The 72,089-nt window shown below is 38.9% G+C and overlaps 1 protein-coding gene across 1 annotated transcript; it reads right to left on the minus strand.

The window, feature by feature from the left end:
• Positions 1-12,811: 12,811 nt before the first annotated feature.
• On the minus strand, positions 12,812-50,014 carry NAMPT (nicotinamide phosphoribosyltransferase). Its single transcript, XM_015134665.3, has 11 exons — positions 49,859-50,014; positions 42,120-42,276; positions 40,040-40,143; positions 37,634-37,762; positions 32,354-32,512; positions 31,640-31,776; positions 26,915-27,140; positions 25,170-25,289; positions 18,802-18,942; positions 17,462-17,596; positions 12,812-15,780 (listed from the first exon to the last, which is right to left on the minus strand). Exons 1-11 carry the CDS (start codon positions 49,913-49,915, stop codon positions 15,670-15,672), a joined length of 1,476 nt encoding a protein of 491 aa, XP_014990151.1. The 5' UTR covers positions 49,916-50,014; the 3' UTR covers positions 12,812-15,669.
• Between the last annotated feature and the right edge of the window lie 22,075 nt (positions 50,015-72,089).

Consider the following 72,089-nt stretch of genomic DNA (forward strand, 5'->3'; position numbering starts at 1 on the left):
GATGTGGGGAATCTGCTTTTCATATTTGCCACATTATATTTTTTACAATGCCTATTTTTTCAACAAAAAGTTGTAAGACATGCAAAGAAACAGGAAAGTTTTCTTAATTTGTCTACTGAAAAGACATAGAAACATTGGTCAATCCAGTAGCAATAAGCATCCCTACTGCCAAGATTGTGGTCTCTAAATAGTATTTCCTACATCAAGAAATAAAAACAGGCTGGGTGCAGTGGCTCACACTTGTAATCCCAGCACTTTGGGAGGCCGAGGCGGGGCGGATCATGAGGTCAGGAGTTGGAGACCAGCCTGGCCAATATGGTGAAACCCCGTCTCTACTAAAAATACAAAAATTAGCCAGGCATGGTGGTGCGCAACTGTAGTCCTAGCTACTCGAAAGGCTGAGGCAGGAGAATCGTTTGAACCCGGGAGGCGGAGACTGCAGTGAGCCGAGATTGTGTCACTGCACTCCAGTCTTGGCTACAGAGCGAGACTCTGCCTCAAAACAGAAACAAAAACAAAGGGTTTTTTGGAGAAATGGTTGATTGCAGGTTTGAGGAAGGAAATATACAAAATGAGAGTGAAAATTCTTGTAATACCAGAAAAAAGAAAAGTATCAAAACCAAGCATTGTCATGTTAAAAGGACTCAGAAGCCATTTGAATACACTCCAACTGACCAAAGGTGGGATGATTTGAGTTGATAAGGGTAATAATTGCAGTAGATCAAAAGTCATCAAACATAGTTAAATTTATCTGAATTCAGGTGCATCCCAAAAGAAGACCATGAGACAATGAACTGAATGCCAGTGGTTTACTTGAAAGGCGATCCCAAGAAACAACACAAGTTAGACAGCGAGGAAAGTGAGACAGGGAAGGAAGAACGGCACAATCTGCATGTGACTTGAGAGCCCTCTCCTAGATGATGTAGCGTGTCTCTAAAAATTGTCCTGCCGAGGGAAGGTGAAGCCACCCCTCATGGTTAAAGTTGTCTTTTGAGGCATTGAATCTCTGTCATTTCTGGGCTGCCCATAGGTGGGCTCAGCAAGTTCCTGTAGCTTTGGAGAAAGCTCTCAAAGAAGCAAAAGGAGGGTGATATGAGAAGCTGTCAGTATGCACTGTTACTGTCCAGCACAAATGCAGGTGAAATCTGAGGTGAGCCCAGGGGATATGGGGTTGGACATCAACAGCATCTGCTAAATATCTTTGAGTTCATTATGATGATACTAAAACAAAGAAAGAAGAAGAAACACACCAGCTCATTGTTCTGAAAACCAGTAAATGCAGAGTCAGATATTTACTGTGCTTTTCCTATATGATATATACCTAGAGGAAATCATATCATTGATGAAAGAATGTTTCTTTTATGGATGTATCCCTGATAATATAGAGGAATAATGGAATTCAAATATCACCATTTTAAAACCCCAGCACTATTAATGATCTAGGCAAAGATCATAAATGTCTGCTACCATTACAAAAATAGCCAGACATCATGCACCTCTTTGTGGAAGTACACAAATGCTCCAATAAAAAGGCATCACCAAAAATTTAATATTTTTGGTGAATTTGACCAAGCTCCTAAATTTAACTATCATTTACAGAAAATATAAGAGGTCCAAGGAACATATTAAAAAACAGGGAGACAATCGACACACTCTAGATTGCAGGAAGGTCTCCAAGACAAAAGAAACAGTTTACTTAGCAAAATAGCTGCGATGAAAGGGGAAAAAATTTTCTCTCATCTTGTTAGGGTGGCAAATATCTGAGTCTCACAGCACCAAATATGTTACCAGCGGAAGATACCTGAGTTACTGGCAGCGAATCCGTATGGGCCTGCAGCAACCCCAATTCTTGCCTCCTCAGAAGAAAGAATTAAACTGAGGGGTATAAGGCAGAAAAAGAGACCAAGGCAAGTTTCAGAGCAGGAGTGGAAGTTTATTTAAACAGCCTTTAGAACAGGAAAGAGAGGAAGAAATGCAAATGGGCACATGAAGGTCAAGTGCAGTGTTTAACCTTGATCCTAGGACTTTATAGGCTGGCCCCTTTCCCATAATTCTTCCCTTAGGGTGGGCTTCCCGCATGTGCAGTGCCCTCCTTACCCTTGGGAGGTGAGCATGCGCAGTGTGTTTAGGAAGTTGTAGTCACGCCCATCTGAGACTTTCTTCCCTTTTCAGATGGAGTGTACCCAGAAGGTCATACTCTGCCATTTTGTCTCTTAAGGCACATGCCCGGGAAGTTGTGCCTCCCTGGCATCTGCATTCAATTAACATTTTAGTGCAACAGGTGTGGACCATCAGGAAATGGCCTCTCCTTGGTCTGGCTGCCAATTTATTACTTTTAGAGAGGCAATGTGATAACTTCCAAACCATCACCCATCATTCCTAGTGGGTGGGGAAGAGCCCTTTTCTGCCCCACTCATGACCGACTAACTACCTGCCACAACATTACCCTGAAAAACAGAGAAAGCCAGATAAACTAGTTCCTTTTAGTCTTCTTAAATTAAAACAAAATATTGTTTGAAAACTCATGATTTGTTCTTTTTGGCTAGAGTTGCTTTAAGCAAAGGTGTGAATTCCTACAAACAGAGGAACTGAAAGATAGTTTTTTCTGCTGTGAGTCTCAGAGGGAAACTGTTAGGTAATCTCTTCATACATCTCTCTAGATATTCCACATGTCCAAATATATTCCATTTATCTCTACATAACTACAATTTTTCTATATATATTTAAGTCAATCAATACAAGAAAATCTTTAAAAGTTAGATTGGGTCAGGATAAATGCTGAATTGGCACCTGGGCAGTTATGACTTCGAGTCTTCCAACACTTTCCAGCTAAAGGAATTTGTCTTATGTCTATTAGGCTGCCTCCTTTCCCAGGCTGTGAGTATTGGATACTTCTAGCGCATGGCCTAAGTAAGTTCCTCCCAGTTTCCCGTGGTACTATGTACGTACACCAGAAAACTTTTGAGCAAAGTTCAAATAGGAAGGTCAAGGAGGGGAGGCAGTCTCTGGTTCTTTTTGTGCCTTATAAGTGGTTTTGCTCTTAAGAGTTGGCTGCAGACTTGTCCAGGTGTCCCCTACCTCCTTCTTTATGTTCTCTGCTCTCTTCTCTCCCACAGCCTTTGATGACCAAGGTGGCAAGCTCCATTGCTGGTCGGGGTAGCCGTTTGCTCTTTATTTCCCCATCTGGAAAGCTCTGCCTACGTGATTGCTAATTTTCAGCCCTTGCCCCAAAGCTCCTGGCAGTCAGCTGCCTGAGAAGCGGTTTGGATGAGGCTGATACCTATCTTCCTTCCCAGTTCCTTCTGCCTCCTCAGCCAACAGTCTAGGTCAGTGACTGAGGGAACTAAAAATAGCTGAACATGCTCTAGCTAGTCATTCTTTAGTGGCTGGGTCAGATGAGGCACCGGAAAAGGGAATCGTGGAACCTGATGTACAACCCCAAGAACTGCAGGTGCCTATTTACTGAAAGCCAGCGTGTGATTTTGGCAGCAGAAGAGCAATAGAATATACATTCACACACATACTCATGTGTACTTGATACTGTGCACAAGCTGCACACACAATGACCAAGCACTGCAAAACCTCATGGAGAAAATACAGTGCTACCTGCAAGTCTAGAGGCTGACAAGCATGGCTTGGAGGGACCTTCCTGGAGGAAGTGACTAGAAAACCAGATCTGGAGTGAAATGCTGAATGTGGACAGACACAGGAGAGTAAAGAGGAAAGCACTGTTTCCTACATAGTTGGTACAACAGTCAGGAAGATGAGAGTGGTGGGCTCTATGGAGTTGGACAGCCGTGCTGGAAATCTACTTTGTTCCTTACTAGCTGTGTGGCTTTGGGCATGCTCCTTTACATCTGTACTCATCCATTTTTTCATCTGTGGAGTGGGGATGATGCTTACCATAGGTGGTTGTTGAGGGGATTAAGGGAGGCATGCCCACCTGGCACAGGGTTGGCACATATAAATTCTTTCCCTTCTAATCTGCCTTTCTTTATATAGGAAATGGCACAGAGAGCAAGTCAGTTTATTCACTGCATTCTGAAGCTCATCTGGTTGTAGCTGGAGCCCCTAGGTTTGGCTTAGGCACCAGCTTGACTTGGGGCTTCCTGAAGAACTATGATCTTGTAAATATGAGATCAAGGTGGGTGATGCTATACTAGGTCAGTTTAGGTCAGGGTTTTTGGACTGCAGGTCATAACCATTAGTGGTTCAAGAAATCAATTTTATGATCTGAAACCAGCATTAAGAAAAAAATAGAATAGGTAGAACAGAACTGCACAGAGGAGATCCAGCAATATCAGACTGCATGGCACAAAGAGCTTCGCTAATACATGTGTGTGTATGTATGTGTGTGTCCTGGGTTGCAACGTGAACCATGTTTCTTACTGAGGGTTGTGGTCAAAAAAGTAAAAACAAAATTGTGGTCTAGAGGATGAAAGCTTTTGTTGAGGGAGTTCTAAATACTTGAAATCCAGGCCCTCTAAATGGTAAATTCCTGAAGAGTTTCATGCTGCTTGTAGCAGTTTTGAAGGCCTGTCAGGGAATTATCTACTTGGCCCTTTTCTGGGTAAAGCAGATGGAAATGTTGGTCCAGAATTCCTCACAAGGTGCAGATGACTGAGAGCTGCTTGATTTGTTAAGGAGTTCCCACTGATCACTTTTGACTGTAAAAAGCACCAGCATTTGGCTCGATGTAGTAAGGAGGTGGAGGTATGGAGTGGAAGCGGGTAGAGAATGACATGTAGCTTGACAGTGGGTGTGGTGAGAGGTAGAAGTGAGACTTCTTTTATGAAACTTCCTTTGCTCAACACATAACTCCTGAGTGTCTACCGTAGGCCAGGCCTGTGCTCAGGCCCTGGGAATACACAATAGGTGTCAGGCATTCTTCCTGCCCTCCTAGTATTTAGTGGTAGAAACCAGTAAGGGCCTGCCAAAGAAATAGTTTTATTCAGTGAGTTAAAATTTTTGCTTATCAAGATTTTTGGCCAGGCGCGGTGGCTCATGCCTGTAATCCTAGCATATTGGGAGACCAAGGCGAGCAGATCACTTGAGGTCAGGAGTTTGAGAACAGCCTGGCCAACATGGTGAAACACCATCTCTACTAAAAACACAAAAATTAGCCAGGCGTGGTGGCACGTGCCTGTAATCCCAGCTACTCAGGAGACTGAGAGGCAGGAGAATCACTGAAACCCGGGAGGTGGAGGCTGCAGTGAGCCAAGATGGCACCACTGCACTCCAGTCTGGGTGACAGAGTGAAAAAAAAGATTTTAAGTATCCCTGGGCATAATATGGGACTGCAATATGCTTTTAAACTATTTGTGCTATATATCATTGTTTTATTCTCTGCTCCTAGTTTAAAAACTAGTTGAGAAAGAACGAGGTATTTCTCTCTTCTACATACATACTTATGAATACACCCATACATACACAATCATACATATACATACACATATTCACACACAAAATGCTAAATTCAATTGCTTTTGGTTCTGTGGCCCTGGTTTTTCAATGGGCCAGTATTCTTTAATAGCAGAAAGCTCTCTTTGCCCACTTCAGGACTGAGAAAACCCCCTGATTCCCAGGAGTCCTGGACACCCCACTCTCTGACTTGTAAGACCAGAATTTGTAATTTTGTTTATAGAAAGTGCTTGTTGTCATTTCTTGATAATAAAATATGTGCACATTATGAAGTATTTGGACAGGTTAATCAATTTGCAGAGCCTGGAAATGATATGCAACTGTCTCCTTTTCCCAGAGCTAAATCATTCTCCTTTTTGCTCCTGTAGGAAAAATACAGAGACCGTTCCTTCCCCAGGCAGGCTAGGGTGATGACAAGTTGTATAAACCTCACAGAACCATTCTTGGCCATCCGTTGTGCCTTGCTAAGCAGAAGGGAGAACACTACTAATGAAGTTTAGAATGGAGGTCATATGGTGTAGAAGGCACTTAGGGATGAAGTCTTGCATCCGTATTTGGATAGTGGTTTATATAGAGCAGCGGTTCTCTACTGGAGATGATATGTGTTTAAAAAATCTCTGGTGGTTTATCTGAACTACAAGGCCCTTTCCATGGTCATATATCCTGGCGTCTATCAGATTTTCAGGAGTACGTGTATGTGGTTCAGAAAAGCCCCACAGCTAATTCTGATCCTCCCCCTCCCTCCTCTCCCTACTGATACAAAAGATAAAGCACCTAAACCCTGATAAAAGATACAGAGAATGGGTGTGAAAAATATAAAAACTGGAACACTCCACAGCAGGTACTATTTCTCAGAATGCATCTTTCCCTGCACGGAACAGTCCTCTGACAGTTCTAAATGTGGTATCCTGTGCAGCATTGTGATCTGAGGGCAGACAGAGAACTCTTTGCCCGAGGCACACGTTATCCCAAAAGCTTGGTAAATAAAGCCACGGCATCGCGCTGGAACGCTCTGTCCTTTTAGAGTGCCGCACGTTGTTGGCACACTGTTCTGGAGCCCAGGGATACAATGCATTGTTTCAGCCAGCCCCGGTCAGAAACCCTGAGCAAACAAGTCATCTGACTGGAAGGAAAATTGCAGCAATTATTTCCAGGAAATTGCTCATTTAAAAATATTTCCAATCTTTTTGCATCTTGTTTTAGATGTGTCTCTTGTAAGTAGCAAATAGATTTTAAAATTTCTTTTAACTGATTTTTTTGTTTGTTTTTTGTTTTGAGATGGAGTTTTGCTCTTGACACCCAGGCTGGAGTGCAATGGCATGATCTCAGCTCACTGCAACCTCTGCCTCCCGGGTTCAAGCAATTTTCTTGCCTCAGCCTCCCTAGTAGCTGGGATTACAGGCATACGCCACCAGGCCTGGCTAATTTTGTATTTTTCGTAGAAATGGGGTTTCTCCATGTTGGTCAGGCTGGTCTCGAACTCCCAACCTCAGGTGTTCCACCTGCCTCAGACACCCAAAGTGCTGCGGTTACAGGTGTGAGCCACTGCGCCTGGCCTCAACTGATTTTATGTGTGTGTGTGGGGATATATGGATCATTCACATTAGTTACACAGAATTTATGTATTATTATCTTTAATTTTTTGGTATTTGTCCCACCTGTTGTTTTGCCTGTCATTTTATTTTGAAATATTTTAACCATTCCACCACTTTTTCCTGTTAGTTTGAAAGTAACATACTTCATTTCTACATCTACTAGTGCAATAGAGTAAAATTAATCACTTTACTTCCTCCTGACAATTGAAATGTCTCAGAACACTTTTAATTCAATTTACCCTTCTTCTAATATATGCTGTCCTTGTATATTTTGAATATTGTTTAATTTCAATCCATAAGACATTGGTTTACAATGTTTTAGTTTGCTCATACACACTTACTACCTTGATGGCTCTTTATTCCTTCATCCTTTAGAATTCCCTTTAGTGACAGCATGCTAGTGTCGAACTTTCAGGTTGTGGTGGTCTGAAAGTGTCTTTATTTCATCTTCTTTCTGAGTTTTAGGGGAACAGCGTTCTCTCTTGGCAGTTATTTCCTTTCAGGACATTGCACTGTCTTCTGGCTCCCAGTGTTGCTGCTGAGAGTTGAGCAGTCAGTCTCCTTCCTCAGATTACAGTCTTTTTTTCCCCTCTGGCTGCTTTTAGGATACTTTGTTACTTGTGATTTGCAGTTTCACCACAATGTATCTGGATTTAAATTATCTTGCTTGGGATTCATTGAGCTTTAATCTTTAGATTGTTGCTTCTCATCAGTTCAGGTAAATCCTGAACCCTTCTCTCTTAAAATATAGCCTCTACTCCACTTTCTCTTTCCTCTTCTTCCATTGCTCTGATTAGACATATGTGAGGCCTTCTGTTTCATGTTGCTTAACTTTCATTCCATTTGCTTTGTGTTGCATTCTGAATTTCTTCTGATCTGCCTTCAAAGTCATTGGTGCCCTTTATAGCTGTCTAATCTGGTTGTTAATTTCAATTACGGAACTTTTTGTTTTCACAAATTCTATTAATCCCTGTAGCAAATTTGTAAGGCCTTTTAAAAATTTTCCTGTTAGCTGCAGATAGATATTTAAGTGTACGCTTCATTTTTCTTTTTTTTTTTTTTAGGCAGAGCCTCACTCTGTCACCCAGGCTGGAGTGCAGTGGCGCAATCTCAGCTCACTGCAACCTCCGCCTCCCCAGTTCAAGTGATTCTCCTGCCTCAGCCTCTCCAGTAGCTGGAATTACAGGTGTGCGCCACCACATCCGGCTAATTTTTGTATTTTTAGTAGAGACAGGGTCGCACCATGTTGGCCTCAAACTCCTGACCTCAAGTGATCCTCCCGCCTCGACCCCCGCAGAGTGCTGGGATTACAGACATGGGCCACAGCAGCTGGCCTCACTAAAAAAAAAAAAAAAAAAAAAAAGCACAATGATTTTATGTTTCATAATTTCAGTATCTGAACCCTTTGTGAATCATTTTTCTGCTGCTCTCATTCATGGTGTCTTGTTGCCTATGTGATTATTCTGTGAGCTGTTCATTTTCCGTAGAAAATTATTTTGGGAATTCTTTGGGGTGTAGGATGAAAGTATCCCTTCAGGGAGAATTTGCATTTACTTCTGTCGGGCATTTAGGGAACCCTGGACTCTGCCAGTCCAGTTTAATTGAAGTTTATAGTTTAAGGTTTCTGTAATATGTAGGGGAGGTAAATTTGGACTGCAAGGGCCAGCTTGCAATGTCAATTTCTTAGATTTTTCTTGATTTGCTCAAGCTAAAGCAACTCTTCTTGCAGTTCCTCAGAGGTGTGGGGATAGAGTAGCACTGGTTCATCCTCATCCTGAAGTGGAGCCTTTTGGGAGACCTGCTTTATGGCAGGAGAGTCTTTGATTTCTGTTCATCATGTCCTTTCAGGCCCTAAAAAGTGAAGCTTAGTCCCCAGGTTTGGTAAATACTCTAGGGCAAAAGCATCGTCAATGCCTGGTTACCTCTTGGGGTTCCATTTTCACTTGGATTTGACCTAGCCTGTTTATATTTCTGGAAACAGAATTTTCTAGTTATAAGAAAGAGAACCTTCTAGTTATAAAAATACAGAGAAAGTTTTTGTCAAAAGCTTGGTGTTGCTGGTTTGTACAGAAGATTCCTGGGTTTATTCTTAATCTTCTTTCATCATATGGCCAGATTTCTTAATTTCACTTCCTAAGCTTGTTTCTCCACCTACAAAAAAAGGCATTTAAAATAGCCACTAAGTTTGAAATCTGCATCAGTGAAGTCTGTAGAATCTTTGAAAGTGGAATTAAAATTATATTTATGTTGACTTGTTCCAAAAACAATTTAAATTAAAACCTTAAAATTATTAAGACTACTACTAGAAGTTCAGACAGAGAGGAACATTTGCTAGAAACAGCCCTGACATCTAATCTCTGCTCTGTCATTAACTTAAGAGTTCTCAATTAGGTGCCTGTGAAATGAACCTCCTCAAATTTTAGGCAAATTTGTTGTTTATTCACAAGTGAGAATTTTTCTGAGAGGAGAGGCACAGCTCTCATCAAATTCTCAGAAGCCTAAGACCCAAGAAAAATTAGGAACTACTGAACTACATACAGGGTAACCTCAGGCAAATACCTTCTCTATACCATAGCTTTCTAATCTGTGTTTTGATGAAACACCTGTACTTCATGAATTTAAGAATTAAAAAAGACAGTAATATGTGAATATCCTTTAACATGTTCAGGGTACTTGTATTACAGAGAAGTTATCAAAACACCTTAAAAGTGTTTATTTTAATGACATTCATTTACTCAGCAGACATTTCAATGTCTACTATGTGCTGATGAAGGAAATATAGATGAATGTCTCATATAGGACACAGACCTTTAGACCGTAAATGCTAGAGATACATTCAACACCTACAGAGGCCAGAGGAAGGGCATGTGAAGTGGGGATGGCAGGTGAGTTGTTGAAGGCCTCTTGGAGGTGTTATCACCTAAATTGCGTCCACCTTAAGGCATTGTCACCTAAAATAAGTACCACCTACAGGGAAGGCATTCCTGGCCGAGGAGTTAGAATACACAAAGGCAGAGAAACGCAGAAAATGGTGTAGAGAATGTGTGCATGTGTGAGTCTAAGGTACAGCAAATCAGTGATGCTGGACAGGAAATGGAGTGGACATGAGGCTATATACGCAGCACAGGCCAGATCGGGACGGGTCAGGCTGGATACTGAGCAGCATCCTGCAGGCTAAAGGAACACTGAGGTGCTTTCAGCAGGGGACTGACACTGATTTTGTTAGAATACTCTGGTAGCAGAGTGGAGGGAGGCTGGATTGGAGTTACAAAAACTAATTAGATAATTTCTGTATTACAAGTTGAAGTAATACAGAAATTACTTTCTGAAATGCTTGGGACCAGAAGTGTTTTAGATTTCAGATTTTGGAATATTTGCATTTACTTACTGGTTGAGCATCCCTAATTAGAAAATCTGAAATCCAAAATGCTTCAAAGGACATTTCCTTTGAGTGTCATGTAGGCATTCAAAACTTAATTGCATGTTTTGGAGTTTTTCAGATTTTGGATCTGGGATGCTCAGCCTGTACTTCAGGAAGAAATTTGAGAGCCTGAAGTAAGAGTTGGAGAGGACACAGATTATACATTACTCAGTAGGTAAATCAATAGGATTATGTGGCCGATTAAATGTATAGGGTAATGGAGAGGGAAGTTTCATGTTGGGGGCTGGCTGAGCTGCCAAATGAGAGAATCAAAATAAATACAGTAAGTTCTGGGGGAATATGGTAAGCTTGGATTTGTTGCATCTGAGTAGAAACCTATCACTGACAGGTAGAATAATCATTCTATTTTGAAGTCTAGGCTGGAGACATAAATGCATGGAGGCTGTAGTAGATAGCTCACAGCTGACACCACGTGAATGGCTGACAACAGCCAAGATGAACATGGAGATAAACGGGACATGCCAACATTTAAAAGTGTGTGAAGAAGAGACCAAGAGAGAAGGGACAGTCCATAGGGATTAGAAGACGCAAAAACATCATAGAAGAAAGTAGTAAATAAATGAATTATTAGTAGTGGCAAATGCAGGAGAGCCCTCAGATAATATAATAACTAAATTTATTCATTGGGCAATTAGAAGGTCACTGCTTTGCCCAATAAGGGGTGAGAACCAGATGGAAGATGACTGAATGGGAGTTGAGGCAGTAAATGGAGAGAAGTCTGATGTAAATGGGAGAAGGGAGGCTAGAGCTGGTGTTATCAAGGGAGTTCTTTAAAAAGGGTGTGAGAAAAAGGAACATGTTTGTTAGCTGAAGAGGAAGGGATAGAAAGTGAGAGGCTCAGAGATCTGGTAGAACTCCTCTGGCGAGTCAGGAAGACCTAATCAGAATTAAATGTGTAGCCAATTCTAGAGAGTTTGTAAGCGAGATCGTTAATCCATCTCTATAAAAATTACAATATGCATTCCCTACTTCATGTCAAAGAAATAATAGCTCAGTATCCAATTACAGAATTAAAAAAATAAATAAAGCAGGTCAGGATAACTGTGTTTCTAACTGAATTCTGTTGCTAACCATGAAGAATGGCGCTTCTCTGGGGTGAACATAAATGAATGAGTAATAAACCATGTACAAGTGGGATCTGGCCTCTGACTTCACAGAACACCCAAGTAGACACCTGCTCCCATCTTCTCCTTTCTTCTAGAATAGAAGGACCCCTATCATTTAAGGCCAATACCCTACCAAGTGCTTTGGATCTTACCTTTCTCCACCGTCTCTGGAACACCAAATCATCACTGATCTCTTTTTGCTTTTATTTTCAACTCCTTCCTCTTTCCTGGACCTTTTTCAGAGGTAAGGCTACAGCTAGAAGGACAAAGATACTATTGCCTCACTCTCTCCTCCCTTTTCACACCCCACATTCAAAGAGGTATATAAGGAAGCTTCTTTCAGAAATGAGCCTCTTCTACTATCTGGAAAGGAACATGTCTAAGGCACCAATTATTTCCAGGTGGCTAAATCCAGTAGCTGTTTTAAATTCTTCACCCTATTTGATCTCTCGGCAGCATTCAACACCTGGGCTGAAAAATGTTTCCTCTGGCTTTTGAGACTTTACTCCTGGTTGGAACTTTCATCTCTTTAGCTATGCTTGTCATTTGGTCTGCTCATGTTCTGCCACTTAACCTTCAAGAGTTACTCATGGTTTAGCCCTAGATTCTCTTTATACTCTATAGCAGAGATCAGCACTTTTCCTGTAAAGGGCCTCACAGTAAATTATTTTAGTTTTTGCAGCCATAATTTCTCTGTTGCGACTAATCAGTGTTGCCACTGTGGCATGAAAATAGCCAAAGGCAATAACTAAATAAATGGGTGTGGCTATGTTCCAATAAAATTATTTACAAAAACAGATGGTGGGCTGGATTTGGCCCATGGCCTGGGGTTTGCCAACTCCTGCTCTATATTCTCCCTAGAAAAGTATCCTTTACTGTGTGCTTCCAATGACCTTGTGCTTCCAAAGATGTATACCTTCCAAGGTATACATCAGTCATACCTTGAGGCCCTTCTATCCACAAACCTGTATCATCAATTGCCTACTTAATACCTGCATTTAGATGTGTCAAAGGCATCTCAAGCCTTACCACAGGAATCATGCTCTTTTCTCTCAAATCTGGTGTCCCTCCAGTGTTCTTCCTTAGTAAGAGGCACTGTCATCTATACAGTTGCACAAAGCAGAAAAGAGGAGTCAGCTTTGACACTTGCCCTTCTCTCATCTTCTAATTCTTTGAACTGGAGGAATACTTAAAACAGGTAGGCCTGAAAATGGCATTACTTGAAGCACACAAATTTAACACTTCACTAATAGAGCTAAACTTTATTTCCATGTTTATTACATGTTTATAACTTGATGTTGAGTACATATTAGAATAGACTTAACATACAACTTGGGAGAAAAGCTGACATTCTCCACTGACTGGGTTAAAAAGGAATGTAAAACTACAACTACTTAGGTTTGAGTTCTAAATTATGGCAAACAGAACAATAAATACCTTGCCATTTTTCTTTCTAATTTTCCAAGATAGATTTCATTATAAAAATTGTTTGATAACAATTTAAGAAGGGAAAATAAGGGATACTCATAAAAACCATTTTACTTTAATTATAGGGTACAAGTAAGAGTCTTAACACAGAAATCCTACCTCCTATTTAAAATATAAATACTTGATGATATAATGAATCAAGGGGGATTAATTAATGTCAGTTTAAAATCTAATGACTTAAATCCGTAAATGCCATTTGCTTTTATCGGGAAGAGTTAGGCTGATTTAAGGGTGACACACAGCAGAGTTCTACTTGACATTCACGTTAACCGTTTGGTGCTCAGAATGGAGATGGCCAAATACCAAGTGCTTAGTGACAGAAAGTCAGAATTAATCAGTTCCAAGTGACTAAGAGCCAATAGAATTAATCTCCATCTCCTGATTTATGGTTGTGAACAAATGGATAGCTTTTTTCACTGCAAGTTTCAAAGTTAAACTCTATTCTGAAGCTGCTGAAATTCACAGAACACAGAGAATACTGTCTGTAGAATAATTTCAATGTTTAAATGGTTTAAATACAAAATTACGGGTGATTATCAAAACTATTACTGGTAATAGTTTGATTCTTTACACGCCCCTTAGCACATTTTGTGAAGAAATGTGTGTTCTTTTTAATACTCATCATTACTCAAATACATTAAAAAATCATTTTAAAATTATTTTCTACCATAGATTACAGAAGGCTCTTACTAAAAGTGAATAATGCTTATTGTTCTCACTAAATGTTTAAAGCATCATCTGAAAAACATATTCTTTCTAATACCACTTACAAAAAACATTTAATGAAGATAACTCACTTCTAATTAGGTTATTCTAGTGATAAAATATTTTCTCAGGTAACTATTTAAAACATGATTTATGGCTTTTCAATTTTTAAAATTTCACATTTAATGTCATGTTAAAACTTTTCTAAATCAGTCTTCCAGAATCAGATTCTTAAATGAGAAAAAAAGAGGACAAAAGAGGAAAATTCCTTATCAACTATTTAGCCTCCTCCCTTCCCTAGAAACCAATATTTCCCTTTAAATGCAAGGCACACTCCTTTTCTTAGAACAGAGATCAGGAAACTTTTTGTGTGATTTTGTGTAAAGGGCAGGTAAATAAACATTTTGGGCTTTATGATTCTCATTTGGCTTCTTATGATTCTCATTTGGCTTCTACTGCAGCTGTTTACCTTTGGCTGGAGTAGTGGGAAAGCAGCCATAGACAATCTGCATTTATAAAAAGGAGTCCGAATTTGGCCTTTGGGCCATAGTTGGCCAACCGCTGCCTCAGAAGAACAGAGTTAAATATATAAAAGAATCATTCGAAAGAAACTGGTCTCTAGATGTGATGTCTGATTCAGAATCTAGTAGCTAATCACTCTATAACATTTTGATGTCAAGCACTTTGAATTTAGCCAACTTAAGATTCTTCTATTGAAACACGTCATGCTTTTCACTGGAGATAATTTATCTTCATTTAAGAATGTGCTTCAGTATTACTTATTGAGGGGATTCAGTTTAAAATTAACAAATGATGTCCATACAATTTAATATCCAATTTAATTTTTAAAAAACTTAATAAAAAATATAACAGAATCAAAACATTTAAGATAAGTACACTCACTACCCACTCCAGTAATTCATTTAAGTCATACCAACTATAGAATATGAAAAATAAATTCAGAAGTGTAATTACTTTAAAATACATTACTTCCACTTTTGTCAGTATTTTACATTTATGTATATATTCTATAGTGGAAGCAGAAATTCTCTCTAAAAACATTATCTCCTTAAAATCTTGAGGTGCATATTAGAGCCACAGGCAATCTCTGACATACAAAATTGCAGTACAGGCCTTTCAAATTTGGCATTTCACTGGTACAATACAACGACCAAGATATATAATAACTGTACAGTGCCTAGACATTCCAGTAAGAACCATTATTTTCTTTAATGTAGAATGATTAATACATATTCTACAAGGGGCAGTGAGGTTAGTAATTCTACAGGGTATGTCCTGACATAATTTTCAAATTGTACAATAACACAAACAACTTTGTTAAGGCCATGTTTTATTTGCTGATTAATGGACAAAAGGCAATGTAATTTATTTTCAAGTATTTTCTTGAAAGTCTGTGCTCATAAAAATCATGAAAAGTTGGAAAGACTGTTGAATCACTGAAACTTTAAATATATCTTACACAATCTTGTTTGTACAAAAATACAAGTTAAATATAAACATAAAGCAATCATGGTAATTTTATGCAAATCTGTTTTATGTGATCAGTTATATATAAAAGTTTCTCAGTTCTGTTATTTGTGAAAAGATCAATACCACATTGAGTGACTACCTACTGGCAAAAGGCCCTAAAAAGCTTACTTTAGCACTGATCTTTTACATGGTTAAGTGCATTTCCTATTTTGATATCACCTAAACACTGGAAAAAAAAAAAAAAGGGCAGTATGTCCATAAACCAACAAATAATTTGGCTGCAATGTATCATAAAACACAAAGAAACCCCACACATCTGTACAATGAACATTATGTATTACATACACACAGGTGTATGTGTGTGTGCATGCACATATACACACACACACACACACAAAAACACCCAGTCATAAAACAAAGCCTAATGAGGTGCTGCTTCCAGTTCAATATTCAGCTGTGCATTTTTTCTTACTTCATCAAATGAATAGCTTTTTGTCACCTTGCCATTCTTGAAGACAGTATGAAGAAGATCCTGCATAAATGGAAATTTCATGATTAGATTACATTATGAAGCAAAATACCTGAATCCTGGTGTGATGAATTAGACCAACCAATCAAATACACAACAGATGCCAATGGTGTTCAAATTGTGAGATGATTTGATGCATAGAAAATGCTAGTGGACCAAGGTAGTATCTAAAATGGCCAATCACTGAGTTGCCTGGTATGTAGAAATATTTAACTTTTATGAAAAGGAATGACCTCAATACCACATTCTTAAACCAGTTTTCTTAAAGGAAAATCAAGAAACCTAGCTGACCAATCTTTTTTTCTTTTTTTCCTTCAAGTTGAAGGAAGATGCCTGGGTGTCAAGGAGAACTGTGGCTATCACTGACAATCACTCTGATGGTGCAGCAAAAAAGCCTGGTAAACCTTGCTTTGTTCCTGGCCAACAAACTCAACAGTGATTAAACTTATCAACTGGAAGTTTAATAAATTTGCTAGTCACTAAATTTGGTCTAAAAAACCCACAAAAAGCCCAAAACCAATCCCAAAACAGAAACAAAGAAAAATAGGTATTGCGTTCTTGACTAACGCACAGTGACTGGGTTAAAGTTTCTGTTTACACTAAAAAAGTTGATGATAAAGGTAATCCACTTCATCTATACAGAGTAGCAAAGACAGACTGAAGAAATTAAATTCCCTTTGGGTCTGGTAAAGCTTATCTGCTTCTGGTTTCTCTCCGAAAAGTCCACAGAAGTAATCTCAATTTTCCATCTAGTCTGAAGATTGAGGTGCATATGACATTATCTAGTATTTTTGTCATCGTGTTGCTTCAAACCACAGTGCTTTAGCTGTAGCATTTTCTTTCATAAATTTAAATATAAGGGAATACTAGTTCCTATTCTTAAATCAAATTGCCTAGATGATTATAAATTGATTTTCTAGTTTATTCTAGTGTCATTCACATACTCTTTTTTAAAAATCACACTTAGATTTTTACTTTTAGTTTGAAGTGAGTTTAGCTCATCTGGGATAAACTAAATCTGCCAAAATCTTAGTAGGTACAAGAGTTATTTTTTCATTAACGGTAACAAAATTATTTCAATTCTGGCTCAAAACATTAAAAAATATAAAAGTAACATGTTATAAGCAGTAATTGTGATGTTGTATAAAGAATCAAAATAGGACGTAATAGTACATTCATGTTTAGTATTTTTTCTGATAATATGAATATTCATAAATAGTTCTGTCTAAAGTTTTTTTGATCAAGTGGCTTAAAAACCAAAATTTTTTTAACTCGAGTTCACAAATATAAATGTACTTTTGTATGCTAAAGACCATTAGATCATTTGAATCAGAAAACTTGGTTAAATCAAGGTTTCACCATTTATTATGTAATCCAAATCAAGTCACCTTGTTTTCACATTTTATATTAAGATAACACAGTTTGCTTTTAGATAAAGTATATACAAACTTGCTGTCAATCACTATACTTACGAAATATTTCTCCCTGTGTATACACAGGCCCCATGTTTATGACGTAGAAACTTGTTTTGTATCTTATTTTGGTAGGCCAGGTCAGCAATTGGACATTTTATAATAAAATATAATACTTTGTCTTCCACAAAAACAATAACATAAGAACCTCCTTTCTTATTAATTGGTGAGCCAACCTACTACTGTTGAAAAAAAACAGCATAGATACATACATGACCATATTCCTCAAGGTCTCCTTTTCCTTCCTCCAGTGTAACAAAATTCCCTGCTGGCGTCCTGTGTAAAGATAATCGGCCCTTTTTGGACCTTTTGTTGGGATCAGCAACTGGGTCCTTGAAGACATTAATCTGAAATCCAAATTAAGAAAGTTAGAGAAATAGAAGACTAATCATCAGAAATGTCTAAACACTCCCTTACAAGAAAGCATATACATAATTTACATTTAAGTTTTAAGAACTTAATAGGTGTAATTGAACCAATCCACATCTGGCTTTTAGAAACATAACACTTTAACCTGTTTTGAAGGATAGTCATTTGTAATAAAGAAAAAGTATGACATCTTGGATATCCTTTTTGCCACTGAAGAACACCTAATACTCCATTTGTAGGAAGTCTGTGAGCATTCTAACACGTGACCCTTAAGGTATCTCTTTTTATATTACAAACTGCCTTTAAACTGATAGTAAGCAAAGCACGTACATGCTGTTGAAAAAAAGCCAAACTATACCAACTATGCCAAAACCACACACACAATCTTTGGAGAGGGAACAAGAATATTTCTAAGGTAAAGGCTTTCCTATTTCATAACGTATCCCTCTTTTGGTACTTTTTACTTTTGCCTTGTTATTGTCAGAAGCAAAAGACTTAGAGAACCTCAGGAGAGCAGAGTGTTTCTGCATCAGAAAGGTAGGCAGCAAAGCCACAGAAACAAGAGGCAATGGAACAAGCAGCAACAAAACAGTCAATCCCAGAACTCTCCAAAGAACGATGGAAGAGTAAAGCAGGGAATCAACTCAGGTGTTCTCAATTCTTAGCATCCTCCTGCCTCTGTCCCTTGCTCTATAGAATCTCCAGCTCTCAAGACGTTACAAAGAAGCGAGGGGGTGGTGGTTCAGTTGCCTAGCTGTTCTATGGCTACTAGAATATGATTGTGGTATAACAATCCAAACCTCATATTCTACCTTCCTAAAACAGTTTGGTCAGTGATTATATACTTGCTTGTCTTTAATATATGATGGCTAGGTAAGCTGATGTTCCCAAATATTACTTTTTGATCCAAAGGTATAAACGAAGGCAGTGGGAAATGACTGACCTGTATTATCTCTCTTAAATGTTTTTCCTTATTGGTCTTACTTTTTCCGAATCTGTCTCCTTATGTCTGTTATTACCTAATATCTCCCTTCTCCTTGTTTCTGAGTTAAGGTCAGCAACACCCAACAACATATTAACAGTCCAGGGCCACATCAATCTTTGACAATTGCACTCAATAACCACATTCTACCTAGATATATAAGGAAGGTACTAACACAGAAGTAATTAAAAGGTGACATACCCCAAGGCCATTAGTTACAACGTAACTACACTTGAAGGAACAATTCAAGAGATCTCTTGTTAACTTCTGTAGCAAAGCTCCACCAGAACCGAAGGAAACATTTTCAATACTCCACTTTTTTTGTTTCATGCCTTCTACAATCTAGAAGATTAAAACCAAACAAAACCAAACAAAACCTTAATTTGGAAGACAATGGAGATTATTTTCAAAGGACAATATTGATGAAGCATCCAAGAGCTGTTTTATAACACAGTCAATAAATAGATAATCATAGCCTGCATTTTGTTTTTAAAGACCCACCCACCCCCAAAAGATGGATATGTGTGGAAGAAGAGGATTTCATTCATAGTTTCTGAATCTGTATTACTGTCACTGTGGTTCTGGTAGGATTCAGGGAGTGAAGGAAATGAGAGAAAGTGAGAAAAAAATAGCTATAAATATCTAAGACTACTTGAGTCAACTTCTCTCATTCACCTCTTTAAGTTATTGTCCAGATGTCAGCAACAAAAGCAATGGGAGCCAATTTACTAGACTCTAGGAATGACTGTAATCATCACAAATAAGTCACAATACACCATATGATTACACGTCATATATAATGGAACATGTAAGAATCAAAAGATATTGGTGGCAAAAGAATATAAAATACTTCTCCTATATAACAGTTGATATACTGGTAGAGTCATTTTATTATGGCTGGTGCACCAGTGCCAGAAACAAAATTATGGACAGACGCTCTGGGTGTTAAGATTTATTACTGTATTATTTTTGGGAGAATGATTAGTTATAAACCAGCTAGACAGACCTGTATGAACAGTTCTAAAAGAGTTCTTTCAAGGGACATACAACTTTAAAGATGTGTTTATTATCAATGTCATTTGTATTTCTTTCACCAAAGTCAAGTTTATTTACCTAGCACCTGCCTTCTTATTTAACATATTCAATTAGTTTGATGACAGAATGTGGCAAGTGAAGTTTGGTAACCATTTATTTCATGAGAATAGTCGAACAGGAAGTAACTGGAAACGCTGGCACTGTTTTAGTTAAACAGAACTTTCAGAAGTTATTAGGAAATCTTAACAGCCTCATGTGTATCAAAGTTACCACATTCTCACCAAATAGTCCCAATTTGACTTTTTTTTTTTCAACATTGCAAAGGAAAAAACCCAACAAATCCCAAGCAACTTCATTTTTTAAACAAATCTACATTTAGAAATGCAACTTTCTTTTTAAATGCCAACCATCTAATTTGAATCAAGATGAATCTAGAAGAATCAAGATGAAAACATACAAAACTTATTTAAAAGTGATTCCTTTAGGATGTACACAAATCCAGTCTCAGTCTCATGTCTTTATTGTACCTGAACCTAAAGGTACCCAAAGCCCCTGAATTTAGGTTTTCCTTTAAATTTGTGAACAAAGTGAATTTCAATACAGAAGAAATGCAAAGAGTAGAACAGAAAAGGGGAAGAAAGGGAAACAGGTAGATGGAGGGTAAGGTAAAATATAGAGAAAAGAGTTTCTGACCTGTCACCTCATTTTAGATATGCTTCAGAAGCAAAAACAAAATGAGGAAATAACAAAGAACAGTATCATCTAATATCATATCACTGTATTTCAGGCTAACTTTCTTTACCAAAAGTTTTAAAATTTAGACAATTTGGAGTTAAAGTGAATTTTGAGTCTGGGAAGAAAAACATTTACTACATGTGAGACTTGAAAGAAAGCTTCCTCTTGCCAACTCTGAGAATGCAATACTATGTTAATGTTTTAATAAATCACTCGAATAGAGGTTTCAATGATACCCAAGAAGATTGAATCCATAACTGAAACACAATAGAAAAAGTAGACACTCTGTATTTTGTCCAACATGAGAGATTTTTATTTTCCTAAATAAGCAGTTTCATTTTGGTACACAGTGCAAAGTGAAAAACCTAGAGCAGGGTTACACTGTAAACCTCATGGGATGTCACAGGGGTGACAGGTTGAGTAGCAAAGTCCAAGAGTGAGGCTGACAGTCAAAGAAGAAAGTAATTGTTCCAAACAAAGCAGATTTTTCATTTTATCAAAACTACAGCATCTAATTTAGTGTACGTACAGAGCAAAACTGAATTCTTTTTCCTGCTTCTAAGAACATATTTTTCATACCAATGTAAAGAAATTACAAGTAAAGATGTTCCCAAACATACAATGGTTCAACTTAACAATGGTGTAAAAGTCATTTGCATTCAGTGGAACATCAATAAATTACTTGAGATATTCAACACTTTACTATAAAATAGGTTTTGTGTTAGAGGACTACTCAACTGTAGGCTAGTAAGTGTTCTGAGCACCTGTAGGGTAAGCGAGGCTAAACTACGAGGTCTGGTAGGTTAGGAATAATAAATGCATTTTCCACTTAATATTTTCAACTTAAAAGTGGGTTTATTGAGATGCAACCCCATGCTAACTTGAGAGGAACATCTGTATTATCCTTTAGGTACACCTATAGGCCCAGCTTTTTTTTTCTTTTAAAGACATTTTTCTGGCCGGGCGCAGTGGCTCATGCCTGTAATCCCAGCACTTTGGGGGACTGAGGCAGGCAGATCACCTGAGGTCAGCAGTTCGAGACCAGCCTGGCTAACATGGTGAAACCCCTTTTGTACTGAAAATACAAAAAATTATGGGCGTGGTGGCACACGCCTGTAATCCTAGCCACCCGAGAAGCAGAGGTTGCAGCGAGCCGAGATCGTGCCACTGCACTTCAGCTTGGGCAACAAGAGTGAACTACGTCTCAAAAAAAAAAAGAGACATTTTTCCTTCCTGAGTACATCTGCATTAACACAAAACGATTCAATGCCCTATTTGTTCTGTTTAAGTTTCACTAATGCCAAAGAGTATTTATCTCAATATTTAATTCTTGTTTATGTAGTTTTTATTCATGTACAGTTTTGGGCTGATTCTCAACTATAAAGATGCACATACGGGCTGGGAATGGTGGCTCACACCTGTAATCTCAGCACTTTGGGAGGCTTGAGTCAAGGAGATTTTGAGGCCAGCCTGGGAAACAGCGAGACCCCCATCTCTACAAAACATAATACTTCTCACTCCCAAATCAATCTTTGGAAAACTGTAATTTGGGAACTGACCTTACTTTACCACCACCGAACTTTCAAACAGAAAAAATCCTGTGTTTCATAGCTGTAGATACCATCTGAGATTGGTATACATCAAAATGTCAGTGGTTTCTGAATGTGGACGGCCTCCATTATGTTAGTGATATTCTACAGAGTATTTTAGATGTTAGTTATGATGAAATTATGGCTCCTAGGAACTTTATTTAGTAAACAAGAGGCAAAAATTTTAAGACAATACAGACATACTTTGAAAATACTGTGGGCTTGCTTCCAGACCACTGCAATAAAGCAAGTCAGGGGAATTTTTTGGTTTCCTCCTGCATATAAAACTTATGTTTACACTACATTGTAGTCTATTAAGTGTGCAATAGCATTATGTCTTAAAAATACTTTATTGCTAAATAATGCTAATGGTCACTTGAGCCTGAGTCATCTTTTTGTTGGTGGAGGCCCTTGCACTGTTGATGGCTGCTGACTGATCAGGGTTGCTGAAGGTTGGGTGGCTGTGGCAATGTCTTAAAATGACAACAATGAAGTCTGTCGCATCAATTGACTCTTCCGATCACGAAAGATTTATCTGTAGCATGTGATGCTGTTTGGTATAATAGCATTCACCCACACAAGAACTTCTTTCAAAATTGGAGTGCATCTTCTCAAATCCTGCTTTGGTTTTATCAACCAATTTTATTGATATTCGAAAGTCCTTTGTTGTCATTTCAACGATGTTACAGCATCTCTGCTAGAAGGAGATTTCATCTCAAGAAATCACTTTCTTTATCCATCCATATGAAGCAAATCCTCATCTGTTCAAATTTAATCATGAGACTGCAGCAATTCAGTCATACCTTCAGGCTCCACTTCTAATTCTAGTTATCTAGCTATTTCTACCACATTTGTAGTTACTTCCTCCACTGAAGTCTTAAAGTCAAATCAAGACTCAGTTATCCGTGAGGGTTAGAATCAATTTCTTCCAAATTCCTATTAATGCTGACATTTTAACATCCTCCCATGAAGCCTGTTCTTAAACGGCATGTAGAATGGTGAATCCTTTTCAGCTATACACTTAAGACTATATTTCTTCTTTTTTCTTTTTTTTCTGAGATGGAGTTTTGCTCTGTTGCCCAGGCTGGAGTGCAGTGGCAGGATCTTGGTGCACTGCAGCCTTCGCCTCCCGGGTTCAGGCAATTCTCTTGCCTCAGCGTCCTGAGTAGCTGGGACTACAGGCACGCATCGCCCCGCCCGGCTAATTTTTGTATTTTTAGTAGAGACGGGGTTTCACCGGGTTGGCCAGAAATGGTCTTGATCTCCTGACCTCGTGATCTGCCCGCCTCGGCCTCCCAAAGTGTTGGGATTACAGGCGTGAGCCACCGCACCTGGCCAAGAATATATGTCCTAAATAATAATATTTGAAATTACTCTTTGATGGATAGGCTGTTGAATGGACATTGTGTTAGCAGGCACGAAAAACAACATTAACCTCTTTGTACATCTCCATCAGATCTTAGATGCCATCTGCAATAATATTTTGAGAGCAATCTTTTTTTTTTTCCCCTGAGCAGTGGGTCCAAACAGTGGGCTTAAAATATGCAGTACACTATGATGTAAACAGACATGCTGTCATCCAGGCTTTGTTGTTCCATTTATAAAGCACAGGCAGGGTAGATTCAGCAAATTCTAAGGGTCCTAGGATTTTCAGAATGATAAATGAGCACTCTCTTCCACTTAAAGTGACCAGCTGCATTATCCACTAACGAGAGTTAGCGTGTCCTTTCAAAGCAGGCGTTGACTCTTCCTCTCTAGTTATGAAAGTCCTAGATGGTACCTTCTTCCAATGGAAGGCTGTTTCCTCTACACTGACCATCTGTTGTTCAGTGTAGCCACCTGCATCAATGATTTTAGCTAGATCTTCTGGGTAACTTGCAGCAGCTTCTACATCAGCACTTGCTGCTTCATTCTGCACTCATGTTACAGAGATGGCTTCTTTCCCTAAATCACAGGAACCAACCTCTGCTAGCTTCCAATTTTTCTTCTGCAGCTTCATCACCTCTCTTAGCCTTCACAGAATTGAAACGAGGGCCTTGCTCTGCATTAGGCTTTGGCCTAAGGAAATGTTGTGGCTGGTTTGATCTTCTATTCAGACCACTCAAACTTTCTCCCTGTCATCAATAAAGCTGTTTCACTTTCTTATTCATATGTTTAGTGGAGTAGCACTTCTATTTTTCTTCAAGAACTTTTCCTTTGCATTCACAACTTGGCCTACTGTTTGCCTTAAGAGGCCTATTCTAGCTTTCAACATGCCTTCCTCACTAAACTTAATCATTTCTAGGTTTTGATTTAAAATGAGAGGGATGTGACTTTTCCATTCACTTGAACACTCAGAGGCCATTGTGGGGTTATTAACTGACCTAATTTAAATACTGTTGTGTCTCAGCGCATAGGAAGACTTGAAGTGAGCAGAGAGAGACAGGGAATAGGTAACTGGTGAAGGAGTCACACCACACACAGTATTTATCAATTAAGTTCACTGTCTTTTCTGGGTGTGCTCTGTGGTGCCCTAAAACAATTATAGTAGTAACATCGAAGATCACTCATCACCGATCACCGTAACAGATATAATGACAAAGTCTGAAATATTGTGAGAATTTACCAGTAAGTGTCACACAGACACGAAGTGAACACATGTTGGAAAAATAGCACCAACAGACTGCTCAACACAGGGTTGCCACAACCTTCAATTCGCAAAAAATGCAATGTTTGCAAAGCACAATAAAATGAGGTATGCCTGCATAACACTTACACTATTTGGCTAAAACTAATAGTGATGACAGTCAATACTTAATTTCGAAGAGGTGACAGCTATTCTATAATTTCTGAAAAAGCACCCATTAATATGAGTTTTACAGATTTGTGAAGCTCCGGTCTATGAAAACTCACACCTATGCCAGCAGAGTCAAGGTTTGGTTTTATATTCCAAGGAATATTTCTTGACTGACATTTTCTTGTTTCACAGTGATACTTCTTTAGATTCATCATTCAGGGTGGCCAATGACAACTGGAAGAGTAAGTATGGCTTGGCTGGCACTTCTGTATTTTAAACTAATATTTCTAAACTTTAAGCAATGCACAGAGATTTATACCAACATAAACACAAAGACTTAAAATTGTATTTATGTTGTGTTCTTTATCCAACAAATATAAACAAGCTTAATTATAAGAATTGCCTTATTGAAACTTTTAATATAAAACACATACCTCTTGTAAGGTATTAATATCTACTCCATCCCCTTGAATAACTCTAAGATAGGGTGGCAGCAACTTGTAGCCCTTTGAGTTCTCAGTAACAGGAAACTTCTTACCTAAAATCTCTAAAACCTATATGGAAAAATATACATGCAACATAAATAATTAAAGCTGAAAACAAGTATAAGAGCTTTTCAAAGTTAAATGATTTTGCTTTGATAATCGAGAATATAAAAAGTAACTATTTAAAAAAATTTATAACACTATGTATACGCCTTCTAAAATTTGGTCCAAACCCTTTAAAGTACATTAAAAACAAGCATGTTATTTCCTATGAAGTGAATTCACATCATAAAGTGGCTCAAAACAAGTTTTTCCCCTTAGACCTTTCAAATTATACGGATTCAAGAAAAAAAAACCTTAATATTAGATTAAGTACATTTTAAAGAAGTATATAAAGCATTTAACAAACTCATGATTATACTTTTGATTTGGATTTATTCTGCTTGTGCCCAATGACTTTGGTTTTTGTCTGATGTAACTCCAACATGAATCCAGTTCAATCACAAAGTTCAGAGAAACTGTGATAGGCAGACACAGCATCTAGAACCCATAGTCTCTAAGTTCTCCTTTGCTCTTAAAGCCAAATTGCACAATACGCAAACCGTCTTACTAACTACTAAAAGTTTTGTACACCAATTTAAAATTTCTCAGATAAACAAAAGAGTAAATACTGACATTCTCTTCCCACAACAATCATTTCCTTTTCCTAAATAAACTGATTAAAGATTCTAACAATGAGAAAATTCCATATTGATGAAATCAGTTTCTCATAACTAGCTGTGTAGAATTTTTATGGGGTAACAGTAAAAATATGAAACCTGTCAAGTTTGCTAAAACCAAATATTGCAGGCTAAGACAAGACCTTCAGATTGGCCTATCATTTAATAGAGTAAGAAAGTGTCTCCCTTTCTTAAGGGGTAAGTACTCTATCATTAAGTATCAAACAGTGTGGTCAAGTAGCAAGGCTGCAGCCGAAAGACCTACACTGGATATCTGGCTCCTTATCTTCCATGTTGTGTGACCTTGAGCAAGTTACTTTAACCTTTCTAAGCCTCTGTTTTTTCTTCTATAACAGAGACAGTAATATTTATCATTGTGTTTTTTTGTAGAGATTAAATGAAACATCTTATATAAAGCACCTAAAATATTTTTCTAGTAGTAGGCATCAAATAAGTCTGCTATTATTACTTTTTGAAGAAGATAAACCAAGTCCTTGAACATTAACAACAAAAAGCAACATTGCTACATTATGAATCAACAGTATTTCTAATGAACCTCCACTTGAGTATTTTTGAATTATTTTTATTCCACATCACCCTGTTCCTATTTCTTCTGTGCTAACAACTTCAATGGTCTAGAAGTGACTTATGCTGAAAAAGAAAGAAACTGCAAATAAGTTTGGTGCCCAAATCATAGGATTAATTAAAATGGCAATGCTGTTAAGTTTGCAGGTAAGCAGAAAAGAAAATATCTATTCAACTGTCTAACTGACAGTAAAATAATCCGTAACTCTTGGTATCCTTCTGTGCTATTACTGTGTGACCTCAGGCAAATTTATTACTCTGTCTGGGCTGCAACTCTAAAACAAAGGGGACGGTCCAGACAGCTCTGAAATTGTGTGTAAATGAAAAGTAGTGTTGATGCAACTGGGCTACACAGGCATTCTAATAATCAAGTTACATATGAAAATTTACCTTTAACACAGTGTCAAGAGGGTTTCCAGAATCAGGTCTGATTATTAGTGGTGCCTCTGTACTTCTCGATACAATTAAATGTCTTAGATCCTCACCCCATATTTTCTCACACGCATTATAAATGTCATAGCTATCGCTGACCACAGATACAGGCACTGACGAAAACTGTGTTACAATATGTTCAAAAGCATCTTTTTCATGGTCTTTCCCCCAAGCTGTTATGGTACTAGAAAACAAAATGAAAATACAGATTTACTTAGGCAGACACATGATCTATCCCTGAATCACCTTTAACCACATCTCATGTGTGCTATACCAAACCATCAACATCACAGAGGTGAGTGACTTAGTTTAACGAATACACATTGTAAGGCAAATGAATATCTGGGTCAACCACACCTTACCCAGTTAGTTTTTAACACTATTAAGTAGCCTTACTCCTCTTCAACAGTTAAGTTTCTAACCTCTTATTTTCAACCAATTATCTGTGTGTGTGTGTGTTTTGTACTCCTGAATCTACTCATTTAAAATCAGTCTAACTAAAACGCACTTGCTGAGTGCCCTTTATACTATATGTCAAGATGTCAGAATGACTACATACTCCCATTATTTTGTTAGGCAATGAGAGCACCTGGCTCCCTTCTGTGAATTTGTGAAACTATATACCAATAATAGTACAGACATACTTTTTTTTTTTTTTTTTACCTTTCAAAATCTTATACTTAGAGGCAATTATTTATACTATACTATACATACATATAGTCAACTACCAACTGTTATATCTTCAAATGGCTAGTAATAGGAAGTCATACATTTTGTTTGTAGATTATCTACTATGAATTAATATATGCCCAGGGAATAAGAATTCAAATACTTAGTTTAAGCCAAACATAATTAAGATGGAAAATAAAGTATGAGAGTTTCTACTGGATAAGAATGGTTATAGTGATTTTTGCAATGTCCTTAATTTCAGTTCTTTTTACAGGATAGATTCATATTTAATATGTAATCATAGATTGGGTTTCACTTATTTGAAATGCTTGGACCGGAAGTATTCTGAATTTCAAATTTTTTCAGATTTTGGAATATGTACATTATACTTATCAGGTAAGCATCCCCAGTTCTGAAATCTGAAATGCTCCAATGAGCATTTCCTTTGAGCAAAAAGTTTCAGATTTTGGAGCATTTTGGATTCGGGATGCTCAACCTGTATAAATATTTGTTAATATATAATGTAAATAATTTTAAAAGATCTCAAACAACTTAATAATTTTGAAAATTACCATTGCATTATGCCAAGCAATTGGTCATTCTCCCTAATTTTCTAGTCTGTCTCTAATCTGTTCTCCTCAGGAAATAATAAAAAGATAGCACATTCATTTATTATAAAGCCCAACTAGGTATAAGTTTAACTTATAACTGTTTGAAGAGTCAGACTTTATGTCTGAAATTATCACTTTATACAACGTGTGTGTTTTTCTTTTTAAAGGACTAGAGTTATAACCTTTTCCCATACTGTCAATGGTACACCTGGGGTAGTGCAGCATGTACATTTCAAGATTGTAAAGACTACTACCCAGAATCCAAAATTGAGAGAGAACCTGTTTATATAAAACTCATTAGTGAACACTCTTCTTAACAGCTACAGAGGCTGCCAGTAGCTATGTCGATTGTCTACTTCATGCATCTGTAGGCTAAATGAAAATTAAGATATGACTGAAGAGAAGCTCCTCTTCATATTCAGATCTGCAACCTTCCTCTTTAAAAAGGAGAGAATTAAGATCAGTGAATACCAATACTGGAGAACTTTACAATGTATGAAGTAACTCCTACAGTTAAGGGGTCATTGCTTATAATGTTGTATCAACAAGTCATCTAACAATCTAGTTGTATCATGTCTAGCAATTTTCCTGATGCTTTCTTTCTCTTGACTTCAATGACATCTCCCATGTTTCACCTTTTTTCCCCCCATTTCTATGGTTCCCTTTTCAGTCTTCCCCAGATGCTGTGCTCTCCTTCTTCAATCTAACATGTCAAATGGCAGTATTTCTCATGGTTCTAACTTAGGCACTTGTCTTCTGTAACATCTTGTGTGAAACACTCAAAAGCTTAAAAAAAAAAAAAAAAAGTCCCTGCATGAGAGTTTCCAGTATGTGTATCTTAGCCTCTGTTTTTCTTCCGGGCTTTGGATCTACTTTGTTAGATGGAAAGTTGAATATCTTCATCTCAGCGTCCCACAGACACTTGCTCTGGCACCCTCTGTCTAGTCCAATCATAACCTCTATTAGTCTAGTACAGTATTTGATATATGAAGATCATAAATAATCATCAATGAATTCTACCAATGCCATAAATCCTAATTTCAAGCACCAAATTAAATTTGATAACTTTCCAAAGTTTGAGAAAAAAAGCTTCTGTAATTAAGTATTTCTAGGTGCAGACTCGTCTATTAAGATACATATGATAATGGTAAACCTCTAAATGTACAGAGTTCTCTATTTTAAAGTTATTTTAGATGTTAGCTCATTTATCATCAACGACCTTGTCATGTTGGAGATGTAAAACTTCAGCTCCTCCTTTGGTTGGATGGAGGAAATGAAGAACAGAGAGATAAGTGACTTGAGAGAGATAAGTGACTTGCCCAAGGCCACCCACTATGTCAGCCGGAAGGTAACCCAGATTTCCCAACTTTCAGTCCAGTCCTCTTTTTGCTATACTATGCTGTTGTTTAAAAGACATTCTATTAAGAACATGTGAAGCATTTGTATATATAAAGGAGTCAAATTTTACAAATGCAATGAATATGAGACCATAAAAATAAAATGGATTTTTATCCCATGCCCACATACAGTATCCTTTTCATTTTGACAAGAAAGTCCTGAAGAAGATAGCCCTAAAGAAGATATTATCTTTGTTCTCCTTATCATGATGTTACTACTTTGAAATAACCATCAGTGGAGAGTCTAATATGTGCGTACTACATTAGAGTTTTAAAAGATGTATATACATCTAAGGTCAAACAAAAAATAACTCTTAAAACTTTTTGACACTCTTATTTTCCCAGTTTCCTAGTCTTGAAAGTTGTTTGTAAAAGGTTCAACAAGGCCTTACTAATACAATGCTCATAAACATCGGCTGAATCTATTTTCTACTGAGTCCCAACTCAAATCACCAACTAAATCACCAACTTTGAGCAATTTTATCTCCCAAGCCATTGCTCATCTTTACCTATTTCTTTCCATTTATTTAGTACCTTAGTCTGGGCTTCATCACCTTAAGACTGTTGGAATAGCTTCCTATAAAGACTACCTTCTGGTTTTTCCTTTTTTCAATCCATAGGATAGATATCCTGCTATAAAAAAGTCCCTAAGATATTTATCTCATAACATCACGTCTTTGCTCAAAAATATCAGTGTCTGCTTCCATTTGAAAATGCCTAATTTAAAATAACCTAGCACGACGTGCACATAGTTAACATTCCATGCCAAAATATGAGGGCCCTTTCTAACCTGAATCTGTCTTCTCGGTCTCCCCTATGCTCCCGACAAAATCTGTGTTTCAGCCCTTATTCTCTCAACACATTCACTCTCTCCCTATTCTTGCCCTTTCACCACAATGCTTGACACAAGATAAGCATGCAATAAATATTTACTCAGAGAATGAGTAAGTGCCCAATGTTGGCTATTAAATTTTACCAATCCTTCAAGAAGTGAAGATTTTGCATATTTCTATAAAAGCTTTCTTGATCCTGCTAGTGAAATATGATCCTTCCTTTCCTATAGGAATATGATTCTTCCTCTCCTTCCCTTGCAACACTAAAGCAGTTTAATTGTACCTTCTTCCAAGGAGTTAACCAACCAAGCAGACTATTACTAGTGTATTATTCTCATCCTGAGGATAGGGTCAGTTTTTAAAAAATATCCTTCTATCCCTTGTTGCATCCAGTAGACTGCCTTGCATGACCACCAGCCAACTAATATGCCTCAAATAGTAGTACCAATAAAGCTTAGCCTGATTCTAAACTCACTGTTGGTTTTAGCACTCTGCAATTTTAAGTATTAGCAGAACTTAAATATTCCCTAATGATTATAGTAAATAATTTTGTTATAAAAACCAGTGATAAGGTTTGACAAACATTTTAAAAACCTGATTTACTTTTAACAAAGTTAGCTCTAGGACCAGAGCGGCCGCAGTTTAGATTATAATTTTTTTCTTGGGTAACTGGAGATGGTTTAGTGAGAGCAAACAAGGAAGCATAAAAAGAATCTGAACACCCTTTCTTTCCTCAATAGGTCCTGCTTCTCATCTGCAACTGAAGATACTGTACAGATGATAATTTCTAGGGCAAATATAGATAAGGTCATGTAGGAGGACAGGGAAAAGGCAAAAAGTGGCTGGTACTTACAGTGAGTGCTTCTAAATTTAATGAATAAAATCTATCTACATATGACAATACAGTCATTGAAAAAAAAATTCCTTAAAACTTCTATGGCAATATAAGTGTTGGAAAAAAGCTCTTATACTGTTTCTTCTAGGATGGATAAAATTTCTCTACCTCTCTAAGACTAATGTTTACACTTCTGTATAAATACTGAATTTAGGTTGCTCAAGTTCATGAAGATTTATTGTAGGTACCTGGCTCTGCAGTTAAGTAAAATGTCACTGAGTTACACACACACGAGTGAAAACATTTAGTAGTTTTAGAAAACAAACAGAATTTTTTACCTGTGTTCTGCTGCTGGAACAGAATAGCCTGGAACAGGATCTTTCGTTCCATAATATTTTTTAATTAGAGCAATTCCTGCTACTGTATCTGTTCCTTTGAAGTTAACCAAATGAGCAGATGCTCCTATGCCAGCAGTCTGGAAAATCAATCATAAACCAAAATCCAAAAAAGAAAAAGAAAAACCCACATTAATAATAAGACCAGGATGCAGTCAACCACATTTAAGGTATATAGCATAGCTCCCATGAGAATTGTCTTTATTCTTAGGAAAGTATTTATCAGCGATAACAGTTCCTAATGACAAAGATTCAGTTTTTCCTAAATATTTAAGAAATCAACTATTATCTCCTCAAAGAGACCTAGTTAACAGTGTCCCACCCCCACTTTTTATCACTCTCTCTTCCCTTACCCTGCCTTGAGCTTCTTTATGGCATTATTTCACACCTGATATATTTATTATATCTGTTTCTGTCTATCCATCTGTCCATCCATCTAATATATAAAGGACAGGGACATCTGTTGAAGGACATATCCCATGTACCCTGAACATAGTAGTAGGTACTAAATACGTATCTGTTGGTTGAATCTTTGGAATTTCAAAATGTGGCCTACTTAGAACCAAGATCAATCTCAGTAACATCCCCAAAAGTTTATAGTGGTACTCTAATCAACAATCCACACTACATTAAATGAGGTTGGTTTCAGTTACTTACCTCTTGGGAAGAGACTCCTCTGTAGCCAAAATCATGTAACTTGTATTCCAGACCATCTAAGTTACCAGAAGTTTCTAACAAATATTTGGCCAATATTTTCTTCTGCTCTCTAGAATTTGTGGCCACTGTGATTGGATACCAGGACTGAACAAGAATAGTCTGTAGTAACAAAATTAATCACAAATATTAAGACATAAAATACTGCATTCTTTCTGAGGAAAATCCTAGTTTTTTTTTTTTTTTTGGAGGTATGTCCTGAACTTCCATATTATTAACTAGACACACAACTGCACAGTAGGATGCCTGCCGTGTGCACTCCAGATATAGTACATAGCTCAGCTCTCAAATCAGCAACAAAGAGGATAAGCACACCAGGCCCACATAGCAGAGAACTTCACATTACCAAGTTTCTATACAAAGCTCCAAAGAAGCAAATAATATTTTGAAAGGCTATGTGATAAAAGGAAAAATTTTTTACAAGTTTCATTCTGTCATGGATCAACAGTTTATAAAGTACTTGGATGTTGAGGCAATGTCAAATTGCCCCAAGTTTCTAAATGCTTACTCTTCATTTCTGTACTTAATGCGGACTTGGATCAAACAGGGCATGGACCAGCACTGGTCCGTGGACTGCATTTTGATTAGTATTGGTCTAAAGCAGTTGTTCATTTACTCCTCAATGTAGTCTCAGATCTAATTTTCCCTTGGATTCAATATGACAACTAAATTATATACTTGAGGCACTTTAGCTTACTACTAGAAAATTCTATTTACTGAGTTATGGTTATGTGCTTAGCTTTTATCAAATATATAAGTATTTGATAAAATACTTATGTAAGTTACAGGAAACACTTCTGCTTATGTTGTATAATCAAGGTCACTGTCTACTTTGTAATTCAGTGACTATTAAGTTCCCAAAAGAGAAAACTGAAAGAATTGTTGGGTTCCTACTTTCTGATGAGAACAGTTCCTTGATTTCCCCTTTTTTCTTGGTTGTCAGGAAGCTCCACAGAAAAGTCTGTCTAATCGCAGCAACCATAATAATTATCATGGGTTAGAAATTCACTTCTTCATTCTAAGATCATAATTTTCTATTTTCATTTTATAAACCAGATAGTATGCCATTAGAAGCAGCTTCAAATCTGTTTGAAAAAGAGCTGCTAAGATGTCTGTGCTGAACCAAAAAGATATTTATTAACTAAATTTTACAAAGCAAGCTTTTACTGAATACCAGCTAAGTGATACATAAATAAAACAAAAAGATTAACCTTGAACTTGCCAATCTAGTCACCTTTTTAAAAAACCCTGTAGCATTAGACTCCTGTGACTGATTAAATATGGCCTTTGCAGCTCTTCTCATCAAGAGATGGAATCTACTTTCTTATCTCTTCATTCTGTGCTGCCCTTATGACTGGCTTTTGACAAACAGAATGTGGAGAAAGTCATGTGTGACTCCCAAGCCCCAGTTTCAAGATGTTTTGCAGCTTCTACTCTCATTCTCTTCGAACCCCAAGACTACCATGCTCTGAAGAAGCCTCTTACGGAGTGAGACCTGGTAGTCCCAGCTATCTGAGCTGAGGCCCCAGACACGGGAATGAGGCCATTAGACTGTCCAGCCCTGGCTGAACCCTTAGCTAAATGCACATGCGTATGTCTAAGCAAGACCAACAGACGATCATCCAGTCAACCACAGAATCAGGAGAAATAACAGTTGTTTTAAGCCATTAAGTTTTGGGGTAGTTTGTTACACAATAGAATATTGGTACAATTCTTAAACTCTATAACCAATCACCTCCAACATCTGACCATTCTGCTTCTGAAATTACTCTTTCAATTCCACTGCCAAGGCCCATGATTATCGTACCTTTAATCTTTAGCCTCTCTAATTATTCCTCATATTGCCACTGGTTATCATTCTAAAATAAATTTTTTTTTTTTTTTTTTAGGTTGCATCTTTCCTTAAAAGCCTTTAACAGTCATCTACTGTCCATGGGGCAGGGGTGGAGCTGATTCATACAGAATTTGAGAATCTTCCAGAATCTTGCCTTGTTTACCATCTAAAGGTTTATCTTCTACATTTTTCACTTTTATGCTGCAGTCCCCATAGGACTATTTGTCATCCTAAGAACACTGTGCCTTCTCCTTATTAAAAGCTTATTTTCCATTTCATGATTCCTTTAGACAGAATTACCTATTTTCTGCTGCCAACTTGCACTAATTCTTAATGATATTAGTGATTAGTTCAGAATGAATCGTCACCTCTCCCTCAAAGGCCCTTTAAGTGAGACATCTTACTCTAACCTCTGTGCCCAGCATTTTTTTGGGTACACAGCTGGTACTTAAATCAATATTCACTTGTTGAATTTAAGTCAATCAGCTCTTACATTTAATTCAACTCAAATACTGATATTGTCTAGGAGTATGAGAAAGATATAAAACATAATGTGAAAAACTCTAGTTGAGTTATAAAGGTAGAAGATTGACCTTACCCCTCGAAAAATGCCAGGGAAGGAGAGAAATAACTATGAGACACAGTGATCCTTCACATCACCGTTTCCTTTCCATAGTCCAACAAAATCAGCTTAAATTATACTCTTAATAAAATCACTCCCCTTTTAAAAAGATCACTGTAGGTGTAAGCAAGGGAAAAAAAGGCAAGTTAGTTTGGGTTAATCCAAGGTCTAATAAAGTAGGCCTTGTTGGAAACTTTTCCAAAATAGCAATTTGCCCACACAAATCAAAATTATTAGTTGAAACTAAGACTAAAGGAAGTAAACCTGTAAATTTCCTTCCGGAAGTGTTATTACAATGCTACCATGCAGGATGCAGGATAAAGGCTTTAAAGAATGAGAAATGGGATGGTACAGCAGAAAGGGCACTGCACCTACTCTGTTCACCAGTCCATCTCTCAGGACGCAATTTCCCCATCTGTGAAATGACATTTGGTCAGTATAATCGTTTTTAAAATCAACTTTCCTTTTCTTCTTAATAGTAGAAAGGTCTTGTTTTGCTTTTTGGTGGAAGAAAGGGATAAGTTTAGCCCACTATGCTGGTTCCTCAGCCCCCTTGTAAGCCTGAGACACCTCTGCAGAACTCCTAGGTGCTCTTAAAATTGTTATGAAATGTGAGAGGACTAAGGTTTCTTCTGGCACCAATATTGAAATAAAGCAACTCAATTTCAGTATTTTAGAATTCTGTGTGCTACTAACAGGTGAATAACAATCAATAGTTATTAATAACTGAAAATACAGTGGGAAAGAAAACTGAAAGAAATACTATTTGATGCTATTACTGAAAATGTTTTAAATCAAGATCTGTTTAAAGAATATTTTCAAATTTGAAAATAACAAGTTTGTTGGGGATGGGAACAGATTTCAAATACAAGGTGGTAAACTTAAGGTTGGGGATTGATAAGAGTAGGATGAATTTCCTCTGTCCCCACAAGAGATGCAAAATATCTATGAAGAAGTCTATTCTGGAGATCTGATATGCAGAATAAACACATTTTAAAAAATAGGATCTGTCAGAAACTACAATAAGGGATAGACAGTATCAGACTATAAGTTTTTATGCTTTAGCTATAAATGCCTATTTAGGACGGAAATAACTTAATATATATTAGTATAAAAAAGGTAAACTCAATATAAATTGTTTCAGGTTATAAGCAAAAAAAAGCAAGGGTCTATGTACTACTAAAAAAACAGTATCGAACAGTCCCATACTAGATTTATGTTTAATAACTTTTAAAAATATTTATATATTTGGTAAACTGCTTTAAAATAATTGATTTTTTTTTTTTTTACTTTATGGTTTCCTAGTTGGATACACCCAAAATAAGTTTTTTATTAAAAATTTATTTAAATGTTTTAAAAATTTTATTTTAAAAAATTTACTTTTAAGGCCAAAGAAAACTGTACAAGGAAGCAAGGTGAAATCATATCTAATTCTCTACTTCCATAAATATCTGCTTTAGGAAAGTTTAATTAGACATAAGGAAGAGTACTTACTGACTAAATCCCCAGTCAGACAACTAAAAAGAACAATATGAAAAAGGTTAATCCATAGATGACAAATTTTCTAAGTTAGGTTTACCCGGTTGGGATCTTTGGCATTTAAGGTAAAAGGCTAGCCTAGATGACATGCACAACTCTTCTACTCTTGTGTTTTTGTAACACCATCCCCTCAAAATCAAATATTTGCCAGTACAAACACTATTTACAGCTCTACAGAAACCAGTAAAATATATTCTCTTTTACGGTTCACAGCTAATAGTTTTAGTATATGGTATAGACTATTTAAACCCTTTATTTAACTGTACCTATTTTTTTTTAGTCTATTATTAGTTAATGGCCCATCAAAAGTCTATTAATTTTCTGTCAACTTAGCAAAATGTGTTTCAAACATATTCTTGGACCTCTTATATTTCAATGTTTTTTCAATTTTTTAAGTGAGCCTCAAATGTACTATTTTACAATATAATAGCAAATAGCAAATTACTTTAACCAACAAACTAATTAGTCAGTTCTAAGAACTAAGTAAATGCCACCAGATAGTAAGGTGTTATTTCTATAGTTACTTTCGAGGGTATATTTCCTCTCACAGATTAAATCTATGATTAAACTGTTCAGAAGTCAAGTAGAGTATTATTATCAAAACTCTGACCATGTGAAAACATATGACTACTTAGGTATACATACAAGAAAAACAAAAAAAGGCTTGCAGTATAAACCCAAAGCCCAAAATGTACCCTTCCTGAGAAATTAAACAATATGAATAGCAACTCTTGTTTATATTTAGATGAGACACTGAAAAGTAACAGATGGTAGATCCCAGGACCTAAACTGATTCGAGAAAAATGAAGAAAGTAGTTACTAAAAGTTGGAACAAAGTTCCTTTAGTCTAACTTGAACATTTATCATTCATTGAATGTTGTAAGTTACTAGAAATGCTGTTATAAGTTTGCTCTAAGATAATACACATTTAAAATGGCAATGAATTAGATGAAAGGATAAGTTTTAAGCCAACTAAGTTTTGAAAACAATCACTCTCAATAATTTGATTTAAACAAAATCTCAGAACATTCTATTCTACTAGAAGAAACCTTAAAGATTAGTCTGTCATTTTATAGATGAGGAAATTGAAGCCTGGAAAGGTTAAGTAAATTATAGGAGATTATATATATAGCTTTATTAGTAACAAATTCTAAACTGTAATCTCAGTTCAATGGTCTTTATTCAATTAATGTTAAATAAGAATTAAAAAAACAAAAAAGCAATTTACCTCAATCCAATTTGTAAGCCAGTAACACTCTGGATCTGTGTTTTCCACCGTGAAGAGAACATTTCCTCTGGGAATGACAGAGCCCTCAGGAACAGCTTTTACTTCTATTGGAAGATGCCCATCATATTTCTGGCAGGAGAAAATGATAAATTTATTTATTCAACAGATGACACTCAATTACCTGCTGTTTTACTAAAGGTTCTTTACATTTTATAGAATCTAAATTTACTGTCATTGAAATTGCAATTGTAGATGTTACCATAATCTAGTCAGAATGTCCTTATCCTTCTAAAAACTAGTTAAAATTATTAACATAGGTACTGATATTGTTAAGTTTAATGATGACATGTGCTTCTGCTAAGAACATTTATCACTACAAGTGACAGAAAATTCCAAACTGATCAAAACAAAACTGTTGCTTTTTCCCTGCTCTTTCAGAAAACGAAAAAGGATGCGTTTATTCCAACATATTCTAAAAGTATTCCAAGAACACTATCTTTATTTTAAATTCGTCATTTTCACAAAATAAAGGCTGCAGACTGAAAGATAAAGGACGGTTATTAAAGAACAAAAGAAAACAAAACGAGAGAGGAGGAGAGCTAGGGAAATCCCTGCAGAAGAAACAAAATAGGTTCCCTCTTTATTCTGGTGGTGGATATGAAACTATGAGACAGACCAAACGCAGAATCTTGGCAATTAACACTCAAGTCTGACTTAACTGACTTCCTCTTAATGCAATAATTGCCTCCAAAATTAAAAATTAGGCTGAAGATTATTTGTTATGTGACACTGTGCCTCCCTTTTAAAGCTAAAAGCTGTACCTAACTATTCACTAGGAAGGCAAGCTGCTTCAGAAATCCTGATAATTTATTTATGTGATTTGGGACAAGGTAATTAAATAAAAGAAAAATCTGTTTAAAAGAAGCACTGGAGGCACAGTGTATAGCAAAAAGAACATTGCCCTACAGGTTCTAGTTTGGACTCAAAAGCACTGGGGAGACCTTGGGCAAGTCACTTGCCATCTCTAGGTCTCAGATTCTGTTTGTAAAATGGGGTTAGACCAGATTATCTCTAGAGAACCTTTAGTTCCCCAAGATTTTCTGATCATATAATCAAACGACTTACAGCCCTGGCCACTGGACAGTATAGTAATAAGCATAGCACGTAAACTTATTACTGTACTTATGCTTACAACAAACCTCATAGAAGAGAAATGGAGCAAGTGCAGGTGATAGCTCACAGATTCTACTGACCTTATTTAAGATTCGGGAAAAGTGCAGCGCAGAGTGCTTACCTGGCTTTTTCAAGACCCATAAGTACCAAATAGTATAGCTCAGTATTGTCATATAGGCATGAAAGTTAAAGTATTTCTAATTATTCTATGTTTGACAGTCTGTTCAATGTAAGAAACTTTCATTTGTGAGACTTAAAGTAACACTCAACATCAAGATACACCAATAGATTCCATTCCCAACTGATCACTGTAATAAAAGGAAACCACCACGGGATATTCAACTCTTATAATTATATTACCATGTCTTTGAGTGCCTTGATATCTAAGCAATAAATTCAAACATACTAGATATAAATATAATACAGTCAAGACTACTAAAAATCAACTTTGTGGATCAGCACCAAGCCATTCTCACTATTCAGTGAGAAACTTCCCAGAACTGTGTGTAGTGATAGACTCACAGCATCTATTTTCAGTCAAGAAAACAGACCTACATTTTGAAACTGCCAAATAACCATGCTCTTTCCTACCTATAGTGTATTTTCAAGAATGAATTCTTTCTCAAAAATGTTATTTAAGTTATAATTCATTTTTATTAATTAGACTTGCTGTAGATTCTATATGCTAATGATGTAACATGGGGAATGTGGGGAGAGGGATAACATGTCAACCTTAACTTTTCAAAAGGATGTCTAAAATAGTCATTATATTCAGATCACAAACAAAAAAGAACTGTAATGATACTCTAATCTCCTATTCAATTCTGGCTGGGGATAGTGGCTCACACCTGTAATCCCAGCACTTTGGGAGGCCAAGGTGGGCAGATTACTTGAAGTCAGGAGTTCGCGACCAGCCTGGCCAACATGGTAAAACCCCATCTCTACTAAAAATACAAAAATTAGCCAGGTGTGGTGGTGTGTGCCTGTAGTCCCAGCTACTCATGAGGCTACGGCAGCAGAATAGCTTGAACCTAGGAAGCGGAGGTTGCAGTGAGCCAAGACTGTGCCACACTGCACTCCAGCCTGGGTGACAGAGTGAGACTTTGTCTCAAAAAAAAAAAAAAAAAACAAAAAAAAAAACAAACAAAAAAAAAACAGAAACAAATTCTTTTGCAAGAAGTTTTGAACTAAAAGAAAAACCAAAACAGACCAAAAATTGAAGCCATCTTTTACCTCAAGAATGTAGTTCCATCCCTTTTCATTAAAGACATCATCTTGGAAATGTTCTTTGTAGACCTCTTTGGCTTCCTGGATTTTCTCTTTGGTTACTACTTTACCTAAAAGAATATACACGTCCTGTTTACATTTCTAAAGGTGCATTCTGTGAGTTGCTGAACTGTCATAGAATTAATAACTTTGGCTATTTCACCCATTCTATGGATTAAAAATATAACTAAGAGGTTAAATGACTCACCCAGAATCAACAGCAGAGTCAGAAAAGGAGTTTGTACTTCTAATCACTCAAAGTATAAATGTTAATTTATTGTAAAAGCAGATGTGTAATAGAAAACACTATTACTTGCATAGCTTTTAAAAATTATATTAATTTTTTCTCTCGATTAATTTTGGTACTTTTCAACTCTGAGATGACTCAAAAGCTTCTTACATCCAAATGAACCTTCTCACTTCGTTCGTAAAGAATGTGGCATCTTCAGGGTTGATAAGCCAGTAATTTCCACGATTACTAAATGTTTGCCCCCACAAACAACACACTTTTAATTAACTTTTCTTATCCGTAAATGAGGATAAAGTCGAGTACCCACTTATATGATGGTTGTGAGAACAAAATGAGTTAAGACGTATGAACCACTTACAATAATGCTGGCCTAGAATAGGTAATCAATACATTTTAGTTATAATTAATAATAATATTTTACAAAGTTCTTAAGTTGTATGGCTAAATTAAAGTGTGCTATCAGTCTCTGGTAACTTAATACAAGTTAACTAGTAAACTCATTTGAAACATCTTGGGGCCAGGCATGGTGGCTCATGTCTGTAATCCCAGCATTTTGGGAGGCCAAGGCAGGCAGATCACTTGAGAACTCAAAAGTCTGAGAGGAGCCTGGCCCACATGGTGAAACCCTGTCTCTACAAAAAATACAAAAAGTAGCCAGGCATGGTGGTGTGAGCCTGTGGTCCCAGTTACTTGAGAGGCCGAGCAGGGAGGATCGCTGGAGCCTGGGAGATGGAGGCTGCAGACAGCCAAGATTGTGCCACCGCACTCCAGCCTGGGTGACTGAGTGAGACCCTGTCTAAAACAAAACAAAAAAACTTTTGTATTAACTTTGGTATTCTTGCCACTAATAATTACTTCTGATATCTAGCTAGGTTTTCAGTAGTATAAGACTATCTGAACTGCCTAATCTTAAAAGAGTCAATATTATAGAAAAGAGTTATTTGCCTAAAATTCAGCCTACTCTGTATTCAATTCTGAAATTATGTTTAATTCAAAAGGTTAGAGATAAACTTTTCCAACATGTATAATGTGTTTGGGAACTGTTTTCCCCCTAGAAACACCATTACAAAAATGGATTAGAAATGGCCTTTCAAATAAGAAAGCACAGAAATTGTTTGGGGGATTTTTGTTTTAATATGCATTTACAACTAAGTCCAGAGACACAGGTAGTTTTTAAAAATGGGTTTTTAAAAGAAACTGGCTAATATAAAAACATTCTAATTATGATTGCTACCATAATTCAAAAGGAGTTTCCAGTTCAGTAACAAATCCTTTACTTTGAATTAATAACTAAAGTATAAGAAACCAGATTAGCCTCCAAAAATTACCGACTTTTCTAAACTCATTTCAAAACTTTTATTTCGGCCAGGCACGGTGGCTCACGCCTGTAATCACAGCACTTTGGGAGGTGGAGACGGGTGGATCACCTGAGGTCGGAAGATCAAGACCAGCCTAACCAACATGGAGAAACCCCATCTCTACTAAAAATACAAAATTAGCTGGGTGTGGTGGGGCATGACTGTAATCCCAGCTACTCGGGAGGCTGAGGCAGGAGAATTGCTTGAATCCACAAGGTGGAGGTTGCAGTGAGCTGAGACTGTGCCATTGCACTCTAGCCTGGGCAACAAGAGCAAAACTCGGTTTCCAAAAAAACAAAAAACCTTTTATTTCAGAAAACTTTTCTCATACTTAGAACATCAAACACAAACACACCAAATTATAAGATTTAATGCATCCAAATTAACAGATTTGTTAGAGTAATAAGCAGTGTTTAAAATATACTAGGAAAAGTAGTACCTTTTAAGTACTTATTAAGAATGTACTGCAACCCATAAAATACTGTTTCCTCGTATTTCACCTTCCTTAATTTGGAGTTTTCTGTCTTCTTTTCACGGCATTCAAAGTAGGAATAAACTTTGCTTGTGTTGGGTGGATACTGTTTATAGTGAGTAACCTATGTAAAGAAAAACACTTCTGTTAGAAAACACCGATGAGCAGACTATAAATCACAACAGAAAAGGCTTGAAGTTACTCCAAAACCAGAGAAACTATACTTCTTGTTTGCTATTAACCAGTTTCTTTCCCTGGCTATATCAAACAAAAAATAAGTATCTTACTAAGATATTTTCATAGTTCAGTATCTTAAAACCACAGGAGAGCATTAAATCTTACATACAAGCACATTAAACCTACTACAAGGCCTCTAGGTTGGAAAAGTATTTCATTTGGTTTTGGGGAATAGTCCCTTCATTCAGGCGAAGAGAGAGAGAAGCAGCTGCCTAATGGGCAAAAGAATGAACTGAAAGACAGCAGAATTTGGTACTATTAATATCTCAATGCAATATGTTCCAAAAGTCAATGACTTATCATGACTACCTTACTTGTATATAGTGACACTATGAAAACCTGGATGACAGCAACAGCAGCGGCAGCAAAGGAAAAAAAATCCTGTTTTGTAATCTCTTTTTCTCAAATCACCCACCTAATTGGAAAATAAATTCTTATACAATGAAACATCAAATCCTTGTGAGTTTAAAATATGAAGAGGTCTTCCTTAAGCACAAAATTCTTTTCCATGAACTTGGGTAAGAGCCACTACGTAAAAAATTTATCTGCTTTTGTTTTAAGAAAAAGCAAAAAGTGAGTGTTCATTATACTTTGAATTTATTTCCATGTTTTAACCATATTAAAACATTTTACCAATAAAAAATAAAGTGGAAGAATAATGTGTATTTTCCCAATTTCAAGACTAAGAATAATAGTGCCTTAAGGTATAGGGTGAATCATGGCAATGGTGGAATAAATTTTTGCAGACCATTTTTCATGAGTGATCACTGTGAACATAAACCATTTTTCCTGTTTAGCTTTGATCTCAAGTTTAGGAAAGTCAATGCTGTCTTTGGGTACACAGTCTCAATCTCAGTAAAACTTGGCTCTATCCTCAAGAATCTTCATAGCTTAGTACAAGAATCCTAAGACGAATATATTCCCATTGATGTTTCTGAATGAATGTGCTGTTTCCTTGCCAATGGTAGCATACTTGCAATTCTACAAAAATAGCCCCTAATGCAGCACACAGACAACCTTGGAGGTAAATCTTTATAGTAACAGGTGATCTGAGAGTTTAAGTCAAGCAGGAGACCAGGAGCTTTCTGTTTTCCTCAGGTATAATAGATAGCAATATACTAAAAGGTACAGGGAAGTCTCATCAAAACCTAGAAGTATATGTCAGGGCTTATTAAGGTTAGAATCCAGGGGCTGATCCCACTTTAATAAAATTTAAGAAGTAGCTAAGCAAGATAGCTAATACAGAATCTACAGCAATGAAATTTATGTCAATTCACTAAAATGCAAAAACAAATATATTTACGAATGAGTCTGTAGTAATAAATATGACCACTACTTCAACTACTTATGAAACTGAAGAAAAAGACACCTCTACCTAAAAACACACCCAAGATGTATCTAAAAATTAAAATATCCAGTTTACAATGTAAATAACTCCAACTTCTTTAGTGGGACTAAGTAGTGAGGTAGAAGAAAAGCACACATGATGAAGTAAAACTTGAAAAAAGGTGTGGATCTTATAGCACAAGTTTCTAAGTCTGATTCATAGTTTTATTTCTCAATAGTTTGACCCTTACTGTTCAGATACTTAATGGTGCATTCTATATCAGATTTAAAATTACTAGAAGGCAAGTTATTTTCTTTTTCTGAGAAAATGAAGAGTCAAATCTAAATGGAAATGTCTCTAAGCTATTTAGCTCCATAACTCCGTCTAAAAGTATACTAAAAATTTTCCTTTATACAAATACAGCTCCAATTCTGGACAATAATTAAATATTTACAATTTTAAAGCTTCCGCTATGTTCTCTAATTACAGTACTTTAAAACCTACCTTTACTTAGAATGCCTTTTCTGAAAACAAATATTTAAAATACAAAACTGTCTAAACTGCTTCATTAGAAACAAAGTATGAACTCTAAAAATCTTTGGAGAACCTTAAGAGTATTGTTTTAGAATATAGCCAACGAATCTAAGTTATCTAGGCAAACTTGCAGATAATTAGCCAAGAAACACCATTTATTAACCATCTACTAACACTTAACAAGTTTACAAAAGAATACAGAGCATGTTTAGGTCTACTTATAGAGGCATATGTACATGTTGTTTAATGGGAAAATGTTTTTAAAGCAGAGCTTTTTAAGAAAATATTTCTAACAATATACTCAAAAGGATTTATAATGATTCTAGTTTTGCTAGTTTACTGTCCTCTTCATTTCACTTTCTCCTAAACAGGCCATTTTGAATCTTCACCAGAACATGGAATAATATAGCATAAATTCAAATCAACTGTTATTTTATAAATACTTCATTCACAAATACATATTCTGTACCTACTTCAGACACCGAGGATGAGAAAGAAAACAGACTGACATGGTCTCTATTTTCACAGGACTAATAAGTGCTGAAGAAGGAAGAAAAAAAATACATAAACCAAGTAATTTCAGATCAAGATAGATGCTATGAAAATGTAAGAGAATGATGGGCTAGAGGGGACCAAGAAGACTTCTTTGAGAAGGTGACATATGAGCAAGACCTAAATGACAAGGGGACAGGAAATGCTTTGGCATAAGGGACAGAACAGAAGGCAGGCCAGTGTGGTAGGTACTCAAAAGTATGGTGGCAGGGTGGGGACAGTAAGTACACAATAAGGTCAGAGGTAGGCAGAAATGAGATCATATAAGGCTTACAGGCTACCCCAAGGAGCCTGGATTTTATGCCAAGTGCAATGGAAAGCCATTATGCTTTAAGCTGGGGTGAATATGACATGATTCACCTTTTAAAAGGATCAGCCTGGTGGTGGGGTGGATAAGAATGGATTATAGGGTGACTAAAGAGTGCAGGAGTTAGGGGCTATTAGGTTAGATAGGAGAATTCGCCCAGTGTTTTTGGAGGTAAAGGGGAACTAGGCTGGTAAATTGGATGTGGAACATAATGAGGGGGAAGAATTAATACATCCTACATTTTTGGTTTGAGCAACTGCATTAATAATAGTGCCATTTATGGAGATGGGGAAGGCTGTCAAATGGTAGGGAAATGAAGTGCTGAATTTTAAATGTTAAGTAATACCAACAAAAAGTTTCATAGTATTCTAAAGTAAACACAAAAAGAAAGCTCTTAAATCATGTTAACTTTTTAGCACTGACTTGACTTCTATTACTAAAGAAAATGGTTCTGCAATAAATACAAAATTATTCAGCAGATGTAAACAAAACAAAATACCTAATAAGATCCTAGCAAACCTTACCAGTGAAAATGCTTCCTCAACTGGCATGGCCCTCCTGCTGCTAAAAGACCACCTGAACATCAATACATATGTGGTAAAGAACTGGCCGGACACGGTGGCTCATGCCTGTAATCCCAGCACTTTGGGAGGCCAAGACAGGTGGATCATGAGGTCGGGAGATTGAGACCATCCTGGCTAACATGGTGAAACCCTGTCTCTACTAAAAATACAAAAAACTAGCCAGGTGTGGTGGCACGTGCTTTTAGTCCCAGCTACTCAGGAGGCTGAGGCAGGAGAATCGCTTGAACTCGGGAGGTGGAGGTTGTAGTCAGCTGAGATTGCACCACTGCACTCCAGCCTGGGCAACAGAGTGAGACTCCATCTCAAAAAAAAAGAAAAAAAGAACAGGCACACACAGAAAAATGTAGTTATTTTAACATAACTCTCTAGTTGTGTGATTAATTTACTTCATGAAAGGATAAACCTCTAAAAATTATTACATACTAAATAACAATAACTGGTATTATTTTAATGTCTAAAACAAAAAGGGTCTAGCCCTAAGTCAAATAATAGACAGCTTTTTCCATTAAGGAGTGCTGGCCAACCAGGTGTATCAAAAAATTCTATTCCCAAGGCTAAATATCCTTGTTCCAAGTATGACAGTTTAAAAAAAAAGGTATGAGATATGACACATATATTTTAGTTGAACAGAATCCTTTTGGGGGAAGAAAGCCTAGTTTTCTCTAGATGCTTCTCTAGATGTTCCACAGGGCTGATTTGATGTCTTAGAGTTGATTTGAAGATCTTTCCTCCCACGATGGGATCACATGATCAAATGCAAGTACTACTACCTTACTTTTTCAGTTATACTTTTAACTGCTAAAAAATCACAAGCCAACATTTAAAAAATGAGCTGTATATGTAAGATCACATGGGATAACATACCCAAGGTCACAGGGCAAGTTATGTTAGCTATATAATATCTAAGGGCAATCAGAAGAGGATACACTCTGCCCAACACTGGCTAAGACTTACTGCTGCTTCAAAGCCAATGTGCTACAAACAGCAAAAACCGCAACCCAGTCTTCTTTTCAGTATTATTTAAGATTTCTTAAGCCCTGGAAATCTGTTGCCCCCAAAAATAATTCACTGCTATTTGGCTTTGAAGCAATACTCACTCATAAATATGACTTAAGGATTTTGGGTTATATTATTTGGGGAAGGAGAGAAATTGTAAAACCACCTATAATCATATTGCCTCTTCCCTTAAAACCTCTTGCATTGAGTTTCTAATGACTTGTATCTCTTTTGCCACACCTTTAAACCAGATTTCATTACCTCACAATGAGAACACCGCTTAATTATTAATGACCTAAATTAATCTCCCTATGAAGTATATTCATTTATATATATTTTATTTATGTTGCTCAAGTTTTTCCTATAATTTATAACATAAAACAATGGAAAAATTAAATAAATGGACAATGTCACATATATCTTTATGAAAGCATAGTCTCTGGAGTACAAGCTGCAACAGTACCCCACTCATGAGGCTCAGGTTGCCTCGGGAGCCACTGTGACAATACCGAAGCATCCGTTCAGAAGCAGTGAAGGACAAGCGACAAAAATTTGTTATTTGGCCGTTGGAGGAAGCAAAATTTTCTTTTTTTGAATAAAAGGTGCCTTGAATTCCTAATCACCAAATATAAATTGCACATCTCTTTGAAATTTCTATGAAATCAACTTCCCTCCATCCTGGATTTCAAAATACTACTTATCTTTGTCTTCTTTTATAATACCCAATAGGTGACCAATATTTATTAAATGAGTGGTTAAAACTATGCTGAATTCTAGATAACCAGCTTACAGATGACCCTTTGAGAAGCAACCTACACAGGACAGCACATTTCCTAACTAATGGGTAATGCGGTTTAAACTGTGTCCCTTCTTAATTCTAACAAGAACCAGGATGAAAACAGAGGAACCACATTTGTCTGTGTCCTTAATTCCTTCCTATATACAATAAAGTATGAGGTTACAGAAGTGAATGTATATACTTCAAATGCTCCTTTGGTCCAAATTGTTCTGGACTCTCTTGACAGGATACAAGACAAAACAAAATTCCCATTGTCATGTGCTTGGCTACCATACCATCTACTCGCAAAATAACTTTTGTAGTGCTTAGGCAATCAATTATTCTTCCTTCAGTTTTAGATGAAATCAACAATATTTTACTCTCTTCATCAACACATTTAAAACTACTAGAGTTCCCAATTTTGGCCAATAGTTTGTAAGCATTGATAAGGATATGTAACATTCTCATGTAATTTCTAAGTAAGTTTCATTATTCCTAACCTCAAGATTATCATTTTTGTTCTTTTGGCTAGATAAAAAGACATAAATGTAAAACAGGTTATAAGGACCCCTAAAAACATAAGGGAAATGAAACTTAAGACTTAAATGTGACTGTGGAATACACAATCTATTTCAGCATACTGCGGTAAGCCACTGGTATAAAACGTTATCAACTTGATTGAATCCCCTAGAGGTGACTTTTGGGGAAAAAAATGAAAAATCTAAGATGAAAATATTCTGAAGTTTCATATTATAAAGGAGATAAAACATACCAGCCTAACTTGAAAGTTTACTTCAAAAGTAAACTTTACTAAATAGGTGCAAATTCTAATAGTGCAATTAAGTATGGCTCACTAGATGAGAAACCTTTAAGGTAATTCACTATTCTAACTAAAAGCACCCCAGAAAACTGATGTTAAAGTAATTTTACATTCCTTATGTATAATGGTTAGAGGAACTGCAAACGAAAGGAAGTTGCACTCCTCTTTGTTTTTAAAATTTAGACTAATCAACCTCCCTTTACATTTGGCTAACATGTAAAAAAAAAATCTGACATTTTAGATTTAGTTAAGAAAAAAATTCTACAAAACTACGAATGAGGCTATTCTAAAATCACTATTTAAAATTTTGAAAACACTATGATTGAACCAAGAGAACACAACAGGAGGTTTTAGGACCAAGTAAAGGACCATAGTTAGGGTATTATCACGTACACTTGACAATGTTATCAAGGATCATACTTGATAGTGTTCGGATTTTGCAATACTTTAAACTTGCATCTAAAAGACAACTTGTTGATGGATCTTGGCTCGATTTCAACAATCTAAATATATAAACACCATTTTAAGCTGATTGGAAAGAAACAGACAAAATTTAAGTAAAATGGAATTCTCTAAAATACTTTCTCGGAATATCAAAGGAGGGCTAAAAACAAAGGAAAAAAAGAATCAAAACAAAAACATGAGAGTACTATGTTTTACCACTGTATTCCAAAACCACTATGTTGCTCAACTAAAATTTACTTTACCTCTTCCCTTTACTACCGCGTGCTTCCTATCAACTGAATGTGGCAGCTACCCACGCAAAGTGTTCAAAGGGCATGTGAACGCAACGTTGTGACATTCCCTCTCCACAAGTTCTCTAGGGTTAAAACTACAGTTCCTTTAAATCCTCGTGTTTCACTTTCCTTTTCACAGAAATCCTAGTGACCCTAAAGCAGTTAAGAGAAGGTCGGTCTCTACACCCAGGGATAAGGAGCACGAGCAATCACTAGGTGCGAAGGAGTTTGAAACGGAACCCGGCAGAGTGGGATAGGGGAATCCAGTACGGCTACTGGGGCCAGGCAAGTGTCCGCCGCGCCGGAGCAGCAGACAGAGGACCGCAGCTGCTCCGGCGCCCGTGCCAGGACTTCTCCCACCTCGCCCCCTGGAAGACTTACCTGCCCAGCTAGGGGCGAGCGCGCCGGGCCGGCTCGGCGGGGAAAGCCCCGCTCACTCTCCACTGCGGGTCCCCGGGGCCGTTACCTAACTGGTCCCAGCTCCAGGCCAAGAGGCCGCGCTTCAGGGGAGGGCGTGCACTCGCCGGCGACGCCCAAGCCCCGAGCACCGGAGCCCGGGAGTCCGCTGGGGCCCGCCTCAGCCCCCCGCCGCGCCCCCGCCGCCGCGCGTCCCCAGGCCCCGCCTCCACCGCCCAGCCCTCCATCCTCCTCCAGCCACCTTCTGCCCACTGCGGCGCCTCCTCACCTGCCCCAGCCGCCGCCGCCGCCCGCGCCTCCCCCGGGCCTCCCCGCGCCGCGACCCTAGCCCCAGTCCCAGCCGCCCCCGCCCCCGAGCCGCGCGCTCGCCTCCAGCGCGCCCCGCTCCTCGTCACCTGCCCCCGCCCCGAGCTTTACCTTGTAGGAGTCTGTGGCCAGGAGGATGTTGAACTCGGCTTCTGCCGCAGCATTCATCTCGGGCCGGAGGGCAGGGGCCGCGCGCCGCGAACTCCCCGGCGCGACTGCGAGGAAGGAGAAAAATGGGCTTCACCGCGCTCCGTTGCTTAAGTCACTGCTCGGTCGGAGGAGGAGGGGGAGAGGAGGGGGAAACGGAGAGAGGGGAGGGGTCAGTGGAGGGCGGGCCCAGGAGCCGTGACGCGGCGCGGGTGACGGCGGCAGCAGCTCGCGTGCTCGCAGTCTGGGATCTCTGGAGGCCTCGCCACCTCGGTTCCCCCGCCCTCACCCCATCACCCTCGCGGGGCCGAGAAAGGGCGGGGCGCGGCCGCGCGTGCGCAGTGCGCAGGGGGCGGGGCGGGGAGGAGGACGTGAGGCACGCGCTCTTCCTCCGAGACGCCAGCCCCGGGAAGCTGGAGGCAGCGGGGCCGCCTCGGCGCGTGACCTGGGCCCTCGCCCGAGTTCGAGTTCCCGGCCCGGGCGCGGGAGGGCGGGGCCTGGAGGGGGCGTTCTCAGCCTCGGCCCTCCCAGAGGAGCCGGTTCGCCCGCCCCTCCTGGGACCTGGCCGGTTTTCTGAGTCCTTCTGAAGTCACACCACCCGGCTGGAGGGCCAGGAGCCTCCTACTCCCCATCTCCCCGTCCACCACGCGCAGTTACTCACCTTTGTCTCCAGCCTGGATTAAGGATCCAGCCTTTCGCTTCCATCCCTCTTGTCCCTCCTGATCCTCCTGACCCTGTCTTTAAGATCCCAGGAGCTGCGGTGAGGAGTGAGGCTGAGGGGCCCCTTTCATCTGACGCAGCGACTCCGCTTTCCTCCGGCGGCTCTGTCTATGGCTGAGCTCTTTGATCCTTTGAGGGATGGTTTGACTTTCCCCGAGCAAAGAGCCTGTGTTGAATAGCGGGGATGGAATTCAGTCCTCACAGACAATGAGAGGACAAGACCTAATTGAACCGAGTATTGCCGGGAAGGAAAAGGCAACGGGCCAAGCCTTTGACAGGGTGCGAAACTGACTTTTACCATCGTTATAGTCTTTAAATCCTGGAAAACGAGTTGACAACCCCCAAATAAAGAAGTGTAATGACGTCGGATGACTTCACCCAAATACAGACCATTCCAAGAAAGACTTGCGCAGTTATCATGCATGGTTGCGTTTTTGCATAAAACGAAGATTCCCTTTGTCCGCATGTTTAATAGCTTAAAAATAAAATGAGGTTTTTATCGGATACAAGTAGCCAGGAAAAAGTGATACAGTGAAAACGATTACAGGATCTTTGTAGACTTGTCTTTCAAGTTATTAGAAGTCTTATTCTATCTGGTGGCAGTGATGGTGATGGTGGTAGTGGAACTTGTGAATTGAGATTCATCTCGGAACGGGAGGCACGGCTGAGACTTCTAATAAAGACAACTTCAGTGTACACTGTGTCTTGAAGTCAGTACCTATTTTTGACAATCACGTCCATCTACACGTAGATACAATACAGGGCAAAGATCATGGAAGTGGAAGGTATCCCCAAGCACTCACCAATGTAGTAAATACTAATACACTTAGAATTATTTTCAGCAACAAGGTTTGAAACAAGAGGGCTTATTTATTTATTGGTTGATCTTCCCTGTGTTTTACTGGGGAAAATTATTTGTACACGCATTTAAACAAATTATTATTATTTTGAAACAGAGCCTCGCTCTCTCGCTCAGGCTGGAGTGCAGTGGCGCGATCTCAACTCACTGCAAGCTCTGCCTCCCGGGTTCACACCATGCTCCTGCTTCAGCTTCTCGAGTAGCTAGGACTACAGGCGCCCGCCACCACGCCGGACCAATGTTTTGTATTTTTGGTAGAGATGGGATTTCACTGTGTTAGCCAGGATGGTCTTGATTTCCTGACCTCATGATCCTCCCGCCTTGGCCTCCCAAAGTGCTGGGATTACAGATTTGAGCCACCGCGCCCGGCCTAAACAAATTATTTTTTAATATTTGATTTTGGGAGGTCTTTTTATATTACTTGAAGGAGTACAATTCAAAGAAGGAAAAAGATCATTTTTGTCCTCAATTTGGTGTTTCTTCCTTCATTTAAAATTTATATAACCTACTTTACTTATAGTACAAATTCTTATTTGTTTAGCTTCCTGGAATTCATGTATCTATAAATGACCACTGTTCTATGCTGCTTTATGGAGAAAAGAAAGTAGGGTTCTGATTATAATGTGGGCTTTGTTTATGGTAGTATTTTTTTCAAGATGCAAAATTTGATCTTGCAATCTTTGAGTTGAATTTGCAGTTTTAAAATAAAAAGGTCTTGGCCGGGCACGGTGGCTCACGCCTGTAATCCCAGCACTTTGGGAGGCTGAGGCGGGTGGCTCACGAGGTCAGGAGATTGAGACCATCCTGGCTAACACGGTGAAACCCAGTATCTACTAAAAATATAAAAAATTAGCTGGGCGTGGTGGCGGGCGCCTGTAGTCCCAGCTACTCGGGAGGCTGAGGCAGGAGAATGGTGTGAACTCGGGAGGTGCAGCTTTAAGTGAGCCAAGATTGCGCGACTGCATTCCAGCCTGGGGCGACAGAGTGAGACTCTGTCTCAAATAATAATAATAATAATAATAAGGTCTTATATCTGTGCAAATAAAAAATATTATTGTATCGACATTGCTTGTTAAATTAAGGAGTGAGGCCTGCACACGTATTAGTAATACGATTCTTCACAGTAGTCTACAGAGGAAAAAAATGACAATGAAGTCATGTTACCAATAGGACAATCATCATTTGCCTGAGATAGAAATAGGCACATTTCTCTATGTAACTACATGCTTAAGTTGGACCAATTCAGAATTAATTGGGGTTTAGAACTATGAAATTATCACTGAAAACAGAGCCAAGATTTCATTTTGAAATGGCCTCCCCTGAAAGACAATTTAACAGCTAGCATTTAAGGTTGGATGTGGTGGCTCACGCCTATAATCCCAGCACTTTGGGAGGCTGAGACAGGCCGATTGCTTGAGCCCAGGATTTCGAGACCAGCCTGGGCAACATAGTGAAAACCCGTCTCCACAAAAAATACAAAAATTAGCTGGGCGTGGTGGCGTGTGCCTTTAGTCTCAGCTTCTCTGAAAGGAGGATGAGGTGGGAGGATTGCCCGAGCCCGGGGAGGTTGTAGCATGTAAAGGACCTGAGAAACTGTTTTTCATAGGTCACAACAACATGACAAATAATAACACGTAGACTCAAACGGGCCCCGTCGCTTGATTCAAAGCCCTGTTTATACCATTAGCAGTCAGGCACTGCCAATTGGGCATGCAGCTCCTTGTAGCTCTCCCTCAGAGTGCTATGAAAGACCTAGGGCTTATATATTTGTTCAGGCAAAGTGAGTGTATCTGTGCCACTCCTGTTACCACACACCCTTGCAGACAGCCGCGGCTGCATCTTTATATTTCAGTTGCCTCAGATACTACAATCTGACCTGAATTGACCTCAGTAAAAAACAGTGGCGAAGTAGGCATGGAACTCACCTGCCTGCAACCCTTAACAATGGTCTTATCCATCTCCCTTTATCATCTCCTCTAGACTCGCCAATTAGCAACAATTGTCACAAAGACAAATGTAAAAAGAGAGCTTTGAAAAATTAAACTTGAACTTTTTTTCTTATTCAAACTTCCAAGGCCCTTTGGGAACCTTCCAGAGTTTTAATTTCCTAGGAGAAGGCCTCATCCACAGAAAGACATGGTCTTCATAGATTCAATGATTTATCAGTGCTATATTCCATAATGACTCAGTCAGCTAAGCCTGTACAACCACACAAAGAGATGCACAGGAAACTATGGAGTCCTCGTCTAAAGGTACAAAAGTGATAGAGCAACTGTCATCCACACACAGTAAAAATGAGTGCACATGTATAGACTGTCCACAGACATTCCACTGCAAAATGTAATTATACCCTTTCTATGGTGTCTTTGTAGTCTGCACTCTCCTAACCAGCAATGCTGAGTCGATCATGTATCTGATGTGAAACTGTCTTCAAATCTCACACAGGACGTCTATCGGAATCTATGTTTGCTGCATGGCAAGTCTCGATTTTCCCATCTCTATTAGTTGTGTTTTTGTTTTCCGTTAAATTCAAGTATACATTTTTCTAATTCCAACTAAATTCAATGGGAAATAAAGATAAGCAAAAATAAAAGGTTTAAATTCACCTTTAAAAGTAAGGTAAATGTGCACATTATGATGCTACATGTGGGGATTCAGATGTCATCATTTTGCTAATTTTGCTAATGGCCACTTATTCAAAATTCGCTATCCCAAATCAGTGACTGAGAGAATAAGACCGTTTGAAGTATATAGACATGTCAAGAGCTTTGAAATCAGTGTTTTCCTAAATGAGGTCTGCTTATCACTGATGTACATGAAATACCTATCAGTGGTACTAAGATACATGTTTTTGTCTTTAATAATTTTGTATTTATCTTAAATGAGTTTTGTTTTGTTTGCTTTTTGAGATGGAGTCTCACTCTATCACCCAGGCTGGAGTGCTGTGGCATGATCTCGGCTCACTGCAACCTCTACTTTCCAGGTTCAAGCAATTCTTGTGCCTCAGCCTCTTGAGTAGCTGGGACTACAGGCACGCACCACTATGCTTGGCTAACTTTTATACTTTTAGTAGAGAAGGGGTTTCACCATGTTGACCAGGCTGGTCTTGAACTCTTGACCTCAAGTGATCCGCTCACCTTGGCCTCCCAAAACGCTGGGATTACAGGCATGAGCCACTGCCTCTAGCCTCTAATGAGAATTTAAAAATGTAACTAGCACATAAAACCTGATTTTTTGTGGGAGGGGTATTATTACTTAGGATGAAGCTGAAAGATGTGGGCACTCAGACTGGTGAACTTTACTATTTCTTTTCCTTACCCTTCCCTAGCCTCTGTGCTGTTTTCACATCCTCCATATAAGACTGGTTTTCTTGAGGAAGCTGAACATGAAAGGCTATATACTGTCTGATTCCATTTTTCTGAAGTTCTGGAAAGGGCAAAGGTATAATGAAAGAGAGCAGATCAGTGGTTGTCTGAGACTGGGATTATGAGAAGCAGAACGATTGCAAAGAGGTCTGAGGAAATTTTTGGGGTGATGAGGATGATATATGTGGTTATACAACTGTACGCATTTGTCAAAATTCATTGAATTCTGAGCTTAAAATTGGTGAATAGCATACACATTAGATCTTAATAAAACTGAACTAAAAAAAGACTGATTTTCTTGTAATCATTTTAAATATTTCCCCCTCTTCTCCCATTTTGTTTCCTCTGTTTCCATTCTCATCTTCTGTTGTTACCATGTTGCTTTACATGATAGGGGATGAGCGCCATTTTTGCCCTCCTCCAAGGAAGGATAGTTCTTGAAGTTGCTGAATGTTTTCAGATGCCAAAAGGAGTCTGAAAAATCCTGCTATTGAGTAGGAAGCAGAAAAGGGAACAATCTCAATATGACTCAATTCAAGACGAACGTATGAACACCTAGTATACAGACAGTACCATACAAAGAAGCACTGGAGGACTTTAAAAAGAAACGTTATATTTTCATCAGCTCTTTTTTCCAAGCAAGTGTGAAATGACTGGGGTCTGGAGTAGGGAGGGGGAGACACAACAGTATAGGTAGTTAATTCATTATTCCCAGGAAACTCAGCATTTGAGTCAATCAATATAAAGCTGCACATGGACATAACCCATGACTACAGGCACAGTGTCTTAGGAACAATTAAGACCTCGATAATCATAAACCAGTCCCCACCCAGTTTCCACACCCTGGACTCTTCTAGATCAAGAACTGCCCCACCTATGAAACCTTAAACTGCAGCAGTGCATTTCTTGATCAGTTCATCCTGCCTTTCTAGGTCATTCACTCCCCTCCCAATACACCTCAACTTAGCTCCCAACACCTTTGTCTCTTGCTCAGCATTTGCCCACATGACTTTCCTTCCTTTCTTATTGCCTAGCCAGACCCTATTCCTTCATATTGTCAACATCATCTCTGGCTCCTGTGTCTCCTAGCCCTCCGGCCCCCCAGATCCTTACCTTTTTTGCTCTTAGAGTATCCGGGAGACTAAGCACTGATAGGGAACATAGCTATGAGGTTGCCAACCACAGTGACACATGTAATGCTGACAGGCAATCCATTTATTTCCCCTATTCAGCTTTCCTTCTCTTTTTGTTTAGTGGTGATTTGAAATATTTACCCTTCTCCTCAAACTCCTTACCTTCAAACAACTTTCTCTCAGCAGATGATGTAGTCCCCTATGCCAGTAAGAAAAACCAAGGCCATCAGGTGGAAATTCTCTAAACTGTAATATCTACAAGACCAAAGGTCTGTCTTATCTAGAGGTCTATGAGAAAAGTGTAGCACCAGGCACAAAGTAGGAGCTTACTCAATATTTATTGAATGAATGAAGGAGCAACTTTTTCACCAGCAAAAGCAGGATGGCCCAGTAGTAGATTATATTGTTTGCCCACAGTCAAAGCCCCTGTCTACTGGGTTGTTCTCCATATTCATAGGCCCTCTCTATGTCCCTGTTCTGGTGAACTCAGACATGAACGTGGGAGTTGCTCCGGCCATGAAATGTGTACCGAGATAGTGTGTTTCCCTTCCCAGCAGCAGCTTTAAGAGCTTGTGCATGGTTTGGCATTCTCTCTTTTCCTTCTGCCACCAAGACTGCAGTATTCCGGATAGGAGCTGATACTTTCACTTAAATCCTGAAATGTGGACAACATGGAATCAAGTCAGAGCCAACCACTTCTGGACATGGGTATGAGGGAGAAAGAAATCTTTTCTGTTGTAAGCCACAGAGATTGTGGGATTGTTGCCACAGTATGACCTGGTTAACCTTGACAGGTACAGGGCTACACACACACTGTATTCTTTCGTCTCCTGGCTTAGGAAGCAAAGTGTTCCTCCTTTTGCCACAGGTTAATCTCCCCAACCCCCAGCAGTCTCGTTGGGTCACTTCCCTCAGTTGTCACTTCTCTCTTCTGAACTTTCAAGCACTCCCTTTCTGTTGACTTCTCCTTAGCACATAGACGTATTTGAATATCTCCCATCTTAACAAAACCAAATGAATAATCAAACTCTTCTTAGACACCACTTCCTTTTCCAGTTATCACAACTTCTATTTTTCCAAAAAAGAGGTTTCCACCTCCCATCTGTACTTTCTTTTCTTACCTATTTTCTTAGTCTATGTGGCTGTGGCACTGACACTTTGGCCATACAAGTGAGACAGCCAGGTGAGGGGGCGTCCCTGGAGAAACTCTGACCAGCCTGCCCACTGAGGTGGAGCCTTGGGAAGTTTACATCGTTTGCAGTGGGGAGACTCTGACCTTGCGAGAGTCCCGGTTTCCCACTTTTCTCCCTTTTCACCCAATAAAACCCTGTCTTACTCACCATTCAAATTGTCTGAGAGCCTGAATCTTCATGACTGTGAGACAAAGAATGCCATCTTTAGCTGAACTAAGGAAAAGTCCTGCAACGCAAGCTGACAGACCCAATGGTTATATTTTGCAGATATTGACTAGTAACACCAGGAAAAAAAAATAGTTTGTTGTCTTTGCCTCTTCTAACCATTATTCCTCATTTTTTTCCTCTGAAACCAGGGTAAGAGAGCATTTTCTCCAAAGGAAAGCTGAACCTACTATTACTTCATGGTAGTACAGCATGGAGCTTGGTTGTAGGTTCCAGGAGAAATCACTGTTGCTTACCTCAAAATTTACACACACAATGTGGAGTCCTAGGCCTAGGCCATGCACCTCTTTCTTTCCAGATGGTTCATCTATAACATCTGTCAATCAGAGGGTAGGGGACATTGTGTATATTTGTCTGGGATGTTAATCATATTAGACTGTCCTGGGGCCACGTATCAGTCCCAAAATACTTTTCTCTATTATTCATAGAATGTTGGGGGGCTCCTCATGCAAAGAAGGATGCCTGTGGCCTGATCTGAAATTCGGAATTTTGGAGTTAGACAAATGGACTGGATTCTCCACAGATATGTTACACTATAAGTTGCATGTAAGGAAATTGATCTGCTCTTCAAATTTATTTAAACTCAGTAAGAACGAACATGGCACTATCCTAAAAACTGACAGCATGTCTGTACATACTGTTTAATTAAAATAACCCAACGTAATTAAAGCCCCTGGTTCTTGCCAAGGGTTTTTAAATGTTCTCTTCTGCTCAACTGCACCTATGATGCTATAGACACATAATCATCATTCGAGATTTTCTTTTATTTCCCCAGGTCATAACAACTTTGTGGAACAATTTGTTTAACAAACATAATGGTTTAGGACTTAAAGTCCTCTCTTTCCCTTCCAAATTATCCCAGCCCCTCTGATACAGTCTGGATTTGTGTCTCTGCCCAAATTTCATGTTGAATTGTAATCCCCAGTGTCGGAGGAGGGGCCTGGTGGGAGGTGATTGGATTATGGGGGTGGATTTTCCCCCCTGCTGTTCTCGTGATAGTGAGTGAATTCTCACAAGATCTGGTTGTTTAAAAGTGTGCAGCACCTCCTCTCTTCTCTCTCCCTCCTGCTCCAGCCACATAAGACCTGCCTACTTCCCTTTTGACTTCTGCCATGATGCTAAGTCTCCTGAGGCCTCCACAGCTGTATTTCCTGTGCAATCTGCAGAACCATGAGCCAATTACAGCTTTTATTTATAAATAATCAGTCTCAGGTAGTTCTTTATAGCAGTGTGAGAATGGACTAATACACCCTCCCTTCTCACTGTCTCTAAGACAGGGGTTCCCAATCTCTGAGCTGTAGATTGGTACCCGTCAGTGGCCTGTTAGGGACCCTGTGGCGGGCGTACCCCAGGAGGTGAGCAATAGGCAAACAAGCACTACCGCCTGAGCTCTGCCTCCTGTCAGATCAACTGCATTAGATTCACTTAGGAGCATGACCCCTATTGTGAACTGTGCATGCAGGGGGTCTAGGATGCATGCAGCATATGAGAATCTAATGCCTGATGATCTGAGGTGGAACAGTTTCATCCTGAAACCATCTAACCCTCCACCCCCACCCCATCCTGCCCACTGTAGAAAAATTGCCTTCCACAAAACCAGTCCCTCGTGCCAAAAAGGTTGGGGGCTGCTGCTCTGAGACTCATTTCAATGCATTGATTGCTTTTGGATCTGGAGGTCATTCTCATTGCTGTTTATTCTGATGCAGGGTGGCCTCTTCTAGCCTGACTGCCATCCTTCTGCAGCCACATTTCCTACAGCTGTGCTCATCTGGTAGTTTCATGCCTTGTAAATTGTAGTGCCAGGTAAGGCTCTTAGTCCATCAGTGATTGTCGCTCTTAAACACATTTCAAAAGTATCTGGTTTTAATGCTTTTCTCACCTCAGATACTTAGGACAACTTTCCAAGAATTTACCTAGAGGATATTTGAATGGTAGCAACCTGTTTTAATAAAAAGGTCCTTCCTCACTTTTCTGTTACGATACTTTTGGTTGTGAGTAACACAACAGCTCTTTAAAAGTAGTGGCTGAAGGAATAGGGATTTAATTTCCTCCACGACGGGAAGTCTTGAGGTAGGCTTTTCTAGGGTGGGGTCAGTAACTCAAAAATATCAGGATTCTTGGCTCTTTCCCATTTTTTTCCTTTTGTTATCCTCAATGTATTGAAGATTTGTCCGTGTGTGGTCACAAGATACCTACCATAGCTCTAAGCATCATGGCTCACACAAAAACACAGAAGCAAGAAGGGAAAGTGGTGTTTTGTTTCATGTACATCTCTCTCTCTTTTTATTAGGTGTGAAAAACTTTCCCAGAAGCCTCTAGCATATTTCCCTTGGGCCCTACTGGCCAGTATTGGATATACACCCATGCTGTATCTGCAAGGGCAGCTGAACAGGGAGAAAGCTGGCATATTTAGTCTCTATGATGGGAGGAAAGCTCTGCCAGCAAGGAAGAAGGGAGTTAGGAATGGCCATTGTGTGAGCAACATCAATGAATACCGCATCACTGCCAACTAGGATCCCAGGTGCCTTGGGTGTCTCCTGCCTCAGAGTGAATTCTATGTCTAAATAAAGGAACCTGCCCCTACACTTGGCCTCTCATGTCCCCTTTGTTAGGAAGCAATAATCTCACCTTTCCAGACAGTTCCACCATTCGCAAAGACCTCTTAATAATTTCTTCCCACAGCCTAAGGCAGTCTTAATGCAAATAGAACTCCTAGTGACTTTCCTGGTACTCCAGAATCAACCTGAGCAGGATATGTAGATTAATATCCTACTTCTTCATTCTTCTGTCCTCCCATCCCCCCACCCAATTTTTGCTAATTTAAAGCAACAGAAAGCCATGTTTACTCCTTACGCAGGCTCAGAAAAAATGTGTATGGGCTAGCAAAAATGTTTGTACTTTTTTCCAGGGTGATCATTAATATCTCTGAGGAGTAACAACAAGACGACTTACTCTCAAATACACTTATTGACCTAATCTCATTTCTTTATAACCTTACATCATGTGCTCATTATATCATTATACAGAATCTAAAACAGTATCAGCTCTCATGTTGTCAATAACTGTTGTTAGGTACAATCTAAATAAATCCTTTTTAACATATCCTGACTAGATTTTCAAAACTTAATGTTGGTGAAACCCTGTCTCTACTAAAAATACCAAAAAAATTAGCTGGGTGTGGTAGCGTGCACCTGTAGTCCCAGCTACTTGGGAGGCTGAGGCAGGAGAATCACTTGAACCTGGGAGGCAGAGGTTGCAGTGAGCCGAGATTGTGCCACTGCACTCCAGCCTGGCGACAGAGCGAGACTGTGTCTCAACAAACAAACAAACAAACAAAAAAACTTAATGTGAACTCTTTTTGTCATTACTACCATCTGAAAGCATTTATTAGGCATCTAATTCCATGTGGTACTATCCTGGCTCGTATATAAAACAAAGCAATGCAACAAATTTTGCCTAGGAGTTTAACATCAAATGTACACAGAATAATTAATAGACTTAAAAATTCGTAATTATCAACTGACAAAGAGGGAGGGCAAGCTCAGGCTGGTCTCAAAGTGGTGGCACATCTCAGAAAGGGCTTTATGCAATTTCATTAATATCTCTTGAGCACTTACATGCTCAAGACCCTGTTGGGCCTATAGAGATTGATGTGATAAAAATCTCTGCCTTCTAGGGGCAAATAATCTTATAGGGAAACATATATTGCCCAAGAATAAGTTTTCCTCCTTCTAAAGGACAGTTTCTATCCCCTCAGGTATACTTTAGCCTTGCTCTGCTGAAATCTTACCTTGAACCATTGCTCACTTTGTCACTTCTAGCAGCCTGTGATACACAGGCTGTATTTTCCTTTGAGGTCGTGATGCTATGTTTGCAAGGGCCTTTTGGCAGGGAAAGATGGGACAGGCTTTGCTTCTTTTAAGGCCATGTCCTTCCTTAGATCACATTCCCCCTCATAAATTATGGATTAAGATGCAGTTATACTTAGTTGGCTGTCACAAAACCCAAAAACACAGTGGCTTCAGTAACATTTAACTTACTTTGAGAATAAACAGTGCAAGAATGGCATAATGGTTCAGGAATCTATGCTCTGTCTTTTTCCTGTGCCATTCTGAACTCTAGGCCTTCATGCTGTGGTCTAAGTTGGCTGCTCCAAACTTTGCATAAATATGGCTGCTGTGTGCAGCATAGACTATAGCAGGTAAGGGAGAAAGCATGGAAATGAGTCAAGTCATCATTGTAGCCTATGTGAGAGAGGATGATGGCTTAGACTAAGATGATAGATGTGGAAAGAGAAAGAAATGGGCAGATCTAAGATATTTGGAAGTAGCACCAACAGGATTTGTTGAGACATAAGATGTGTGTGGGACCATGAGGGGAGATTCATGAGGGTTGTGCAGAGGGAAGAATGCAATCAATGATGACTTTTAGGTTCTGGCTTTAACTACTGGGTGATTCCATTAAATGAGTTGTGGGAAAGGAGAGATTTAGGGGATCAAATCAAGTGTTCAATGTAGGCATTTTAAGCTTGAGATTCCTATCAATTATGAGAATACCTGCTTGCTTACTGAATTTTTGACTATTATCTGGATTTCTCCTTCCTATGTCCTAATGCCTAAATGGGTGCTCAATCCCAAAGGCTTCCATAATTAGGAATAAATCTATGCCCCTATCCATTCTTCAGATTTGTTGCTGGAATTTCCTGGCTATATGTTTTCAGACCAGAGTTTGTAGCTCTCAATTTCCCCAGCTCCATTCTGCATGGTGCTGGGTTCCCATTTTCCTCTCTCTTCCTGACCCTGTGTTTCTGCAGTCATAGGATGCCTTGGGACCAAGTCAACACAAGTCAAGCTTTTGGGAATAGACTAATGATTTTTTCAAATGAAAGAAGATCTTGGAAATTTTTGTCTTGTATAATTTTCTTTTTTTTTTTTTTTTGGTGTTGTCCATTCATTGGGTATAGGCAAATTAAATAAATACATTTTTAGAAAATGGCCAAACAGCAAATAAATGTTAATAAGTTGGTATTTATTATTGATAATTTCCTATTTTGATAATAAATGTCTATTGCAAATGAAGGCAGAAGCAAAAGGGAAGCTACTGTGTTCTTTATATAAAAAAATATATTAAGGGCATCTTCATGGCCTTAGAGCATGCAGATATAGTTCTATCGGGTTGCTCAAAGCTCATCAAGACTGAGAAATGCTAACTAAACTGGCAAGCAACTGATTGGTTTTTTTGAGGGAAAATTTAAGAAATTGTAATGTAGACCAGGTGCGGTGGCTCACGCCAGTAATCCCAGCACTTTGGGAGGCTGAGGCGAGTGGATCACGAGGTCAGGAGACCGAGATCATCCTGGCCAACATGGTGAAACCCTGTCTCTACGAAAATACAAAAAATTAGCCACGCATGGTGGTGCATGCCTGTAATCCAGCTACTCGGGAGGCTGAGGCAGGGGAATCACTTGAACCCGGGAGGTGGAGATTGCAGTGAGACGAGATCGCACCATTGCACTCCAGCTGGGTGACAAGAGTGAAACTCCATCTCCAAAAAAAAAAAAAAAAAAAGAAAGAAATTGTAATGTAAAATAAACCTGACTTGACAATGAGATCCTGTTATCTGTACTGAAGGTATCCTCTGAAAACCAGTTTACATATCAATAATCTGCTTGATAGGTGCAGAATAAGATGTAATATAGAGTGTTAAATGTCCTCAAAAGATATGTTCATTAACCCTTGTAAGCCTGGGATGATTTTGTATACTGAGACTTTGCTGAAGTTGCTTATCACCTTAAGGAGATTTTGGGCTGAGACAATGGGGTTTTCTAAATATACAATCATGTCATCTGCAAAGAGGGACAATTTGACTTCCTCTCTTCCTATTTGAATACCCTTTATTTCATTCTCTTGCCTAATTGCCCTGGCCAGAACTTCTAATACTATGTTGAATAGGAGTGGTGAGAGAGGGCATCCTTGCCTTGTGCTGGTTTTCAAAGGGAATGCTTCCAGTTTTTGTCCATTCAGTATGATATTGGCTGTGGGTTTGTCCTAAATAGCTCTAATTATTTTGAGATACATTCCATCGATACCCAGTTTATTGAGAGTTTTTAGCATGAAGGGCTGTTGAATTTTGTCGAATGCCTTTTCTGCATCTATTGAGATAATCATATGGTTTTTGTCATTGGTGTTGTTTATGTGATGGATTACATTTATTGATTTGTGTATGTTGAACCAGCCTTGCATCCCAGGGATGAAGCAAACTTGATTGTGGTGGATAAGCTTTTTGACGTGCTGCTGGATTTGGTTTGCCAGTATTTTATTGAAGATTTTCACATCTATGTTCGTCAGGGATATTGGCCTGAAATTTTCTTTTTTTGTGTGTGTCTCCGCCACGTTTTGGTATCAGGATGATGCTGGCCTCATAAAATGAGTTAGGGAGGATTCCCTCTTTTTCTATTGATTGGAATAGTGTCAGAAGGAATGGTACCAGCTCCTCTTTGTACCTCTGGTAGAATTCAGCTGTGATCCCATCTGGTCCTGGGCTTTGGTTGGTTGGTAGGGTATTAATTACTGCCTCAATTTCAGAACTTGTTGTTCACCTATTCAGGGATTTGAATTCTTCCTGGTTTAGACTTGGGAGGGTATATGTGTCCAGGAATTTATCCATTTCTTCTAGACTTTGTAATTTATTTGTGTAGAGGTGTTTATAGTATTCTCTGATGGTAGTTTGTATTTCTGTGGGATCAGTGGTGATATCCCCTTTATCATTTTTTACTGTGCCTATTTGATTCTTCTCTCTTTTCTTATTAGTCTGGGTAGCAGTCTATCTATTTTGCTAATCTTTTCAAAAAACCAAGTCCTGGATTCATTGATGTTTTGAAGGGTTTTTCATATCTCTGTCTCCCTCAGTTCTGCTCTGATCTTAGTTACTTCTTGTCTTCCTCTAGGTTTTTAATTTGTTTGCTCTTGCTTCCTTAGTTCTTTTAATTGTGATGTTAGGGTGTCGATTTTAGATCTTTCCCCCTTTCTCCTGTGGGCATTTAGTGCCATACATTTCCTTCAAAATACTGCTTTAGCTGTCTCAGAGATTCTGGTACATTGTGTCTTTATTCTCATTGGTTTCAAAGAACTTATTTATTTCTGCCTTGATTTTGTTATTTCCCCAGTAGTCATTCAGGAGCAGGTTGTTCGGTTTGCATGTAGTAGTGATGTTTTGAGGGAGTTTCTTAATCCTGAGTTCTGATTTGGTTGCACTGTGGCCTGAGAGACTGTTTGTTATGATTTCTGTTCTTTTGTATTTGTTGAGGAGTGTTTTACTTCTAATTATGAGGTCAATTTTAGAATAAATGCAATGTGGTGTTGAGAAGAATATATATTATGTTGATTTGGGGTGGAGAGTTCTGTAGATGTCTATTAGGTCCACTTGGTCCAGAGCTGAGTTCAAATCGTAGATATTTTTGTTAATTTTCTGTCTCATTGATCTGTCTAATATTGACAGTGGGATATTAATGTCTCCCACTATTATTGTCAGGGAGCCTAAGTCTCTTTGTAGGTCTTTAAGAACTTGCATTACTGGCTGGGCGTGGTGGCTCACACCTGTAATCCCAGCACATTGGGAGGCCGAGGCGGGAGGATCACCTGAGGTTGGGAGTTCGAGACCAGCCTGACCAACATGGAGAAACCCCATCTCTAGTAAAAATACAAAATTAGCCAGGTGTAGTGGCACGTATGCCTGTAATCGCAGCTACACGGGAGGCTGAGGCAGGAGAATCCCTTGAACTTGGGAGGGGGAGGTTGCGGTCAGAAATCAAGCCATTGCACTCCAGCCTGGGCAACAAGAGCAAAACTCTGTCTCAAAAAAAAGAACTTGCATTATGAATCTGGGTGTTCCTGTATTGGGTGCATATATATTTAGGATAATTAGCTCTTCTTGTTGCATTGATCCCTTTACCATTATGTAATGTCCTTCTTTGTGTTTTTTGATCTTTGTTGGTTTAAAGTCTGTTTTATCAGAGACTAGGATTGCAGCCCCTGTTTTTTTTTTTTTTTTTTTATTTGCTTTCCATTTGCTTTTGGTAAATATTCCTCCATCTCTTTGTTTTGAGCCTATATATGTCTTTGCATGTGAGATGGGTCTCATGAATACAGCACACTCATGGGTCTTGACTCTTTATCCAATTTGCCAGTCTTTGTCTTTTAATTGGGGCATTTAGCCCATTTATATTTAAGGTTTTTTTTTTTGTTTTTTTTTTTTTTGAGGTGGAGTCTCGCTCTGTTGCCCAGGCTGGAGTGCAGTGGCCGGATCTCAGCTCACTGCAAGCTCCGCCTCCCAGGTTTACGCCATTCTCCTGCCTCAGCCTCCCTAGTAGCTGGGACTACAGGCACCTGCCACCTCGCCCGGCTAGATTTTTGTATTTTTTAGTAGAGACGGGGTTTCACCGTGTTAGCCAGGATGGTCTCGATCTCCTGACCTCGTGATCCACCCGTCTCGACCTCCCAAAGTGCTGGGATTACAGGCTTGAGCCACCGCGCCCAGCCTATATTTAAGGTTAATATTATTATGTGTGAATTCGATCCTGTCATTATGTGTTAGTTGGTTATTTTGCCCATTAATTGACGCAATTTCTTCATAGTATTGATGGTCTTTACAATTTGGTATGTTTTTGCAGTGGCTGGTACTGGTTTTTTCTTTCCATATTTAGTACTTCCTTCAGGCATTCTTGTAAGGCTGGCCTGGTAGTGCCAAAATGTCTCAGCATTTGCTTGTCACAAAAGGATTTTATGTCTCCTTCACTTACGAAGCTTAGTTTGGCTGGATATGAAATTCTGGGTTGAAAATTATTTTCTTTAAGCAAGTTGAATATTGGCCCCCACTCTCTTCTGGCTTGTGTGGTTTCTGCAGAGAGATTCACTGTTAGTCTGAGGGGCTTCCTTTGGTGAGTAACCCAGCCTTTCTTTCTGGCTGCGCTTAACATTTTTTCCTTTATTTCGACCTTGGTGAATCTGACAATTATGTGTCTTGGGGTTGCTCTTCTTGAGGAGTATCTTTGTGGTGTTCTCTGTATTTCCTGAATTTGAATGTTGGCCTGTCTTGCTAGGTTGGGGAAGTTCTCCTGGATAATACCCGGAACAGTGTTTTCCAACTTGGTTCCATTCTCCCTGTCACTTTCAGGCCACAAATCAAATGTAGGTTTGCTCTTTTCACATAGTCCCATATTTCTTGGAGGATTTGTTCATTCCTTTTCATTTTTTCTCTAATCTTGTCTTCATGTTTTATTTCATTAAGTTGATCTTCAATCTCTGATATCCTTTCTTCCACTTGATCGATTCAGCTATTGATACTTGTGCATACTTCATGAAGTTCTCATGCTGTGTTTTTCAGCTCCATCAGGTTATTTATGTTCTTCTCTAAACTGGTTATTCTAGTTAGCAATTCCTCTAACCTTTTTTCAAGGTTCTTAGCTTCCTTGCATTGGGCTAGAACATGCTCCTTTAGCTTGGAGGAATTTGTTATTAATCACCTTATGAAGCCTACTTCTGTCAATTTGTCAAACTCATTCTCTGTCCAGTTTTGTTCTCTTGCTGGCAAGGAGTTGTGATCCTTTGGAGGGGAAGAGGAGTTCTAGTTTTTGGAATTTTCAGCCTTTTTGCACTGATTTTTCCTCATCTTTGTGGATTCATCTACCTTTGGTCTTTGAGGTTGGTGACCTTCATATGGGGTATCTGTGTGGTCATCCTTTTTGTTGATGTTGATGCTATTCCTTTCTGTTTGGTAGTTTTCCTTCTAATGTCAGGCCTCTTTGCTGCAGGTCTGCTGGAGTTTGCTGGTGGTCCACTCCAGACACTGTTTACCTGGGTATCACCAGCGGAGGATGCAGAGCAGCAAAGATTGCTGCCTGTTCCTTCCTCTTGAAGCTTCGTCCCAGAGGGGCACCTGACAGATGCCAGGCAGAGCTCTCCTTTATGAGGCATTTGTCAATCCCTGCTGGGAGGTGTCCCCTAGTCAGGAGGCACAGGGGTCAGGGACCCACTTGAGGAGGCAGTCTGTCCCTTGGCAGAGCTTGAGCACTGTGCTGGGAGATCCGCTGCTCTCTTCAGAGCTGGCAGGCAGGAAAGTTTAAGTCTGCTGAAGCTGCACCCACAGCTGCCCCTTCCCCCAGGTGATCTGTCCCAGGGAGATGGGAGTTTTATCTATAAGTCCCTGTCTGGGGCTGCTACCTTTCTTTCAGAGATGCCCTGCCCAGAGAGGTGGAATCTAGAGAGGAAGTCTGGCTACAGTGGCTTTGCCAAGGTGTGGTGGGCTCTGCCCAGTTCGAACTTCCCAGCGGCTTTGTTTATACTGTGAGGGGAAAACCACCTACTATAGCCTCCCCTAACCAAGCTCAAGCGTCCCAGATTGACTTCAGACTGCTGTACTGGCAGTGAGAATTTCAAGCCAGTGGATCTTAGCTTGCTGGGCTCCATGGGGGTGGGATCCGCTGAGCTAGACCACTTGGCTCCCTGGCTTCAGCACCCTTTCCAGGGGAGTGAACAGTTCTGTCTCACTGGTATTCCAGGTGCCACTGGGGTATGAAAAAAAACAAAAACAAAAACAAAAAACTCCTGCAGCTAGCTAGGTGTCTGCCCAAATAGCTGTCGAGTTTTGTGCTTGAAACCCAATGCCCTGGTGGCATAGGCACTGGAGGGAATCTCCCAGTCTGCAGGTTGCGAAGACCCTGGGAAAAGCATAATATTTGGGCTGGAGTGCACTGTTCCTCATGGCACAGTTCCTCACAGCTTCCCTTGGCTAGGGGAGGGAGTTCCCCAACCCCTTGCACTTCCTGGGTATGGTGATGCCCCATCCTGCTTTGGCTCGCCCTCCATGGGCTGCATCCACTGTCTAACCAGTCCCAATGAGATGAGCCAGGTACCTCAGTTGGAAATGCGGGAATCACCCACCTTCTGCGCTGATCTCGTCGGGAGCTGCAGACCGGAGCTGTTCCTATTCCGTCATCTTGCCTGCAACCCCGCCAATTTGTTTTTGTATTAATCACATTTTCAATTTTATGCTTTTGCTGTCATATTGTCAGATTAAGTGTTTTTACTGTTCTACTTTTTTGATAGATTTTTCTTTCATTATTATAAAATATTCCTTTTTTATGTAATGATTTTTCATCTTGAATTTTATTGCATGCAAAATTAACATCATGGTATTTTATTTTTATTGGCATTTACTTTAGCTATTTTCTTTCCAAAACTTTATTTCAATTGTTCTGGGACATTTTGTTTTAGATACGTTTCTAATAAAAAGCATATGACTGGATTAAAAAAAATACAGAGTTTTTTTCCTGTCAATAGAAGAACTTAATTCATTCATATTATTGGGGCACATCCTGACATTTTCTGTTATGCTCCCCAGTTAATATTCCCCCTTGTTAATTTTTTTTCTTTCGTCTGGAGATCAAGAGACAATCCTAAAAGTTGCCAGAGGAAAGAGGGTAAGTTACTTACTGAAGAATAAGAAGCAGAATGCTAATAGACTTTGCATCAGCAATGCGAAATACTGGAGGACAGCAAGCAGTATCTCTAGTTCTGAAGGAAAATTAATTTTAAACTAGAATTTTTAGTCAGTCACAATTGAATTCAAATATGAGAGGTGGAAATGACATTTTTGAACATGCCAATACTGTCTACTGCTTAGTATAGAGTCGAGGAAGCCATGCTAAAAGGGCAGAAGTCTCATCTGAGGTCCCGTTCTTTTTACTGCAGTCTTTCATATTCTTGCCCAAGCATTTCCTTGCATTTATGGATCTTGAGCTTAGAGCAGGGGTCAGCCACTACGGCCTTTGGCCAAACCCACTCTGCCGCCTATTTTTGTAAAGGTTTTTGTAAAGGATGTTTGGTTGAAACGCATCAATGTTTGTTCATGTATGCATCCATGCAGACTTCTCCTGCCCTGGAAGAGTTAATTGCTACAGAGACTGCCTGACTCACAGGGCTGGGTCTAGGTGAGGAAAGAGAGGTGCCCAGGGTGCAATATGGAGGCACTCCTTTTTAAGGCTGGCCCTGCACTTGTGTGACCCCGAGCATGAACACTGCCTTAAATTGTACTCACCAGCTTCCTCATGCCTAGTCCCTACTCTGCCCAAAATACCTCCAATGTGATCCTTAACAGAAATTGTTCCCCAGCACCTGGTTTAAAGTATTACCACAATTGTTTGCATTCCTGGGATAGTTTTCTCTTGTACAAAGTATGGACCATGGTTTCCTACCTTCAGCTTTCTCTCTGTTTTTTATCACACATGCTTTTTATTTTGTGATCCATTATTTTTTAAATACATTTTTTTTCTATGTGTTTTGGGTAGGAGGGTGGTAGATCTATTTTACAAAGAGATCTAATGACAATTTAGTCTAAAAGATAGCATTTTAATATAAACTGCTATTCTTTTCTTGTTCCATTCAACGACCACCAACCGCCCCCCCAACCGCCCCACAACTTTTCTTGTAGAATCTGTTATTGGAAGTTTTACCTTTTCAGAGCAAATCTGACAGTGCTGCAGAGGACATGGCATGGAGTTATATATTCTTTCCCAACCACCCTCTTGTCGAGTTCCTAAAAGGTTCATAAATATGTCACTAGAAATTGTATTCATATTGATTTTTTTCCTTCTTTGAGTCCTTTTGTATTTATTGCCTGAGGCATAAAATTAAGATCATTCTTACCCTTGTATTGGCTGCCTGCCTTGCACAGTAAAACATCATTACTGACTTGTTTATGTATTCAGCATCTACTTTGTGCTAAGTACAAGTGCTGTGCAAGGGGCTAGGGCTACAATGGTGGTGAGAAAACTGACCCTGTTCCTGCTCTCATTGAGCTTACAGTCTAGTGTGTGAGGCAGAGATTGATTAAGTATTAATTATAAGTTGTCGTGAGTGGTATGAAAGAATGATACAAGAGGTGCAATAATGTCTAAAAGGTGGTCCCAACCTAGTCTGAGACTGCTTCCCTGAGAAAGTGATCTGGGAGCTAAAATCTACAAGAAGAGTAGAAATCAACTAGATACACTTAAGGGGAAGAAAAAAAGAGTATTTGGGGAGAATGAGAACTTTATGCAAGAGTCCTGAGGCAGGACAGAAATGACTGAAAGATAAAGTGACCAGAAGAAAGATAAAGTGACCAGAGGGCTGACAGTCACTTCCATGAGGAAAGAGTATGAACAGAAAAAGGCTAGAAAAGTGGTCAGTGGCCACATCATATACATGATGTAAATTTTGGTCCTATTTTTAGAGCAATTGAAATTCACCTAAAGCTTTTAAGCTGGGAAATGGCTGATCATATTTAAATAATAATTAAAAGTCAGTATTGTAAATGTCAGAGGAGAAAAGAGAGTGAGTGTGGGTAAAATTATGTGAGGAGTTATGGCAGGAAATGGGAAATGGTCCAGACTTAATGGCTTTCTTTCACTTGATGATCTGTGAATCAATGTCATCTGCTGAGAGCGAGGAGGGAACAGATGTGAGGAGAATGGAGAATTGAAGTCAGTTTTGTGGAGCATGGGAAAGGAAGTTGACTAGAGCCATGTGTTGAATTTTGGGCAGCCTAGATAAAGTTGGTTATCATACATTTGTAGCAACATTAATGTTGGTCCCAACTTTAGGTCAGGACCATCTTTTAGACATGATTGCACCTCTTGTATTGTTCTTTCACACCACTCACCATGGCAACGTGATTTCCTCTAGCAGACCTCTTCTGGCTGAATGTAAGCTTTTTGGATAGGAAAAGCTGGCTGACTGGTCAGGGAGCCCCTTTAATTTAATACGTGCCTCAAAGCACCTAGCACAATGCTAGGCCTAGAGTAGCTACTAGTAAATATTCGTTAACTAGTTCTTCCCAAATGCTTTTGAAAAATACCTGGTCAGCTCTACCCACCATTTCTTCTCCATTCCTCCTTGGAGAGCCACTTGGCCTCCCATATTCTCAGCATCCTGTCCATGCTCAGAAAAGTTAGGTGTTCTGGAAACTTGTTCAGTAGATGCATGTTGATGACTGTTTTTTTGTTTATTGTTTTTGGCTCAGTGAATGAAAATGAAATGGAGCAGGACCATTTAGGTCATTTGCTCCTGCTATGATTATTCTAACATTAGGTACAAGGCAATTTTCTTTTTAAAATACGTTTGTGGCATGTGCTTTTTCAAGGACTCTTTGCCAATGTCGTTTTATATCTCCCCTAGCTCTTTTTGTGGGATTCAATGTTTTGACTAAAGTCTTGATCACAGCTAATTGGGGAAGATGAGGTACAGGCAGTTCTCCCTTTTCATCATTGCTGCTGCCTTATTTGGCACTACCAGTACTTCTCTGTTACCCTGAAGGCAGTGGTTTCTGCATAGACTGAAATGGTGAAAAACAACAGCATGTGAGCAACTGAAATAATACTCATGCTGTCAAGAATTTATCCTACTTCCAGGTAACTGAAAACATGGCTTTCAGAATACATTACATCTAAAGATGAGCTAACCTGTAACTGAAGATTGGTATCCCATCTTTTATCAGCCAGCAAGAACTACAAGGACCCTTTGAACATTAACCAGGTAAGACATTTTACAATTAAGTAGAAAAATGTACCATTTCAAAGAAAAGGTCACTGTTGTATCTTTTTTTGCATGTTGCTTAATAATATTATTCTGCTAAGCAAAGGTGAAAAATCTAAGACAATGTGAGAAA

Source organism: Macaca mulatta, chromosome 3, assembly GCF_049350105.2.
Source record: "Macaca mulatta isolate MMU2019108-1 chromosome 3, T2T-MMU8v2.0, whole genome shotgun sequence".
NCBI classification, from domain to species: Eukaryota; Metazoa; Chordata; class Mammalia; order Primates; family Cercopithecidae; genus Macaca; species Macaca mulatta.

Excerpts from the sequence above, each read along its gene's own strand:
- NAMPT (XM_015134665.3), bottom strand. The coding sequence starts at position 49,915 with ATGAATGCTGCGGCAGAAGCCGAGTTCAACATCCTCCTGGCCACAGAC. Across the intron at positions 25,290-26,914 it reads CTCTTGACACTGTGTTAAAG|GTTTTAGAGATTTTAGGTAA; the intron begins GTAAATTTTCAT and ends TTTTCCATATAG. Across the intron at positions 15,781-17,461 it reads ACCTTGAGGAATATGGTCAT|GATCTTCTTCATACTGTCTT; the intron begins GTATGTATCTAT and ends CCATTTATGCAG.